Raw genomic sequence first — 72,089 nt, forward strand, 5'->3', positions numbered from 1 at the left:
GTGCCTAAAAGTTAGGCCCTCTGACTCTCAACTATACAATATTTAAGCCCCTTCGGGGGTTGGGCCATTATATTTTAATTCCCCTCTAAAGAACAGCACAGAAACATTTTTAAAATAAGAAAATGGTTTACTTTTAAATTTTTTATTAAAATTGCATGGGTTTAAAAGGTTAATATGCCTGAGACTAAATGTCTGTGATAGTGTTTGTAAGTGGGTATATCAAGTTTATAAGGAGAACATAGTGTTCTCAAAAAACCCAAGAAATGCTCTGAAAAAAAATCTGGATTATTCATATAAAACTTTGAACATGTACCAGGTAGCACAAATGCTAATTTTGGGCCTCAAGAGGAAATTCTGCACACCCAATCAAAGTTTAACACAGAGGGAGAAGTAGTAGCATTTATTCAAACATTCATACATAGATTTTTTTAAAACCTACACATATTTGCAAAATGTCATTGAGTCAGCTGTTCAAATGACAGTGTTCAAGATGGAGGAACAGCTGAGGCTTTAGTGGGTGATTACATTCTGGAGCAATGCACTTGAATAGCCACAGAAGTAATTTATTGAGGATATCCCAAAACAGGAATATTTTTCCTATTACAGGACAAGACAAAGGAAGACACAATCAACCTCAGCACTTCTAAGGAATGTTGTTTTTCTGATCCTGTGAAAGTTCTGGGCGGCTGCTTTCTCAGACTTTCTATTGATATCAGATTGGGTGTGAAAAATGACTTTTGAAAGGTGGGGCCTAGGAAGAAATGATAACGTCACAGGATGTGCTCTAGTCTTAGAAAATAGTTTCCTTGTATTTGGGCCCAATTTTCCACTCTTTTGTATCAGTTCTATATTATTGTAACTCTATATGTCGGTGGAGTCACACTAGCATAAAAATGGCGGAGCAGAGGGGAGACATCAGGCCTATGGACATCAGTGAAGTTACTTTTGATTTAAACCAGTGTAACTGAGATCAGTATCATGCTCATGGCATCAATAAGTATTTTCATACGTTGTGTGGGTGTTTCAGGATCCTTCCTGCAGTCTGCCTGTAAGAATAATTTTGATTTTGATGTGATGTTTTTGATGTACTGGCTCCTGGTGGCATTGCATAGAAACACCATTGCATTAAAATGTGCTCATGCACAATCATGGTAAAAAGCATCCTAGCACTCCTGATACCCTGGAACAGAGTGGCAATAGCAGTTTGATATAACATTTGATTTTTCTGGGACCAGTAATCTATATTCATCCTCCTGTGGTATATTTTCAGAGAGAACACAATCCACTATCACCAGCAAACTGTGAAATGTCATAATGCAATGCATCATCTTTACCATGCTGCTTTCCTATCCAAAAGGTCAACCTACTGGTGTAGTAATTGTTGCCCAGACCCTCTTTGCTTTGGCCATTCATATTGCTGGCTGAGGGACACCCGTTTTACTGCCAATCAGTGAATGTCTCAAAATGCTGGAAAAACCTCAAACTATTCTGATCAGCTGTGATAATTTCCTCCCATAAAACAAAACAAAACAAAACAAAAAACCTAACCTTTTCCCCTGTTTTTTTCTGCAGCATCTGTTTTCTCCTGACACCTCTTTGTTCAGTTCTACTTCACATCCAAATGTAATCTAAACCTTTATTGAATATCAAAATAAACAAGTGTTGAGAAAAAAAAAGAACAGGATGTGCGAGAGGTTTTTATGGAAGTGGATCAAAATCATTAACACTTATTTGACAGTATCCAATAGAGTCTTCAGCCCAAAGCACCAATTTATTTAAGTTATCTGACTATATCCAATAGGGTCTGCAAAAAAACAGATCAGAATAGGAATTGCTTTGTAATGGGTGTCTGTATATAAACTGACACAGAATGCACTGGGAGTTCTGAATGCTCTAGCTTTTGATGTGATCCAGATGTGTCAATCAGTGACCTGCGCTCTCCTTCACAACCCCAATAGACAGTAGCCTACTCAGTTCTAGGTTCTTTCCCTGATTAGCTGGTTCTTTCCTCACAGGTGCAAGTAGGTCATGATTATGAGAAGAATTAGATCTTGTGTGTGGGGTGCTGGGTATAAAAATCCATCCCAGGGAAATAATTATTCCTATTATCTACTATAAAATTTAATTAACGGTTCATGGTAATGTTTGTGTGCCCAACTGGGGTTACTGACCAAAATGTTCATGTCAATGCAAAGACTTCCTACAGTGAAAATATAGCACCACTGCTAGCAGGTAGGTAGTTAAACAGGCACTTAGCTAACTTTATAACCTCTTCTTTGCTATGCCCTTATTCCTAGAAGAATTTTGTGGTCATACAAATGTGCTCTATATAAAAAACTGCAACTCCCAACAAGGGTTACTTTTTTCATTATGTAGGAAATAGTTAAAACTAGTAGGATGTTTATGGAAAAAAGGGGGTGGTCTAGCAATTGACTCAATGCTGTCTAGAACTCAGTGGGTCTTTTTAGTCTGGAAAATGTATCATTTGGTCTGTGGTTGGTTTTTGAGTTCAGCACTGTGAGATATGATGTGGTATGCTGTTGTCCTTTGCAAGGGGAGAGCCTCTGGGAATGTTTTCCTTGAGTTCTGATGTATGTTATAGTGCTGGCCATTTGTACTGGAATTGAGTGGAATAATTAGTGTTTGTATTTTAAATGTAGATTTTATGGGTTTAATTCTACTGAGGCTAAACATTCAATTGAATTAAACTGAAATATGCAGACCTAGAGGCGTTTGTCTGCCTCTCTTTAAAGAGGGCTCCAATGTAGAAAGAGATGCTTTTCTTAAATAGCCACTGTTCCTCCACAAATAGGAAAGCTGATACTCTTTATATGGGTTGAGGAAGTAGCAGGGGTTGGAACAGTGGCTGCTAAGCGGGCTAGCTCCCTGGTTTCTGCTAGCAATAGAAACTGGTCAATGTTCTTGAACTTTGAAATTCTGACTGAAAAATAACAAAAGACAATGGTGTTTTTCACCATTTTTCCCCTTCATTTTTTTGACCAGCTCTAATAACAAACATTGTACTCTAATGTATCAGAACACACTGAAAGTAAATCATTTGGGAGGACATTTTGTGCCGAGCCCCAGATAATATAGATGAAGTGAAGTGTCTGAGAACAAATTGAACCATGATAAATCAACCTTTCTTCAAATCATGGCTTGCTATGCCGCTTGCAGACCCTGGGCCAAGTTTGAACACCTTTCCTGCTAAGAATGTTCCAGTAGAAAGCCAGGGTGATCAGACAATTAGAAGCACTTTATGATAAATTATTCAAGGCTAGGTAAATTGCAGTCTCTGCTATACCATTAGAAAGTCAATGAAGTCAGCATTGAGCAGATTGCAAACCAAGATATAAAACCTATCACTAACAGGAACAAGTGGGAAACCTCAGGTGGGGCTCTACCTTCACTAGGCAACAGTCTATCTGAAGCCTCTACCATAAAGTATCTCTCTGGTTTCTAGCATAATTTTTTAATGTAACTTTTATTTTAAGAAAGCTTCCTGATTCAGCACACTGGGAAAAGAGAGTGTTTCAGACAGTACCAAGTAATTGAATGGTAGTATTGCAAATTACAGCCCTGAGCTGCAATTGGAAATGCATAAAGATCGTTTTAAATCACCTTTGCCTTGTGCTGCCCTGCCCCTGGGGCAATCTGGATGCCAGGAGACGTTCCGTGTTGAAAGTTCAAAGACTGTTAATGGTGATATGCTATTAATGTTAAGAGTAACTTTATGGTTGACACATCTTTATACCATGTGGTGACAGGGACATATGTCAAAGTCATTCATAAATGTGAATTGGATCTTTTTTTAAAAAAATCTAATTCCCACCTTCTCACTATCCCCAAAATTATTCCTATTTCAGTCTCTCAAACGTGCTGACATCTTCTGGGAGGAACAGGGTTGAAGCAATTATGAATTCTCAGACTACTTTCTAACTAATATTTGCTTCTAGTCAACAGCACGTTCTAGATCAGTGATGATAAAGAGAGAACAAATTTGTTCTGTTCTCATTTTTCCTCACCATCGAAAACAACTTTCTTGTCCCTAAGAAACCAGGCATACAGCAGGCACCTAGAAGTTGATTATAGTGACATTAAATCCATGATAGAGAATAAAACTGGAACAAATAAGAAAATAAATCTGACACATTAAGAAGTATGCTGGGTTACTATGCTTCTGCCTTTGATTTGATTGGCCTTCTAAAATATGCAACCTTAGTATATCTTACTAAATTCTAATTGTTCTTACTACTGTATAGGGCTTATCAGTCAACTAATGGAAATAGATATAGATATAAATGAGTCATTAGAATACTGCTGAAAAACATACTCTTGGAATTTTCTTGGTTTAAATTTACTGTTCATTTGAATGCATTATCTATATAAAGAGTCTAAGTCCAGCCTTGAATACCCAATGTCTCCTTGTATCTGAGTGCAACACTGGATGCACAGAATGTAAGAGCTTGTGGGTAGTACACTCTGACTTGATTAGGTATTCAAAATTGGTCCAAAACAGTCAAATCCTTCCATTTCCTCCTTCCCTTCACCCATTCCCATTCTACCTCACTCGCAGCTTTTCACGGTCATGAAAATCTGATTGATTGCTTTATTCTAGACATTCTTTGTGTTCTTTGACTGAGCCTTCACTATTGCAGTTTTAAGGTTTTCTGAAATACAGGTGCTAATCCTGAGGAAAAGAGTTACGTTATCCAAACTTGTCCTGGTTTTTATAACTTTTGTTGATCTACTCATGAAAAATGGTGGGTTGGTAGCCCTGAAGTCTACAGTCCTTACTTTATTCACAGAATGAGTACAGAATGAGCAGTAGCAGTTCAGGCCTCGCCAAGTTGCCCTTCCAACATACAGTGCAATCCAGATCTGTTGGGACAGTTTAAGGCTCAGTCTAGAGCTGGTATCTACTCTGTCTGGTCATGCTAGCGTGGTGAGGTTAAGAGGCAGTGTGTGGGTAGGTTGGGAATGGTCTGTGGTACCTATAGTCACCCTTTACTAGCAAAGCAATGACTGCCTTTTATATCAATAATATATTTCATGAGACTGAATTGTGGGCATTTTAGGGAAAATAAGAGATCAGTAAGAAAAACAAAAGAATACAGGAAATGTAGAGTTCCTTAAATGCAATTTAAAAAAATTGAGCCGAGGCCATCACTTATGCTGAGTTGTCCAAAACTCTCCAATAGTTTTGTGATGTGCTCATATAATTGTGTTCTAATTTTATCTAGTAACTTGCTTTCATCTAGGGTTTACATTCAGGAAAGTTCATCCAAATTAACTAAAGGTGTGAATTTGAAGTGAATTAGTTAAACTGCATTAAACCCCTGTGTGGATGTTACCCTACAGAATTCAAGTAGTTAATTAATTCTAAAACAAATTGAACATCCACTCAAAGGTTTAATGCAGTTTAACTAATCCACTTTAAATTCACGCCGTTAGGTAAGTTGGATGAACTATGTAGACAGGCCCCTCTTTTTACAGTGTTGAAAGACTAATGCACTGAATCAGTTTATCTCTTGGCTTTGAATGTTTAGGAATATAGTGGTTGTGAGATTTATGCCAGTATTCTGTTGCTGATAGTATTGACTGTTAATTAGTTGCTACCCTAATGCTAGTAGACAGCTTTAAATAGGTCTGCCTCTACTCTCATGCCCTTTGTTGGATTTAACTTGAGTATTTTGCTCTCTCAAAGTTATTCCAAATAAAACCACCATCTCTGCGACTATTCTCCATCTGATCTTTCTTGGGATCATATCTAATCAGTTCTGGAACAAAAACCTAGACAATCACCAATGACTTTCCTTCAATCATTTTTCCTGCAATGGTAGTTTGACTGAAGCAATTATAATTTCTTTTATTTGTGATGGGGTGCTTAATTTTTCTTAAAACTGTCAGCTGCTCTTCCCTTGTACTATGCCATTGTGACTGTAGGGTTTTAAGCATATCTTACAAAAGGAAAAGTTCATTGGTCTTTGTATATGATTTCAAAATTTTTTCCCTGTTTGGAGCCTGTTTGTATAGTTTCTAGTTAAAGGCATATAGGAAATGATGTCTAAGGAATTCTCTGACCATTATTGGATCAGTGGAGTCACTATACTATGGAAATGTTTGGTTTACATGAGATTGGTGTAAATAATATTTATTATGCTTCTCCTTTAGGGGCTGCACTTATAATTTTTAACCGTATTCTTATTACTAAGCAAATTGTCTTTATTTTAGCATCTCTTTAATACAAGTGATAGTGGAAATGCAGTTTTTGCTATTCTTCTACAAATTACTTAAGGTTTCCTTATTAATTGTTAGATTCATAAAATCATTATGATGTCTTTGCATTGGACTGGTCCCTTCTATGAAGTGGCATCAAAACATTGTTTTGAAACGTTGAATGCAAGACAAAGGCCACAGAAGACTCATCCAGCTTTTTAATCTAACGAATTTGTATTCTTGTATTTGTAGTTTTCCACATTTCCTGGTCTTATCACACATGTTAAAAATTCAACTCTAGGTGATGAATGCCTCTGTCAGAGATCTCTTTGGGGTGCTCCTGAAATTGCTGATCATATGTATTTATATGTCCTTCATCTGGGATTGTGTGATTATTCCATATCCATAAATCTATTCCATTCTTGCTACAGTTGCATCAAAAATCAATGCTGGTTTATTGAGAGCACAGTTCAAATCCATGCTAGGATGTTGATGGAAAGGTTTAATTTTCTTACCTCTTAATAAATTTAGTTGGCAGAAACCAGTAGAACAAAGGAGACAGGACAGAGTCATTCATTTTAATCCTGTACTCTGCAATTAATAGTGTAAATAGCTTTATGTGATCACTGTATTGTGCCCCCAGATAACTTCTTGAAGAAAGCTGAATTACATCCATCTTATGCTAAAGTGTGTATTGCCTTTTTAAAAAAAAAATCACTAATAAGGCTGAATAATTTTTATAAATTGTTTTTTGTCGTTCATTTGAGCAACTCGTTGGGAACATTTATATTCAAAACTTCAGTTGTTTCGACTGGACACTTGGCAAGTAGAGTGTGGTGGATTTTGTAATCCCTGACTGGATGGGCGAAACTCTTGGAATCTGTTGCCAGTAGAGACTTCTTGTCAATAGGAATTCAGAACTTGTATTCCACAAACATTTAGTAACAGCTTATCTGACATTAGTTAACAACGTGCTGTTTCTGTGGACATTCCTGTCAGTCAATTCTTATGTTCTTAAATTGATTGCTAGAATTTTTATAGAAATTGGCTTGCCAGTTCAAAGGCCTAGACCGCTGTCAGGTGCACATCCAAAGGGAGAGGTCATAATATCCAAAATGGATTACTCACATAGCCCACTTGTCATCACAAGACTGCAATCACTTTGGTAAGTACTGCAGATCTTCCCATATTTTCTTTCTGATATTGCATGCTCATTGCTCTACCTGGAGGTATGTATATGCAGGTTCATGTAGGATGGGGTGGAGCTGACTGAGCTGCAAGTGGACTTCTCTAATGTGGATCTCTGATCTGCCTCTCCAACTGCATGGGAGGATTTGGGCATAGTAAATGGAAAAGAACTATATGATGTATGTGCTATCTTCATTTTATTTTCCATGCTTATCTGGGCCAGTGCATTCTGGGAGTACGCTGTCAGCCATAGCAAGTATGAACTGCTTCTATAAATAGATGCCAAAGAACTTTTTTCCAGTAGCTGAAATGGATTTGAATTGAATTCAGCTCTGAACTGCATTGAACTAACTTTGTCATGGTCATAGTTATCCTGTGTAGAAAATGTTTTCAGCGCTATCACCCCCATCCTTAGCTGTGAAGGGGGGAAAAAAACATTATCACTTGGCCAAGTGATGTGGCACCTTCGGGCAACTGTTCTGACCGTGGTCATAGAGAAGTCCTTTTGATTGTCAGAGAAAACTGCTTTCTTCTAGTACTGAACAAATAACGTCATTAATTAATAAAGCAGTCATGTCCCTAAAGCTACTTTGCATCTTTTTCATTACTGAGTTACTGCACAGAGCCTTTCCTGGCCACATCCTACCTGGCTTTCTACCATAGTTTTAAAGAAAAAGTGCACACATCCATAACGGAAATGAGCTTCACAGCATGCAGAATTTGTATGGATTCTAGGTAAGTCTGGTTAACAAGGATAACAATGGGCAATCTAGTGGGGGCATAAATGATCTCATCACTATGGCTGGTTGAAAATTTTCTGACAAAACGGAGTTTCATCAAAAAATGCCAGTTAATTGAACCTGAAGTTTTTCCTGAAAGCCATTCAGGTTTGATGAACTTTCACCTAATCGAATACCATGCTCAGCCTGCCCAGGTGCTGAAGGAACCCTGCCAGCTCACCTGGCAGGCTGCTGGGGGGTGTGCCATGTGATCTGCCCTGGCCAGGGCCTCAGCAACTAGAATTCCCTCAGGGGCAGCCCTGCCATGCCAGGGCTTCCAGGCTCCCTGCTGTGGAGTTAGAAGCCTGGAGGTCCTGGGATGGGCATCCAGGGTCTGCAGCTGCAGAGCAGCCCTGCCACATGGACTATTTGGCTTGTTGGCCCAGGAGTCTGGAAGCCCAGAGGTCTTGAGTCCTGTGTCAGACTTGCTGTTGAGACCCCCAGAAGCTGCTGACTGAATCTGATGTTCTCAGAGAGACATGGTGGGTGAGGTAATATTTTTTTTTATTGGACCAACTTCTGTTATCATTGGGAGTGGTGTTGTCATTGTGAAAAAATTCTTTGAGGTGGAATTGGGGGAAGAGTTCTTCTAATTCTCTGCATGTTAGTATGTTATCAGATTCTGAGGTGAGCAGAAGTGCAGTCCATTAGAGAGTATACGTAGTTCAGCTCCAGTTAGGCGTAGTCTTGATAAACTGATGATGATGATGATGTGGTCTCATGTAGTGTCCATGTGGTGGGTACTGGTGCCACGGTTTCTCCCGGAGACAGTGTTCTGTGGGTAGTGGAGTAGTTGTAGATGGATGGATGTCATCAGTTGTTGGTTTTTTTAAATAGATGTTTTGGATTTCTTGCACGATTTCCAGGTAACATTCCTGATTTTTTTTTGTCTTCTCCTTTGTGGGAGCAAGTGGTGATTTCTTGTTTGAGGTGGTCCCTTGGGGAATACGTGAGGTGCAGTAAGTAGGCTTCAGAAAAACAGGAACCATGTGTAGAGTAGTTCCACATACTTGGAGTTGTATGTAGTGGCCAGAGAGTTATAGATGGTGAGACCTCTGGGATGTGATGATTTGTTTCTTGCATTTGCTCAGGAAGTAGATGTTGCTGTTAAGTTTTGCTTCTGTATTTTTTTAATATTGTGGACTTTCCATTTCAGACAGCAAAATTCAATATCTTCCATGGTTGTAGCCGTATCAGTCCCAGGATATTAGAGACTAAGTAGATGAGGTACCATATTTTATTGGACCAACTTCTGGTCTCTCTAATATCCTGGAATCAACACAGCTACAACAAGACTTCGGACATTCTTGACTTTTCCATGATTGCAATGAGACTGTCAATTTCAGTCAGCAGCAGTGGTCCAGGGAGTATATTTTGTTTTGGAAACACAATGCATTAGCATTTCTGAAACAAACAAACAAAAAAAAATTAGGGGTGGAGGTCTAGTTGCAAGCAATTTAAAAAAAAAAATTGGGTTCATTTCAATTTGGAGTAACATTTCTTGAAATGCCAAAATTTCACGTGGCTGGAAATCCTGAATTTTGGCCATCTCTCCTCAGCACCTAGAATCTCCCATAATGACATTGGGCACTGTGCTATTTTGCAAATCTGGCAATGTGTGCTGACTGTTCTGAAAATCTAACAATTTAGGAGTCTTAATCTCTAGTAGGAAACCTCACAGGAAGATCTAAAAAATGTTCTAAGCAGCAGCTTTTCCACAGTTAAGCAAAGAGAGAAAGTAGCTTTAGGGATAATGCTGTTTTCCTTATTTCTGCTAGCATTGCTTGTTCAGTGTCAGAAGAAACTCACTTTATTATTTTAACCATTGTCACAAAACACTTTTTTTTGTTCAGTTCCCCATTTATATGTTCACAGGGCATAAAGACTACATTTAAATTGAGCATCAAAGCTGCTAATTTACACTTAGTGTTATACAATTGTACTACATAATCATGTACTTCCATTGCAGTCTGGGAGTCTTTTGTCACTTGTTTTGGCTTTGCACCAAAAATGGTAAGGCTTATGTTTAGTGTACTAAAGAAAACCATTTATTGTGCTGCACAGTCTTTAAAAGATACTACTGTAATAGCATCACTTTGTAGAGGAGAATAAAATAGCAGCTTTTGGTGTTTAATTTTAGATGTAGTTTTTGTTCCCCGACATATTGAACATATGAATGTGAAATTGAACAAAGCAAGATTTGTCAGTTGCTTTTGCTGACATTGTAGAGGAGTATTGTTTTATTTCTTCACCTGCATTTGTCTTTTCACTGATTGTCTTTTACATCATATTTTCATCACTCTCTGCTCATAGTGCAGATATGTTTCTTTGGAGAAAGCTCTATTCCTTTAATAATGACAAAAATGCATAAAGAGCAGTATCTACAGTATTCCTGTTTCTCAAAACGGAAGCAATTACTTGGATCATAAATTTGAATAAGGAACTTTTGCCTTGATTTCTATAGTCTCTACTATGAGCAGCACAGGGTGGCCGCAGTGGGGGGTGGGGAGGGAGGGTGTTAGGTTTTTGTAGAAAGGCAGTAACTTGCATAATTGCCACTGGGGAGACGTTGGCCTGTTGAGGATGAATTGCAGCAGGAGTGTGGCACTGCGGAAGCTTTTGTTTACATGGTGGAAAAAAAAATCCAAGTAATGGTTTAAAATTGTGTACGCCTGCTCCACTGCTACAAACAAACATCTCACCATACACCTGTATGACATTCACAAGTGAACATGTGTGTAATGCATACACAATGTTGATGGAATACATCTTTATGAATGTTTGTTGTAGTTGATGCCTATTCTGCCCTTGTTTAAATTACTGACCATGGAACACGGTTTCAAAGTGGTTACATTCATTGTATATTTCATCTTCCTTTGCGCTTTCTTTGCGGAAAAATCTTTGAGGCACTGACAATTTTTTAATAAAGGTGTTAGACCTTGGTTACCTTTTTATATCTTATTTCGAATCCAGTTCCTTAAATTCAACATGATTAAATTTTAACTGGGGTTGTTTTTATTTCTGGTTAGATGAATAGTTAACATATCTTTGATCATCCCATGAAAAAACACCTAAAACAAGTAACTCTTGCAATGGAGGATTTATTTATGAGACTTAGGTTTTCAAACTGGAATTGAGTTGGCCAAAGGGATAAATAATTATTTTTAAGTATTTGTAAGGTAGTAATTTGCAGAAATAAAATAGCAGTTATCAGCATAAATAAACACAAACAAGCTGATCAAAGAATTGCCCCATCCTGAGATGCATTCTGCACCTGGTCATGGAGCACAGCTTTCTACCACATGAGGAGTTTTCTTTCCACTTTGTCTCTCCAGCTGCCTTCTTCCCAGCTCTTCCCCTGAGTACCTGTACAAAGGGAGATGAAAGTTGAATCTGCAGTGAACCCCTTGTGTACCGAGCATCAGCTAGACTCCAGGCAGTTTCACTGTTTCTTGAAAGCTCTTGGGACAGGCTGAAGAGATGTGCTTCAAAAAATAAATACTGGCGCAAATCCCTTCTTATTCACATTTGTAAAGTTAAGCATGTGTGTAAATCTTTCCAGGATTAGGACCTAAAACTGTAAACATTTTACGGTAAGCACTGACTTCTGTTTTGTTTGTACAAAACCCAGCACAGTGGGATCTCAATTCTATACAGAGTTTCTGTGCTCTACTTTAATACAAATAGTAAGTAAAAAAAGTCTTACCTTTGGCAAAGTAATTTATATTACTTATTGAGCTTTGGACAAGAGTTCCCCTTCTATTCTGTTCACCTCTCACTCCTTTTAATTATGCCCACAGATCTCAATTTGCGAGGTATTTTCTTTGCTCATGAGCTCCTTCACTTTGCCGTATTTGTCAGAGAATAAGATTTGAAATGCTCACTTGCACGTTTTTTAAAAAGCTGCAGATATTAGTCTAGAGCAGTGGCTCTCAACCTTTCCAGGCTACTGTACTACTTTCAGAAGTCTGGTTTATCTTGCGTACCCCAAGTTTCATCTCACTTAAAAACGACTTGCTTACAAAATCAGACATAAAAGACAAAAGTGTCCCAGCACATTATTACTGAAAAATCAAGTGGAATATAAGTATTACATCTACATTTCCGTGTATAGAATATGGAGCAGATTAAACAACTAAAATTTCATACAGAAAATGATTTTTCACTGACTTCGCAAGTGCTTCTTATATAGCCTGTTGTAAAACAAGGCAAATATCTAGGTGAGTTGATGTACCCCCTGGAAGACCTCTGTGTACCCCAGGGGTATGTGTATCCCTGGTTGAGAACCAGTGGTCTAGAGAAATGTGGCAAATTTTAGCACTCTCTCCCTGAAACAAAGTTGAATGTTGTATCCAATCTGGGAAATGCAAAGTGAATGCTGATAATTTACCTCCTGCTCTGTTCTTAGTTTATCACGTTAGGTAGATGAATTAACAGCAGATGGCCTGGGAATCTCAGATGGTTTTGGGATTTATCTTAACACCAAGCATACAGTAGGTCAGAGATGGGCAGCTGGCATGCCAGGTCATTTTATTTGGCCCACCAACCAGAGGAGACTGAGGAGAGGAGGCAACTCGGTGAGCCACTGGAATGAGGACAAGAGGCTGCTCTTCCCACTGCCTGGAGGAGAAGAGGAAGCTGCTACCTGGCGCCAGCTGGAGTGAGGGCAGAAGGCGGCAGCTCCTTGGCTGCAGCAGACTTGGTCTGGGATAGCCCTGGTGGACAGCGTGCATAGGTTAGCAAGGGGGCAGTGTGACCCCAGCAGTGAGGACCAGGGCAGGGGTGGTGTCTGGGGGTGCAGGCTTACTTGCCTTCCTGGGGACTGTGGAGGTGAATGTGGGTAGGCAGGTATGTGTGACAGGGCCTGGCATGGTAATATTGGTGTGGGACTCGCTGCTCTGGTGCATGTTCTCACAGTAGCAGCTGGGCAAGATGCCCAGGAATGGCCAGGGCTACATCTTCCTCAAACGTGAGAGCCCACCAGAGGCTTTTGGTGGATTTTGTGGCCCTCTGCTACCTTAAAGTCGCCCATCTCTGCAGTAGGTTAATGAACCTAGTCATTAGTTGACTAATTAGGTGAATTTGTTATAAACAACATGCATTTTTCCAGGCACAATAATTGCAGGCATAAAGGCTAGAATTTAGAATTTCTACCTGTTCATTCTTGTGAAGCAAGAGTTAAACAACTACATTTTAATATTTATGCCAGCTAGAATTGGAGGCCAGGTTGAGGGCCTCTTGGGAAATTTTGCTCAATAAGTCTTTTCCATCTGTAATTTCTGCTACTTTGTAGCCTTTTTGTTGACTCTTGAGTAGGTAAATATCTAGGAAGATTATCCAAGGAAAAACTTCATTAGTCTTTTTAGTCTAGGCAGTTGATAATTGTTCTTTAACCAATTAAGTGCATAGTAAGTGCATAATATTTTCAAAAGAGTCCATGTCTTATTTCACAAGCGATTTGAGCACTTTGGTTCCTTTGTTTAATTCCAGATCCTTCTATGAGATTTGTGTGGATGGACCGCAAATGAAATCAATGAGGTTCCATGCAGTTTCAGTGTGCGGAACAGCTTGCTGTATATGGACCTTAGCATTTATGCTAATTTGGGAAATAGTCATAGTGACTTCTTAGCTGTTATATCTTCTTTAAATATATTGTGTATTCTAACATATAGCTATATGCAGCCACAGCAAACGATGGGTGCTTAGACATTGCTATATATCTGAAGAATTAAATATATAAAATGAACAAGTAATACACATTTTAGAGGCTCTTTGCAGAGGGGATATTTGGTACTTAAGAGGAACCATTAGAGTAAATCCTTTAGATTGCAGATTACTATTGCAACCAGTTACAATAAAGACCATAAAACTGTGTCACTTCAGCTACTGCTCATGCCTTATTTCTGCTTGAAGGTCATGTCTTTAAAAGACAGCTTGAAAGGAAGCACCTATGACAGTATTGGTTTGTGACATTTCTACAGATGTAATGGAATCCTTAAAATTCATAAGAATGTCTGTCTGAAATAGAGCAGCTAGTAGATATTATCTGGATTATACCTCTGCCTGTTTAAAAGCAGGCTTTTTATGGTGTGAAACTAAGAGCGCTGAGATTTTTTATTTTGAAATATGAAACAAAGGCAGAAATCCTCTGAAAAAGGTATCGTATGTAGAGCTGACTGGAGGATGACAATTCCATTTTGTGGCAACTTCTGAGGTTTAGAATTTGTTTTCATTCTGCATTAGAACAAAACAAAATCCTTTCAAATGTTGTGAAAATGGAATTGTCAATTGAGAGGGGGTGTGTGTGTGTGTGTGTGTGTGTGAGAGAGAGAGAACGCGTCTTTCTCTTTATATATAGCTTGGGATGTGGCAGAATCAGGTTCAAGTCTCTGCTCTGCCTTATTCAGAGCAGTTTTTCATCCCAGATGACTCCAAATCATACAGAGCAGGGCTCTGCATCTGAGTTTGCCACATCTCAGGCAAGTATCCTAGCCATCCTGTGTGTGGGGGGGGGGGCTCCTTTTTGCCCCAGGGCCAAAAACCTTCTTGATGAAAGTTTTCTTGAAACCAGTGCAACCCTGCAAAAAAAATTTGGCTTTGAGGAAACAGCATGCTGTTCTGTTGAGCTCTAATCTTAGGAGCTCAGTAGCTAATTTTTAACCCCCAGAGTGCAGTTATTGTATTAATTCCTTAAAATAACAGAAGTGATTAAATCTCTCTCTTAAGGATTGATGTTGAGTTATGCAAGATCTTAAATATAGAATATTAGTGGAATCTCAAATGTGTGCAAACTGACTTTCTTATGCAAATGTCTTAAATTTCTCTTAGGCTAAGACTCTCCTTTCATTTTAGAGCAAGTCTAATGATATTTCTAAACCTCAGATGAACAACATTATCTCAGTTACAGCTGTGACCAAGAGGTGCCACTTTATTTTAAAAATGCAATAAAAAAGGAATAGATGGTTAATTGGATCAGTGATAAAATATACAGAGCCTTTGCCTCTGTCGTGACTTAAAGCCCAGCGTAGTTCCAAAGATAATTGTTATGTAATAGCTGTACAGAGGCCTGTGTAAGGGAGTAATGCCTGCAGTACAGTTTTCAATGGGAAGGGGTATCTCCTTTACTAAAAGAGAAACACAACAGGCATCCTGGTTACATTTTTTATTTGCAGAAAGAAATTCTTACAAAGAACATCTATAATAACACTACATATGCTTACTGTAACTCAAAAAGGAGTATATGCGAGCTGAATCAATATGGCTGTCTTGTATATTTGACATCTCTCAATACTTGTGCTGAAGCAATAGTTGACAAAGCAAGTTACTTGCCATCTCTCAAAAGGCTAATAACTGAATTGCCCATCCAGTTTCAAAAGGATGTGTATTCTTCACTTCCTGTCCTAAACCATTTTGCTTTGTTAAAAATGATCATCCTTATTATGTGTTTACTGTATCAATATAAAACTGCTAAAACGCTGCACAGATACTAATGCTACCTGGTGCGTTCTTGAATACAAGTCAAGCCTTGTATATTTTTAAAATGTTCTCTGATCAGCTCATTCAGTGTGGTCTAACATGTTGCATTATATAATACATCACCAAGGGAAAATTGGCTTTGTAAAATACTTGTTGCCCTTGCAGAGGGCCAGTTGTATCTGATTTCAACACTTTTTGACCAACCATAATTAATTACTGGGCAGAGTCTTCATTCTTTATAGCTTCTATTTCTCTATATTCAAAAAACCCATTTTCTTCAAGGCTCCTCTTCTATTGAACAGCAGGTAATAAACTTTATAAATGGTCTGTCACTGTAATGAATTGGTCGCCTTATATTAAATAGAAACTTAAAACACATTATGCATTCGTTACTTGGACTAGCAGTCTGGCAAACATAGATGTTCTCAAGTACAATATAGATTTGAAAATAAAAGGTATAAGTTGGTATATGTTACTATTTTTATAACAGTGGGATGGAACTAAACTTAAAATGAAAATGTCAGGAACCGCTTTTCAGTGTCTCTTGATCACCAAATAACCCTGTACACCGAGAAGACATTTGATGGAATGTCTTCATCCTGAAATGGTTTGGCTAAGACCTTGAACAAATCTCTTTATAACATACAAATTTGGGAGCTTGAGTTTTACGCAAACTGAGTTGGATTCTCTCATTGTGGATACTTATCAGGGACATCAGATTCTTCTTACTGTTCTTTTTTGCTTTGATATTGGACCACTGACAACTCAGGAGGGAATGACAAAGGACTAGAAGGCATTATGAGTGGTAAAACAAATTCCAAATTTCCATTATGTATAGATGACTTGCTGGCTTATTTTGTTAAGCTTGATTCCCCAGTTCATCTCTCCTATACCACGTCTTGTCAGAGACAAATTCTCACTCTTCTCAGGGTAAAATAAACTGGTTAATCTTAACTACTCTGTCACAAATATTCTGTATTCACATCCACTGACATGCCTGCTATTTAAAAGGAAACCAAATGGAAGATGTTTTGTGACCTACTGCGGTGATTTAGAGAAGGCTGAGGAACTCCACACTGAAAAACATGCAATTTGAAAGATCATTAACAACTGGTTCCCTGACCCACACCTCACCTTTTTTTGGTAGGGAAGGATCTGACTATCAAATGGTAAATATATTGACAAATCAATTACATATTATGTGTGTTCTTACTAGACTTCCCATCTAATATAACAGTGTAAAAATTCTTTGGAAAAATAAGGCTCTTCTCTGTACCAATACATAAAATAAATATCTCCCTAGATTATAAACTAGAAAATGTTAATTTCCCTAACATCTTTGCCATATTTTTCATACTAAGACTGCATGATCTGGGTCCATCCACACGGGACTGATAGAGGCCAACGGTATTGCAGGAAATGACCTATTTTTCTTGGCAAACCATGACTCGGTTGTCTCTCCCTGCCTTTGGCTTTGCTAAGATTCCTCAACATTGTTTTAATCATTTCAGCTCCACTAGTGGTGGCTATTGTTAGTTATGTTTATTACAGCAGTGCCTAAGGGCCAGCCAAGAATGGGGTCTTTGTGTTAGGCCCTGTACAAACACAGACTAGCAGATTATCCCTGCCTCAAAGAGCTTACATTCTAAATAAGACATGCAGGGTTGGGAAAGGGGTATAATACACAAGCAGAGAGAACAGTGCAATGGTGACAAATGTCAGGTTACTGCTGCAACTTTTTTTTTGGTGGAGAAGTGGTTTAATTATGTGATCTGTAAATGGTAAGAAAAGTGAAGTGAGTGGGGACACTGAGGGGAAAGAAGATGAGGGAGACAGGACAAGGGAGAAAAGGGTTAGAGGACCAGGTATGGAGTAAAACTGAGATGAGACCTTGAGAGAAAAGGAGTGGAAGGGTTGGAACAAACAATTAATCAGCACAGGGCAGAAAAAGTCCGGTTAAAACTCTAAAAATTTCTCCATATGTCCAAAGGTCATGATTTGCCTGCTTCTGTTTCTACTGCTGGAGCCAGGCCACATGACTGGGGATGGGGCACTGGGTACTGAAGGGAGTCGTCATTTTGGCTTTAGCGTCCCCAGAGTGTGCGGGGGTGTCTCCTGCACAGCCTGGAGTCTGAGGAGGTGGCCCTATTTTCCTCTCATCAAGAGCAGCAATCCCTGCTTTGGCTGCTTCTGCAGCTGTTCCTATAGTTTCTCTCTGCAGTCTTTCTCCAAGGCCACGTGGCCGGGAGGTGAGGCATCACCTGGTTCCTAGTTTCCCCAAAGTGAGGGGGATCCTAGCACAGATAGGATTCCCAGCAGCCATGGGCATTTTAAGTACTGTGAGAAAAGAGATTAAAACATACAAAGAACAGTTTTTGTTGCCTAACTTCCTGTTTTGTATCTTAGAAAAATTCTCCCCCTGGTTCCCGCGGGTGGAACCTCTAGGGAGAGTGTTAGTGCAGGCTCCCCAATCCCCCTTCACCCCTAAGTGCTGCACTGCGCCCTCTTTGTCCCAACCCCTGCAACCGCCTTCTGCACCCACGTGGGGAAACTGACCTGCATGCACGGAGTGACTGGTATTGCTGCTTGCTCCCCGCTCGAACGCTGCTCCTCCACACACACCCCAGCGGGCAGTGAGAAACAACTTCAAGGCTCCCAGCATCCAGGTTACTTTCCCCACTTGGGCAGTGTAAGGGGCGGGCAGAGAGAAGCAGCTCTTGATGCTCACCTCACAGCACTGCCCAGGTGGGGAAAGTGACCTGGATTCAGGGAGCCCTGGTGTCACTCCTCATTCTCCCCCATAGTCCCCTGGGGGTGTGTGGAGGAACACTGAAAGGGAGGATAATCAGTATCTGTGTCACCACTTATCACCCCTCTGTTCCTCTGCTGGGAGGAAGCAAGGAGGCTCAGCCCCGTGCCAGGGCTAATGACCCCCATATCATCATGTCACAATCCCCTGAAGGGTCCCAACCCTCAGGTTGAGAACCAATGGTTTATGCCATAGTATTTTATTATTTTTAAGCCCAGCGAAAGGGAGAGCAGTAAGGGGGAGGAGACAGACATTTAAAAAATTAATAGTCTGTCTCTGTACACAAGCGGAGCACAGGGCAGGACAACTTTGCTAGAAGGGCCCAGAAATATCCAGAAGGAGGGTGGTGGCCGTTTTCGGACGAACTTTGTAGCTATTTCTGAAGCTATGCAAAGGGATTGCATTGAGGGCAGGCAGTCCCACGCTTCACCATCCGAGAGGTGAGCTAGTCGGAGCTCTGGCATGGGTGGAAGAGGTTATAAATAGAAGAGGTAAAGACAGTCCTGTAGACTGAGTAGTGGGTTTGTTTGAGGGCTGGATCCCAATACCTGTAGCCCTTTGGATACAGGTGAGTGTTATCCCAGATTTACTTACTGGGGAAGCCCTCCATTAGGAAAAGGTTTGATCCAGTGATGTGAATTTGATGGGGCTAGAGGAATATCTGAGAGAGGAGCATTAGTTATCCATGACGGCTACAGAGCCTATATAGAACTTTGTTAGCTGACAGAGTTGTTTAGTATTTGGAAAAGAATTGAGATGCTTCCTTTCTTCGTAAGCAGTAGACAGTCGAGATGATGCACACTACATATTATGGTCATGCTATAAAGACTGAGAAATGATCTCTGAAAGAAGATTGGAGGGAAACATGGTAAGATGTATGTGCTAAAGTACAGAATTGTAGATGTTTGGTTGGAACTAATATAGACATAAAATATAGGCCATATATATAGGTTATATGTATATAAAACAGCAACAAAGTGGGAAAGTTTGTGTATAAGAAGGTGTTTGTACTGGGGTAGTAAATCTACTATCTAATAGCTTTTATTTAAGAAGTTATTCATAACAGAATTTGGAATATTTTACAAAGTTTCTGTATGTATTCAATGCTTGTATTCTTTCCCTGAAGCTGTCTGGGAACTGTTAACACCTAGTAGGGTTTTCATATAAAAACCTCAGGTCTAAACTCTGTTTTCTTAAAAGACAGGACTGTGGCATGTGCTTCAGCAAAAAGTTGAACTGAGGTACAGGAAGAAAGGGAGTGTAATTGTTATAGATATATAATATTGTTTCAGCATCCGCTTACCCTGTCACATGTATAGCAGTTTCATGCATGGAAGTGACAGTTTTTTTATTTATAGGCTGTAATATTATTTTGTGTGTCTTCCAGTTAATCACTTAAGAAGTGAGGAGTGTGTTCTAATGGCAGAGCTTCCCTTTCTTAAAGCTGACATCAGAGAAATATTTGAAAGTAAGTATTGGGCTACTTTAGCTCTGAGATACCATGCTACTTTTCTCTTTCATTATAGGCAATCTACAAGCCAATGAGTGACTATCATAGCTTTGATTTAATACTCTTCTAGAAAGCTGTATGTTTTGATAAAGACCTGACACAAATGTCATGGGTAATATCTGATTTGTAATGAGTTTATTATCACAATCCTTCCTCTATTTGGAGGTGCCATTATTCTTTTATTCCTGTAAGAATGTGTTTTCTTGCATTTTTAAATAGGTTCTAGAAGAGTTAAGAAAATTGCATTTTTCTCAGGCTGTCAGTTTTGAAATATATAAAGAAACTTCTGAAAAGTATAGTTACCTCTATACGCTTTTGCTCTTTCATCCATCTTGATTCAAGGTGAAAAGGAACTAAGTGCCTATTGCAAATAAATCAGAGTAGTTGAGGTCTGTGACCTCCCATTTCTCCTCCATTAAGGAATGAGCCCATTCCATGGAACAGCTCCTCCACCTTTTGAACTCTTGGAAATTAAGACAACATTCTCTACCCAACCAGGGAACATTTAATATGCTTCACTTGCTGGGAAGCATAACACATAGATGACCACAGAATAATACTAGTAAATGCCGCTGCTGTCTTATTCATAGCATGAGTTGGGCAGAACTGCATACAATTCAGGTTGCTTAACATGTCACATTAAGACCCTGTTTTCAGCTGTTTACTGAACTATAACTATTCAGGCTGAAATTTTCTATTCTGGGTGTCTATCTCAGATTGATTTTTTTTAAACTTCAACAAAAACCGCTGTTTTGGAGAATGAGGTTGGGAAAAAGACATTGCTCTGCCAATATTAATTTTTTTGCCATTCCATCTTGATGCTCTGAAGCAGAGACTTGAAGTTTGACAAGGTCAGAGTGACAGAGGCTCCAGGGACAGAGAAGTGTTTTTTGCTGTCCCCATTAAAATACACCTAAAGGGGGCCAAGTTATAAGCCTCTGGAAATTACTGTTTGATCAGAAGCAGCTTGTTAGAGACTGGTAGCTAACTCTTCAGAAGATTCCTTCTGCACTGAGCATGCTCCATCCTGGAACTGTGGTTACTGAACTGAACTTTTCCTGGAATTGCTTTTAGGGGCTCTGTGGTTGTCACTAGAACTAAGAGCAGGGAGACTCTCTCCTGTGCTGTCAATGCTGCACCTTCTGGTGCCTAAGCAGAATAGAGGGAAAGGAGGGTGGTGAAGCACTGGAATGGGTTACCTAGGGAGGTGGTGGAATCTCCATCCTCAGAGGTTTTTAAGCTGCGGCTTAAAGCCCTGGCTGGGATGATTTATCTGAGGTTAGTCCTGCTTTGAGCAGGGGGTTAGACTAGATGACCTTCTGAGGTCCCTTCCAACTCTCATATTCTATGAATGCACAGGGAGGGTTGAAAGGGAGATAGGTGAGATGGGGATGGGACAAAAGGAGAGGGAACGGAGTACTGGCAGAGGGGAATGGGAACAGGATAAGACGGCAACATAGAGAATGGAGAGATGACACTGAATGAAGGAGGCTTTCTGTAGGAAAAATAGTATGTGATCATATAATTAAAGAGTGTGTCATAATGCACACAAGTGGGCAGAATTAAGGCTGCACATACCACCATAATTCTGGTATTTCCTAACTTCTGAGTGCTTAAATTTACAACCTTGACCTTCTTTTAAGTTTGTTTCTATGTAGTTATTTATATTCCTGTGGTGTCTAGAGGACCCAAATGAGATTGGGCTGTCCTGGCGCTGTATGCTGTAAAGGACACCCCCTGTCCTGCAGAGATTGCAGGCTAAATAGACAAGACAGGCAAAAGATGGGAGGAGAAACAGGCAGAAAGAGTAAATGACTTGCCTTAAGCCACATAGCGGGTCAGTGGCAGGGCTGGACATAGAATTTGCATCTCCTGCCTCCCACTCCAATACCCTGTCCGCTAGACCAAGCTGCTACTGTACGTGTGACCTCAAACATTACGTCTCCTGGTAAATAAGATAAGAGATCAAACTCATTCCTGGTGTCAGCAGTGGACTTACACCAATGGTGAGCGAGGCCTTTTGTATTTTGTCCACTCTCATGGGAGTCTGGACAACTTTATCTGTGGCTTTTTCTAGAGGGCCCATTTCTGCAATTCTTAGGTTGGGTAGCATGGGAGTCATCCTACTGACACCACTGGGACTACTCGTGAGTTCTGCTCAGCATGAGACAGGGCTGTAGAACTGGGCCCATAATGCGCTACTGGCATGTAACTATTTCTGTATCTTGCAAATGATGGAAGTGTTCTACCATCTGTTTCAGTTCCTTTAAAAAATGATTTCAAGGCCTCAAAAAGGAGGCGGCAGTTTTGGAGGAGGAGCCAACTTGGGAGCAGAAGACTCTGGTGCCGGAGGCCGAAGGTGATGGAAAAGCAGCAACTGGGCAGAGAGGAGAATCAAGCGGTGATGCAAGAGCAGAACCCTGCCAATAAAGGTCCAATGGTGATTGTGCAGGTGGAGCCGCAGCAGAGCCGAGCAGGGTTGGCCCCACAGGTGACTGTGCAGGTTCAGCAGCAGGGCCAAGGATGGGAGGCACCTCAGGTCACTGTGCAGGTGCAGCCGCAGCAGATGGGCCAAGGATGGGAAGCCCCACGGGTGACTGTGCAGGTGCAACAGCCGGGCCAAGGAGGAGCGTCTTTGCAGGTGACTGTGCAGGTGCAGCAGCCGGGCCAAGGAGGAGCGTCCCCACAGGTGACTGTGCAGGTGCAGCAGCAGCCGCAGGGGGGCCATGACCAGGAAGGGTCCCAGGTAACACAGGCCCAGCACCAGGGCCAAACTGAAGAAGGGTCAAAGGCCATGGAACAGCAGCTGAACCAAGATGAGAGAGAGTCACAGGTGAACCAAGATGGGAGAGCACCAAAGGAGCTGGGAGGAATGCAGGGCCAAGACAAGGAAGGGACAGAAGCAATGAAGCAGCATCACTATCAGGGCCAAGACAAGGAAAGGTCAAAGGCCGTGGAACAGCTGCTGAACCTAGATGAGAGAGAGTTGAAGGTTAGGGTCAAAGATGAGAGAGAACCAAAGGAGCTGGAGCTGGAAGGGATGCAGGGTCAAGGCAAGAAAGGGACAGAAGTGATGGAGCAGCAGCAGGACCAGAGCCAAGATGAAGAAGGGCCAGAGGCAGTGGATCTGCAAAAGCTAAGCCAAGAAAAGGAAGGACCGAAGAGTATGGAGATGGAGCAGCAGCAGGTCCAGGGGCAAGATAAACAAACAATGTCTAAGAAACACCTGAGAGAGATGCCAAATTATTTTGTCTCTATCCCAATAACAAATGACCAGGTATTTTCAAGTAGCTGATTTAATTAAGTAAAAATGTTACATGCATAGCTGACCATGCTAAAATGTTATTAGTAATGCTTGTTGTTTGCTTCGCTTTCAGGTTTTTTTCAAGTCTCATAGGGCCCTAATTTTGTTTTTCTGCATTGGTAAATATGGAGATCTTTTATTTTATGAGTTCTCTTTAACTTCTGTTCTTTTTCATCTGGAGGGATGTCAGCGAGTGTTTGCAACTCCAGCAATAGTATTTGCTAGTTAACCAGTTGTAGCATATGAAGAGGCAGGGGTGGCTTGCTTGACCTTTGTGTGCGTGTGTGTGTGTCTGTGTGTGTGCACGTGCAAGCACACTAAAAAGTGGTTTGGAAAATACAGTATACACCAGATTTTTTTTATGGAGGATATCATGGATAACTTTGTAGTAATTTCAAGGTTGGTTAAAAGTTGGATTTGAGCCTGGCTGTAAGGTTAAGAAAACTCTATTGTCTGAACTTCCTTCCTATTTTAAGGAAACTGGTAGGAATTTTTATAATGAATCCTCTTTAGATGATGTGTCAAGGACAAGATTTATTTCAGCTGCCTGTGGTGGAGGAATTATTTGCTCATCATTATCAAATGAACAGGATTAGCAAAAGTCTTCGGTGTTCCCAATTACTATATTATATATACTCTTTAATTCCAGAGGAACAGTGCACCTTTATTTTAGGATTTTTTTTCTCAGATAGTTGGCCCAGTTCTGCTTTTTTAAAAACAAGATTTAACAGCAGTTTGTATGTTCTATGCTAAACTGCGGACATAGAAACGCTGAGATACAGACACCATAATACGATTAAAGTTGTGGCCTCCACATTTATTTAAAACTATTACATAACTGGGTGTGATGGGGCAGAGAGGCCCCACACCAGGAGAGAAGGCATTAAGGAGAGCCTATGGGCTCAGCTATACCTGGAGCCAATCCTGGAGGGCGCTGCTCTTTATTGTATTTGCTTTTTGTTTTAGAATACTTGGGTGCTATGCCCTTCCAACCACCCAGAAAGGGATAGGACTGAAGGGACAATTAGCTGTTGGGCCACAGTCCACCTCAGTGGACACTGGAGACTGAGACTTCTTCCTATTGGGAGACCTGTGGTTGTGTTGGGGCACCTGGAAAGTCCGCAAGGGGGAACTGCTCCAGCCATGCCACTACACTAGCGTAAACCACCCCCAAACTATCTGGCAGGGTTGTTCCAGTATTGGGCTCCACGGGCCCCCAGTATACTATGAACCTGAGGGTAAGTGTGATGGCCATGTCCCCTCTACAACTCCAGGCCTGCCATTGGATCCTGACTTACTCCCCTCCTCAACACCAGAGGTAGCAGAAATGAGGGGAGCCACAAGCTGGCAGACCCCCTCACTGTGCAATGCCGTGCTCAGAACCAATGTCCAGGCAGCCCATGAGGTTATAGGTACTTCAGTCGGCCTCTTTCTAACTCACCAATCACAGCGGAGCCCACCACAGTAGAGGACAGCAATCACTTTAGATGTCCTCCTTTAGCCTGCTGGCCCACTAGAAAGGAATCCATGTAGCACTGAGTTCCTCCCAAAAATTGTCTGACTCCAGATAAATGTACCATCCTCTCAAAATCGCGCTGAGGAGGCATACTTAATTCTCGCATAGGAAATCACTGTATCTCCCCTCCCCCTGTTGTTTTAAAGTACATACCAGTTTCCCAGTTACTTCTAGGTCAGGTTTCATGAGAGCCATCCGACTTACTAAAGGTGGATCAGTTCAGAAAAGAATTATCTCTGACTAAGACTAAGACTCAGGCTAAGACCTCTCCAGGGAAAAGAGGCCTCAACAGGGCTGATATTCCTCTTTATTCCAATGACCAAATTAACCCCTTTTGCTGGGCTTCAATAATTCTCCCCCAGGTGATTAATGATCAGCTGCAGAGAATGAAAACAGTCTGCCATGCATTGGCAGAGGGGCACTATCTGGTCCCCCTCCCTCACATGTCCCTCCTTCTCTGCCACCTCATACAGAGAGTCAAATGGGCAAAACCTAACTGGCAGCTTCCATGCTAGACTGATGCCCCTTTGCTGGCCCAATGGACTCTACTATGCCCACAGATTAAATCCTGTAATCTAAATAGTAACTAGTTTTCAAAATCTACCCAAGGGCCACTTTAGGTGACTGCAGAAATGAACTTGCTTGTTCTGGAACCTGAAGTCCCAAATCATGATGGCCAGATGGGGATGGGTGGGGGGATGGCCAGATGGGGATGGGTGGGGGGGGGAGAGGAATTGCAGAAGTATGATGTCCTTCATGATTTGATCCTCTGATCACCTTTAAGCATACCACTCCCCTTGGAAGTACACTTCACCACTCATGCCTCCTGCAACATCTGAGCTGCAGGATCTGAAGGCAGTAGCCGCTCCTCATGCTAGAAGGATACCCCCTTGTGGATTTTAAAAAACCCCATATCAAACCTTTAGGTCTTATTACATCTCCTAGGTACCTTAAAATAATGATGAGGTCAGTAAATCCCATTGTAGCCACCTCTAGCCATGTGTTAAAGGAGCAGTTTTTAAAAAGGAGAGACCAGAAACACTCGCTGCTGTGTCTAATTTATTCCCCCAGATATACCAATTGGGAGACAGGCCTTCTCTTTTTCTCTTGCTATTGGCACTCCCAGTCTCCTGTCCGGTGTCTGAAATGTTCTCAGCAGATGCAGTCCCTACTTTCCCTACAGAAAGAAATTAATCAAAATAATGCTCAACCTGCCTATGTCCTGATTCCCTGACCACTGCATATTTGAACATGAACTAAGATTTTGAAAGATATCAGAGGAGACAAAGCCTGCCGTTGGCATAGCCTTGCTGTAATAAAATTGGCCCTCAAATTAGTAGGGGGCATGGGTAGGGATCTGCAGGCTAACTTAGTATCCCATTTTGCAAGCAGAATTCCTCTTCCACACACCCTTGTCACACTGATGTTGTGACCTGAGGAAGAGTAACCTACTGAGCAGAGGATGGGGTCACTAGGTTCATTGGGCAAGCTCCCTCATGAGTAAAATGGCTTAAAATTTCATACCAGGGGGAACAGTGTAATGTTGTCACATAATCTAAAGTCAGCCAAGGACTTCCCATGTGGTAAGGAGAAGATGAGGTGCAGAATCGAGGTACCTTTCAGTTATCAATGGCTGGTTTGCTGGTGTCTCCTTCAGAAGAGGTTTGATTCGTCACTTTTCACTGGGACTCAGGAGTCTGGGTTTCTTTTCCCAGTTGCATCACTGTTCTGCTGAATGACCCAATCCAAATCTATTCCCTACTTAGTGCCTCAATTTCCCGATCTGCAAAATGGGGATGAATCTGCTTTGTAAAACAATTTGATATCCATGACTAAAAAGAGCTATTATAATAATGGGCAGGGCTTTCTCTGGTTCAGTTGGGGAATCTTCCTGAATATACAAAGGGACAATTCAGTAGTGGCTTTAGCATTAGCAGGGTTTCAACTTGGGTGGAGCTTGTGAACACTGGAGTGGCAGGGATGGCCTCTGTCCGCAATACCACATGCAGTGGGTATGGTCCCATGGGATCCCCTGAAGTGCTCATCCCACCAATAACTTGGTATTTTTAATTACCCTCCAAAAATCCTGGAGATTTTGCTTTCCTAATTAAAAAGGGTCACTACTGCATAAGGATACATGCTTGGCCTGGGACCTAAAATGTGGGACCTTCCAAGGGGAATGCCCATCAACACTGGGGCCATTCAGGAAAGCCCCAACCATCCTGGGATCCCTTTTCAGGCACCACCACAGGACGGTGATCATTTTTTAAGAGGGGCCAGAATGACTTTGAACTGCCCTCTCACACAGAAGCTCACCAGCTGAAATGTAGAGTTGGCTGGAAAATGAATTTGAGATTTTTTAAATTATATTTTTGCTCTGAGGAGGAGGGGGAGGAGCCAAAATGTCGAATTTTCTTTGGAAATGAAATTTGGAAAATAATTGTTTCAGGTCATTTTGTTTTGATGGGTTTTTATTCTGACCCTTTTAATCAATTTTTATGCAATTCAGTAAAATTTCTAAACAAAAATCAGTTTGAAATGGAAACTTCACTCTGAAAATTCCAATTCTTTTCAAAATGAAATTTTGTCAAACTTGATGTGATTTTTTTTTTTATTGAACGATTTTGGTTTCGTTGTAACTGCATTTTCCAATAGAAAACTGTTTCAATGAAAACTGACTGGCTTATAGAGGTTAGTCAGGCTCAGAAGTCCTCCTTACCTCTGGAAGAGGAGCTTCAGCTGTCTGTTGGGCCTGGATTCCTCCAACTAGCTTCTCCTGCTTCCCTCTGTGCATCTTCTGCAGTTTCCTGTCCTCTGGATACCTGCCTCCTACATTGGCTGGGGGAGCCCTGCTGGCCTGTCCCATGACTGCCACTCTATTTTCTTCTTCCTAGGCAGGCTGCTGAAACAGGAAGCCTATGATGGCTACCCTGTTTAGACCACAACATTTATGAAGCCACCAATAAAAGCCATTTACCTGCCCCAGCACCTCCCTCACTATCTAATGCAATGGCTGTGTGTAAGACAGGCCACAGAGTCTGGGCCCTTATCCAGGTACAGCATGTGACTCTCCTCCATGCCCTACAGCACAAGGAAGGAAGGGAGGAACTGAAAAGTGGGTAGTTTTGCCCAGGTTCCCCATTTGAGAAGACCCTCAAATCGGTGGAACAATATAATTATTGGATTAAATGTCTCCTCTAAACAATCCCAAATATACGCTGGGTTTTCTTGTTGTCTTTCTCTGCAGCATGTGGGTGCAGGTGACTTGCCAGAATTATTTGGGTATATCTCAATTTAATTGTTGCCCTGCCATTGCAGGGGCCTCAAGCACTGGTGCACCTCGGTCCCTCCTATTCTCTGCCTGTGACACATAATAGTCTGGTCTCCTGTGGGTCTCATTTACTTTGGACTCACTTTCAAGCCTGAGTTTAGTATGTGGATGCTGGGTGGTGTTGGTGACCTGTGAAATACAGGAGGTCAAGCTAGATGATCTAGTGGTCCCTCCAGGCCTTCAACTCTGACCATGATATAAATTCAAAAGACAATAAAATGCAGAAACTGGGGAAAATGCTTATAATACTGTGATGGACCCCATGTACACGTGGGCGGGTGTGCTGCACTACTTTCTAAGCAGCCTGTGTGTGACTGTCATAGTCCTTGAACAGCGTGAACCTTTATTACCAAGCTTTATAAGAGCGAATGCTCAAGGTGTTCCAGCTTAAATAAAACTCAACTTGAGTTTTATTAAGAGGGTGGGTATGAAGGGATGGACTAGGTCCGGAGGTCCCCTCCTCGAGGACTTGCAGGCCTGTCTCACTCCATTCCAGAAAACAGCAGAAGAGAAATCCTCCAGGCAGCCTAGTGTGGCAGCAGAGGAAGCGGCATATCAGGGGCTAGAAGGCCCATATAAAAAGGGAGCAGCACATGCATAGCAGTGAGTTGCTGCCTGAAGCTGGAAGAGCGAAGACAGCTGGCTGGAAGAGCAGCAGGACCAGGGACAGCTCCATGCAGGCAGGACAGAGCCCAGGGAAGGCTGCCAAAGACCAGGGGAGCAAAGAAGGAGCTCCTGGCTAGCTGCAGGGCTAGGAGGGTACTGTGATGGATCCTGTTGGTCTGGTTAGAGACTGAGCCCATGGAGGGCTGCCAGAAGGACACACCAACAGTGGGTACTGTGATGGGCCCCTGTTGGATTGTTACAGGGCAGTGTCTCCTGGGAGGAAGCCTTGGTGGGTGGTAAAGACCATACACCCCGAAAGGGGGTTTTGTTTTGTTCCATCTACAGACTGTGTGAGAGAGGCTGAGTCACTGAAGACCTGCCAAAGAAACCATCGGCTGGGGGGTGCTCACGAGCGGTGGGTGCCCCCCGTTCCAAGAAACAAAGGAATTGCAGACACGCATTCAGCCAAAGGGAGGCGCTCGCAAGAAGCAGGTGCTGACCCCTGTTACAGTGGGCTACAGTTTTAAATATAACTCACTCTCTCTCACAGGGAAAAAGACTAAAGGGGAGGTGATACTTCCATAGACATAACCAAAGGTACCAAATGATTTGTCTCCCTGACCAATTCTTCAGTAGACTTTGTTGAAGAAAACACAGTCTTCACTTCTGCTTGGGTGGGAAAAGAAAAGACCTTTATTAACAAGGTAATTACCTGGGGCAACAGCTTTAGCTAAACTGCGCCCCCAATTTGTGTTGTGTGAGGGTTTTTATATAGCCTTATTACCAAGTCATTGTTATACAGCAAAATGCATTAAGCATGCGTAAAAAGAGTGAGTTCGCACAAACAGTGTCACATATACAAGGAACTTTCCGTATTTGGTTTCAAAGGAAGGCATGCACATAGCTTATTGTTAAAATGGAAAAATACAACTTCAGTTAAAAGAAAGAGACAGTTGGGCAGTTTACTTGTCTCATTTTGCTTCAGAGAAAACTTTTGCCCACGCCTTGCTGACCATGCTTATCGGTCAGTGCATTCCTAACTGCCTTGTAGCTTTCAGCTACATGCTCAAACTGTCTTTGTGACAAACTTCATGTTTCCACAACTTGCTCAGTTCCAGTCCTGGCCAGTGGAAATTTTTTCAAGCAGTTGCAAACGTTTCATTGCAGAATATGTCAGACTCAGTGAAGTGTAAGAGCTGAAACATTTGCAGTGAAACATTTGCAAAGAGACTGAGGGAAATCCTATAAGCTTTGGTGAAACTGAAGAACTCAACTTGCCTGCGGACTTGTGCAACAAAGTGGACCGTTTGTCTAAATAGTTAAAATCTTTCAAATCATTTAATTGTCCATTTTCTGATTTAAAACTCTACAAGCCTTTTCTGGTCACTTATTAAGACATAAGTCATTTATTTCATGACTCTGAGTTTACACCTGATGAAGAATTGAGGCTGATGAAATCACTTCTAAGCCATCTGGAGAGCCTTCAAGAATCTTGGCTTCTGCTTCTTGACAAGTCAAAACTTGTGGCAGCTGGCCTTGGCCTTGAATAATTTTTCAAGAAGAAAAAGCAAAAAGAGGGAAAACATTCTGTGGTGGAGACAGGACCACTGTATACAACCATGAAAACCAAGAATGCTAGTTCAAGGATATTTTTCTACATTGCTCGAGACATGCTTAGCTATGAAATTACAAGAAGATCTGAAACAGCTGGAAAAAATCAACTGCATGTTTTCATTCAAAATGCTATCCAAGCGATTTGATAGAGGATTTTGTTGAAGAAACACACCTTTTAAACAAGCTGAGAGAGAGAGACTATTTTGAAAGTGGCTTCAATTAAGTTGTCAAACAAGATTTACGGAAAAGGACTGCATAGTGTTTTTAAGCACACCTGCGTTGCTCTAAGGATTTTTATCCCAATACAGATTTCAGTTTCTGAAGTAGAATGCTTGTTTAGAAAAAAATAACTGCCTCTGATCTACCATGCGCAAAAATTGCATATCGACCTTAGTGATGCTATCAACACAGTGCAGTCTTTCAAGGAGGCTAAATTATGGTAGCATCATAAATGTTTGTTTAAAAAATACCAAGAAAGATTATCATGATATTAATATCAGTGGGTTCAACTCTGAGCGTGGGTTATCTGATGACATATCTGTCAGTCTGTTTATTAATCAAAGATAAATCAGTGAAGTGTGGTACATTACCAAATTCTGAGAAACAGTCCTGCAGCATCCGGTCTGTCCCAAAATGATTACAGAAACTGTCTGTTTTATACACTGCTTATTTACGACAGATGGAAAATCCCCAAATTCTACTGTATTAGCACGAGTCTTTTTATCCTTTTTTTAATCTGGTTCTATACATGTTTTACAAGACATAGAAGTGTCTGTATCAACCCAACCCAATACAGATAATTATCCATTCCTGGCAGATGGTGCATATCTCACAAGCCTCATCAGCACATATATCTTAGTTCTTCCTAGATTGGACACATACAAAGAACAGAGCTGCATGTAGAAAAATAGAGATCGCACTAGCTTAGCTGCTAGTACTTTTTTTACAATAAACTTAAGTCTGAGTACAATTTTTAGTTCCACAATTCAGCATATATACAAAGCATTTTAATAAATGTTATACTTGTCTTAGTATTAGTATTAAACGTGTATTAGTTTTTCTTCTTTTAGTTGCACAACACACCTTGTCCAATTAGCTCTTGCAACTACAGAAATAAAGCCAATTACATATTTTATTTAGCACTGGTTTCACAGTCCTGAGTATAATTCCATTCCTTATGGTGAAACTATCTCTGCAGCTTCAGCACTATAATTTCTTAAGCACTAGCTTTCCACTTCACCTTTGGTCTACCCATGGAATAGTATGGGATGCTGATTCAGTTCAGTCGACAATGATGTGATGTATCTTTTGTAATAATAAATCAACTTTAAAGTTTTCAATAGTATTCTTCTTAAACTTTTTCATCTCTATAGTAATTTTTGGAAGGGTTGGGGAGGCCTCAGTTTGATTTTTTGCACTGGAAGACTTGAAACCCTCTGTGTGGTGTTGAGGGGAAGAGATAAAAAGCAATCTCCACATACTGAAGCTAGGATGGGTGTTTGTGGAAGGTGCAGGGGTGTGTGTGTGTGTGTGTGTGTGTGCAAGACTCTGGAAAAATGCCTCAACTGTTCCCAGCTGAGATCTCCCAGTTAGTGGGCTGACCATTTGTAAAAAGCTATGCATGTAATTTGTGCATGAGCATATATAAGTGGGTACCATCTTCTACAAAGCAATACATGAATTCAGGTTTGGTGTAATGCATGCAGTTACCTGTTTGTATGCTTTTTCTAGGCGTCTAAATGAAAATGTCCCTTGCACTTTATTTTCGTGGTTGCTCATACTGTTTTTTATTACCGCTTATTTGAAATGTATCATTTGATCCTGTTCTTAGTGGATTGTTGGTTTGTTTTTTTACCTGGGTTTGATAGGTGTAATCTCTGGAGGAGGTCATGAGGTTGGTGGAAGGTCTCCATATAAACTTTCTGTGGTCCCCTAAAACTGACTGATCATGTGTGGCTCTTGAATGGATGACCAAAAGTGCAGAAGGGATATAAAGAACTTTTTCCCACTAATCATCTGTATAATTGCACAGTTACCATCTCCTGAACAGAAGACGTTTTCCTTACTAGTATTCTTAGGGAGATATCCACCATAAAGGCACAGGGCCAACCTACCATCCTTCCTCCCTCTGGACTAAATAAAACACAGAAGGTAGCTCATGCTGGAGTATCCAAGAAGTTGGTGGAGCAGGCATGCTTATCTGTGTGAAGTGACACTCCAGAAGGCACTGTATCAACCAGAGGCACTTGGGTCACTATCAACCTAAACTAGACTTGATCTCTGTGGTTTGCCTATCATTACTTTCAATTTAAAAAACAAAAACAGTATGATTAAAATCAGCATTCTATATGAGCTTGGTTTGGAAAGGTTGCTGGTGATGTTGGGAAGATATCGTTATTGAGTGAGACTGGCCATCCTCATGGAGGAGGGAAGCTCTGAAGTTTTTTGAGTTTCCCACATCACTCTGTCAGTGGGCAGAGGTTTAAAGTCCATTTCACAATGAAGAGCGGTCTGCACCAGAAAGTGGCATCATGACTGCTCTCCTTGGCGGTCTCCTAGAGACTGGAAATGAATGGGCAGAAAGATTTAGCTACTCTCTCATCTCAAGAATATTCTTGAAACACATTATTTGGCTGTTGTGCAAGAGTCTTGCACGGCTGCCACCCATACTTAACCTCTTATGTGGAATGAGGGCTTTGGTACCCAGGGTAGTCAAACTCTTTATACCTTTGAAGTTCTTTTTGGAAAAAATACCAGTTCTCTTGTAAATATTTTATTCTTATTGATATTTTTTCAAATGTGCTACAAGTAATAGGCCAATTTCTGATGCCTTTAGTCATAAGTGGTACCTTACTGTAAGAATGGTTCCACTGCTGCCATTGTAATGGTGGCAGAAAGTGGCCATAAAATTGTAATTCAAGAGGTTCAATATTTTTTTCATACTTTCAAAGTAAGTTGTCCTTAGTTTGTGGCTTTACCTCAAGATGTTCAGCAAATACCCATTACACCCAGACACCAATATCAGCATTTTGGCCAGTAATTAAACTGTACAATAAGTATGTCAAGCTTTTAAATAAAAATGTTCTGTAATTAGAAACCGTTAAATCATCATCTAGCTACTCTCTGCTATCCAAGAGTAAGGTGGAATCCTTACAAGTCCTCTCTCTCACACACCCAGACTGAGACCCAGAATTATAATTTGCACATTGGAACCATTTGGAAAATTTAAAAAAATCTATAAAGAGTTTCATTATAATGTGATTTCATTATGTAGTAAATTTCCTGTGTTCCTGGGTCTCCTTTTCTTTTCTCATTCATATAACTTATTCCTAAATCTTATCCATCTTTTTCAAAAGAACACTCTCACTTTTCATTGAGTCAATTACATTAAGATACAAATAGAAGGGACTGAAATTGGCCAGGCATCTCTACAAAATTCTTTCTTCAAGAACAAGACATTTAGTCAGCTGAACTATTTTGTTTGCTGTTACAGTTTCCTTTTGGGAAGAGACATCAATTTAATCTGTGATCAAACTTGTAATCAGAAAATGGCATAAGATTAATTATGGAAATGCTATTCAACTTCCACAGTCTATTAACAACTGACAACTGCATGATGATCACATTAATATTTGCATAGCACTGTGACTTTATTCCAGCACATTTAAGGTCAAATTCAGAGCTTGTGTAAGGTTCATGGAATTGGCACCTGCTTACACCAGTTCTAGATTTGGCTCAGAGGCTTTTAAAGGACAGTAGTTTGAATTGATTTTGATGATAAAATCTTTGGTACAAATTTTACTTTCTTACACCTGTGTAACTCCATGAAATTAATGGGTCTGCGCAAGTATAACTGAAGACAGAATTTTTCCCTTGAGTGACATGATGCAATTTCTTGGGATTTTGAGCTGTAAATCCCAGTTTTCTAAAACTGGAGAAACCTGGCTCTCACCAAGTTCAGCATTAATCTATCCCAATGGCAGGCTACAGTTTTATGGGAATTCTTACAGCAAGCCCTAAGCCTTATTTAATTTAAAATGATGTTTTTCTCCTTATCTTTCTTTATTGCATTGCAGATTTTGGACAAAATTGAAGATGTCCAGGAGCTAATATTCACTAAAGAACCTGACTTGTTGAGAGCTCTAATTCCTGTTCAAACGATGCATCTCACCATCATTGTAGCCCATCTGAGAAGAGATGAAGAAGTGAAAAAGTAAGAATTCTGTAAAATGCAAGGCTAACTTTAGGATGTAGCTGTGAATAAATACTTTTACCAGGGCCTACATAAGCTTTTCCTTTTCTGCTTTTTTTTTGTGTGTGAACAATATCTGACATGCTATCTCCATGAATGTATAGCCAAGGTTTTCTTATATGAACTCTAGGTGCAAAGTGACTTAAGAGCTTGAATTTTTGACGTTAATGATAGTTAATAGGTGCTGTCATCAAATGGGAAAATGAGTAACCTGAGTATTAACCATAAGTCTGCTTTCTGGTCCTTTCTTGTTAGAGTTAAATGAAAGAAAATGTCTATTTATCCAATACAGGAAAGCTCAGGGAAGTTATGGAGCAACCACGGACTTTTAAAAAGGGGCCCATACTTATGATAACTGGAAAGCCTTTGCTACTGGGATATGTTTGTTTTCCATAAAACATCAAGAAGAGAGAAGGAAAAAATTGAAACATGGTGCAGGTTGAAAGGGAGCTGTATATTACTAGCTGTAAGACGACTTTGAATATGCATTGCTGGGAAAATAACTAATTGTATGTTAAAAGCTGTGGGGGGAAGGCTTGTGGGTATTAAGACTAGTTGAAAGATTCCAGCATGGTGGAAGTAGGAACTGGACTAAAAGGGATTCCTTATCTGTGTGCCTGCTGAAGAAAGCCAAGGTTAATCACTCCAACCTGACCATAAGAGCTTTGATAGGACTAGTTCAAATGAACTTAAAGGTGTTAAACAAAGTCTACGTTGGCATAAAGGGGGATTTTTAGTTTAGTTAGCTCAACTGAATTTGTTTAACTTGATTGGAAGAAAACCAATCTTTTGTGCTTGATAACCTGTTGTCATGTTCTGGAGTGCAAACCACACCAGTGACAGGTTGCATCACTGCCTGCTCTGTAATCCTGAGAGCCTCAAAATGCTCTGCTGCTGCTCTTTTCTTCTCTGCACACTGCAGTATTCTGAGTTTCTGTGTGCCATGCAGCCCTGGTTTACTGCCCCAGGAACAGCAGCCTGTCTACACACAACAGCCTCTCTCAATTCTCTATCACCCAGTTAACTTATGCATGGGTGACTGCAACACATTCCCAGTCCTGAATTTCCCCAAATCATCTGTCCTAAAGTGTACAGTCCTGTAAGGGCGTGCAAGAATATTGTAACGCAGATTCAGCTTAGTATGACAAGGCAAGACCTTAAAATTTATAACAGGCTTTAGAAGTACTAACAGGCCCTTTATGGGCCAGGCTTGAAAATATCCTTTAAAGGCTAAGAGGAACTACCTTCTCCAGGTCTGGAGAGGCCCCGGGTGGTATCAGCAGCAGATGTCTGACCACAAGGTGCGCCTTGAAGGTCAACTTCTACTAAATGCCTAACCATACAGCCAGGTTTGGACTAATTGTAGGGCAGCTTCTGCTAAATAAGCTAACCACATAAACCAGTTAAAGGTCAGCTTCTGCTATGGGGTATTAATGTCAGCTTATTGGGATGGTCCTTAGCCAGCTACCAATAGATTACTAGTAACCAAATGTTAAGGCCCAATCCCTAAGGGGATTGAGATATACGTCAGGAATTGTTGTTGGGTAAAGCTTATTGTGGGGCTTAGAGGAAAAGGGGGTATATCAGACCCCCAGAAGCCCCTCTGCCTGAGACTCTCCGTGGATCCGTTGAGGCACTAGCAGATGCCTCGGGTGGGCCGGTTCCCTGGTTGCAACTCGCTTCATAGGGCAAAGTATGGGTCTCCTTGCCCTCATGCTGGTAAACGCCTTTTTCCCTGCTTGAGAGGCTTGGGGCATAGCTGCAACATCCTGTAGCCTAGCCATGATACCTTACGGCCTGTACTTGCTATACAGATGGGCCCCCAGGCAATCCTTGTAGTTGGCACCATCTGTGCATTCTTGATAGCTTGGTCATAGTGATTTGGCCTTCCTGCAACTACCTAACTCTTATATTTAAATAAACTGCTTGTTTGGGCACTTCTTGTCCACCTGTCTCTTCACCACTGAGATCTAAAAATAAGAACGCTCCGCCTCGGCGGAGCACATGTCCTCTCTTGGAGCATTTAGAGAAATAATAAGGGTTGTTGGTTTCTTTAAAGAGAGACAAGCACATCACAGCTTATTAACTTAACTGGGGTAAATATACCCTACCATTCAAGTACATCTCTGAATTGCTTTATTGTAAAAATAAAACAAGTTTATTTACAAAAGGACATAAGTTAAGTGATACCACGTAGAAGGAATAAAGATATAAAAGGTTACAAACATAAATAAAATATGCTTTCTAGAGTCAAACTTTACCTTGAATAAAGGCTGTAACTTGTTTTTTTTTTTTTTCTTGGAATCAAAGATTGATAAGGAGACTTCAACTCCCTTAGTTGAAGGACACATCTTTCTTCAGCTTGCAAGAGCTCTGACTCCTGTCTGTATGTCTAGTAATGGCTTCTCCTCCTTGTCTTTACATCTTCCTCAAATGTCATGAATCTGGGGACAAAACAGTGTGACCTCATGCTGTTCTTCTCTTCCTGTGGACTTCCTGTCCCTCTGCTGATTAGGATGTAAATGGGCCTTCCTTTGTTTTTGGTCCCACCTTGCTTAATTTCATTGGAGACAGGTAGATAACTCCTTTCCCTCCTGTCTTGGAAAAATCCTGTTTTTCCCTGTGTTTGTTCACAGAATTTAGATACTTTACTTTATAGTTCTTCATATAGTGTTTATACATACATTTCACAATGATATTAATCACCAGTGTGTCATAGGCTTCAGAATAGACTTGATACACTTTCATCATATAGTAATATTTTATACAATCAGTTGATTCAATTGCTTATCATTTGAGGTTCATTCCCCTATCTTTATAGCCCAGATAAAGTTTCTCTCTCCTGCTGGAGAGTAGATGCCATGCTGCCTTCTCCCCAACTTAATAGCTTTGTTTACCTGATATGTAAATAGAACCTCATTGTCACTGCCTGATGACAAACAAAAAAAATACACATTCCTTTTTGTAGGGCAGACTGGGTTTACTCCATTGCTTGCCAAGCACATTTTGAGAACATAATTCTAGCACGTATTCATAACTCTTTTACCCACCTTCTGCATACATCATGCAAGAATATTAATGGTCAATGAATTATTAGTTTTCCAATGAGATCTTACATGCCATCTTTTAGGTACAGGGAGGATGGAGCTAGGCTGTTCTCACTGGTGGCAGATGACAGAACAAGGAGCAACGGTCTCAAGTTGCAGGGGGGGAGGTCTAGGTTGGACATTACGAAAAAGTTTTTCACTAGGAGGGTGGTGAAGCACTGGAATGGGTTACCTAGGGAGATGGTGGAATATCCATCTTTAGAGGTTTTTAAGCTGTGGCTTGACAAAACCCTCGCTGGGATCATTTAGCGGAGGTTAGTCCTGCTCTGAGCAGGGGGTTAGACTAGATGACCTCCTGAGGTCCCTTTCAACTCTGATTCTATGATAGCTTTTAGGTGTTGTATGTCAGGCTTGATGAGCTGTTGGCACAGAGTAGTGAATCACAAATGGGCTTCTGTGTCACACCTGTCTTTTTTGTCTGTTTAGATTGAGCCTAGTAGTCTTTTTATCTATCTCCCAGATGCATCAGACCCAAAAGCACATCATACATCTGTCTGCAATGGGCTTCTTTATTGGTATTGCTTTTTTTGTGGGGTTGGAGAGAGGATGTGAGTGCTCTTCTGTGAGTTTGTTCCCCAAAGAAATAGATTATATAGTGTATTTCAGTAATAAGTTCCTGTCATTGCTGCTATCAGGGCAGGCTATTTGCCAAGAAGATAAAAGGACGGTGGAAAGAGGTAATCCGAATATGAATCAGACAATTACAGAGGTGATGGGAACTAAGTAGTACTAATGAACTTTAAAAAATAATGGACACATGCCTGTAATATAATAACACGAGTAGCTATTGAAAAGCATATCTTTTTTTTGCCAAGTTCTTTCCATCCTTTTTCTGTTTGTCTATAAAGATGTACTAAACAGGCTCAATTCCTTCTGCACTAGTCACATGGATGATCGTTTCATTTGCTAGGTCAAGTATCTCACTCCTCATGCTAACAATATGTTTGAAGCAACAAACCCAGCCCTTGGGATAGGAAGTATCTTGCTCTGCAAAAATACCTCTAGCAAATCCTATTGTATTGCTAATTTGGAGAACAGCATCATCTAATCTGAATGATGAGTCATTGCAATGCTGGTGGTTGATGAGGGTGCAGAATGTTCTGCAAAGGGCTTTTGCTGCTCCACTGTAAAAGATCTACAGAGTCCTAATGACCATAGAGAAGCAGCTCATACACCATTATAACTGGAAAAATAGGCTTCATGTAATATTGAAGACTGTTTGTCCATGGTATGGATTAGTAGCTTTTGGAATTCATAAAATAATAAGTGGCCTTTATATAGGCTCAGAAAATGCTTTCCTAATGCGATTAGTGTGTACAATACTTGCTCACAACACAGTGGATTACATAGCTTGTCCTACTTTGTATAACATTACTTTACTATTTTTTTATTAAATAAAATCAAATTTGTCAATTGCATATGGATCAGTGTTCCGTAACATTAAATGGAACCATAATAAGTCACAATAATTAAATGCCCCTTAAAACATATATACTTACATCATGGTAGTTATCTTGTCTGACACACCATGAAGTGAACCAGGGACCACCAAAGCTAAAAGCATGATTCTTTACAGCTTTGATTCCATGCACAGAGAAGGGAATTTTTAACACACAGTGATCCAGTAGCTTGCATCTAATTTATGGAAATCCCTCCAAAATAACATAAAAAGCCTATTATAAAGATGCATCATCTAAACTATGTATTAATGCACTGAAAAACCTAAGATCCTGATTTAGCAAGGTATTTAGGCATGTGTGAAACTTTAAGCATATGAGTAATCTAACTTTGATGGAGCTACTAGTGCTTAGGTAGATACCTGCTTTAATATCTTACTGAATCAGGGTGTGAAGCTCCCACATTTGCACTAATCTGATGTTGTAGCAGCTTTAAGAATGCCTTCCTGGATTTGTAGTTTATTGGGTCAATGATCCAATAAATGCACTTCATCTGGGATAATGGATTCGTTTTCGTTTAACAAATGAAATAAAGAAAGAAAACAGACTAATTCAAAACTATTTAACAGTATGGATCTACCTTCACATCATAAAAAGTCCAAGTTCATGCTTTTGTGGGTTTGCAGATCTTGAGCAGCAACTTAGCATAGGTTTTCCATATTAATAACTTGATCGCTATGAAGCACTAGCAATGACATCAGGCAATTTTTTTTAATGAGTCAATCAGTAAATACTTGAAGAAGCCATATATTCTCTAATGTATCACAGGCTACGTAAAACACTTGCACGTCTCCTAGTTGTAAGCTAAGAGATTGTATCCAAACTTGCAGTGAAAATATGTTCTGCTTTCATGCCTCCATGCAACAGTGCAGGATGACCTCCTTGCCCAAAATCAATGTATCAAAACACTCCATCATATCTCTGTCATACTGTTAAATGATTATTTAGCCGTCAAGTGATCACCCTTTTTGAGTGTGGATTTTTATTTATTTATTTATTTAAGGGCTGTTTTGGCACTGGAGCAGACCAAAGCTAAAGTGGAAGCCATTTTGCAGGGTAAACTCTTTAACATGACATTTCATGGGATTGGGCAATTTAACAACCAAGTGATATATGTGAAAATGTCAGATGATGAGCAGCAAATGCTAAACAAAATTGCAGGTGAGTAGCTAAACAGATTTACTCTTTGTGTAAAGTAACTGTTTTGAGATGGTTTTTAAACCATTTTAAAGGATCAGGGTGGTTGTGACTTCTATGCGTAATATTTCTTCAGGAGGTGGATGGAGAAATGTACCCTGTAGAAGCTTATTTTCATAGTCTAAGCATAAAGTTTGGAATATCTAGATGGCTTAGAAATGGATGGATGGATGGACGGAGTTCTATGCAATTCAATAATATGGGAAAACTGAGGCACAGAAAAGTTCACTTTTCAAGGTCACACAGCAAATCCACAGCAGAGCACGGAACAGAAGACCATTCTCCTGCCTCTTGTGACTTTTGAATCACACTGCTCTGTTATGTGTGGGTTGTTAAGATAAGACCTTAAAAATGGAAGTCCTATCCTCTCTAATATACCTTAAGCATCCTCTGACAGTTCTTTTTAAGAGTGAATGGTTGCCTCAATGGAGTTCACCACCATTTCCTCTCTAAATTGTGCAGCATGCTTGTTAGGGTTGTTCACCTGTCTGCTACCATCCGTTAGGTGGTTGTATTTCAGTGGTTGTGTATGGGTGAAGTTTGTAAAACACTTTTATGGTCCTTTGGAATGTAGGTGCTTTAGAAGTATAATATAAATAGTACCTTGTTTAACAGTATATCATACACAATGTCCATATTTTAATACATTTTTCTTTCTAAAGAAGTTGGCTAGAAATTAATTTATAAACTAGTAGTTAAAATATATGAAATCTTCTTTTTCAGGGATGGAATATGATGTACTTAAACCACATCATTTGCTAAATTCAGAATGGTTTAGCACTCTTGGAAACTTAAGACAAGAGCTATTTTAGCCTGCGGTGCAGAGCCTAGTCTAAGTTTCCTGGGTTCCCAATTCTAACAAAGTAGAAATAATCAACATACGATGGCATTCTTTTATTTTTATTTTTGCCAACTTCATACTTAGCAAAAATAGTTTCTTCCAACAAATGTTTCTTAATGTGTACAACACAGAATTAATCCACATGCTCAAATACCATTTCTGTCAAAATATTCCCCATTTAGGAGGGAAATAAAATTCCAGTTAGTAAAGAATGAATCCACTAAAATCAGATGTCAGTAATTGTCCTTTGCCAAGTTCTGCTTGGTTTTACCAACCAAGTGAGCTAGAAAGTACATTCATTATTATGATATTTCCTTCAGGGCACATGGTTTTCCCTTGCTCCTTTTGACATTCTGAAATCTTGGATTATAGCAATTCTGCTTTTCCTTTTAATTTATTTTTCTCTTCTCTGTGAAATAAGCAGATAATATTGCATTGGAGTGGGAGATGCCTGTATCTCTTAAGCAGTCCTGCTTCTGTCTCTAAGCAGTTCTGCTGAATGAAATAAGCCACTTTACTTTCCTGTTACCTTTTGCCTTACTCTGTAGCCTTCATCTTCCTTGATTATTTACATCTAATGCAGAGGATAACTTTCAACCAAACCAGCTGTGCTTTTGTTAAAAATAGTCTGACACTGTCCTCACTCATTTGGATTAGAGCTTGAGCAAATTACACTATACCCAACTGTTTCTTTTTTGATGCACTTCTGGCACATTTGTCTCTGACAAAATTATCCTGATTGGGGTTAAATGAATCCTCATCATGTGCCCCTTTTACGTAATCATCCACCAATCTGGACACCCTCTAAATTCATGCTCCTTTGCTTCCCCAGAGCACAGAGCGCACATGTGTGAAAACTTCTGAAAAAGGGACACTGCAATGTTTCCCTAACATACATGCCCTTCTGGTCTGTTTTAGATGAATAAATATGTATTTGGGAGAGGGTTACCTGAGGTCAGAGCCTATGTAACAGTCTGTTCCTCCCCTCTTCTTTTCCAAAGGAATGACTAACTCTCTGATCCTGTGTATTTCAAAATACAAAAGCCAAAAATAAGTGTGCCAAAAATGGCCGCCTCCCTCTTACATCAGCTATCCAGAAGAGCATTCATTCCTTTGACTGCCTTTTCCTTGCCCCAAATCCTCCATAAATTATTTTTTGCAGTCAGTATTATATTTAGTGCCAATCCATCCTGCTACACAAGATCAACCTTTATCTTATAATTCTAGCACAGGCAAAAATGTGCTAAATTTGGTCTGTTTCACATGAACATTTTGTGCACCCTTTCCACTTTTCATGACAGCGGGATTATAATGGCTTACAGAATGACTAAAATATTGCGTTTACATATCCCTTGCCTTGATAACTTAGCATCTTCAGGGACTCTGGAAATTTGGCACCTAGTCCCAGGGAGATGAACCCTTCCCCCACCCCATTGAAAAAGGAATAATTTTGATTGCAAACCCCAGGCATGTGCTTTCAGTGCTTGATTTTTTTTAATAACTGATTGCACATTGATTGCCTGAACTACTTCAAAATTGTCCGACCATGAGACAGCCTGCCAGTTTTTGTGCTGTTCACTCAGTTATCAGTGCTCTTGCTACTGAGAAAATACTCAAGAAATGTAATATTCCATGGCTTTTATTCTCCTTTATCCATAATTTTGATCATCTGGCACATAATGAACCTTGAAAATATGCATAAAAATATCCTCTTTCAAAAACATCCGAACAAATGCCTTCCAAGTTGGTTAGACTACCTCTGATGTAGAACAATTGGTCAATTTGCAGTAGAGATGAAAAGCAACATCCTCGCTTCGTTGCATGGTCATGCTCATTTAAAAAAATGCATTGCTTTTTTGGATGTGGTCAGGATGCATGAGGGAAAACCCGCTCTGTGGGAATGGTTACACAAGCGAAGTATAAGTGACTTATTACCAGCTACATCTGCTTCAATGTGCCCTTATTGACTCTGCATGGCTTTGTCAATAATGTTTTCATTGGAGTTGGTCAACGTTTTTTCATTTTGTACTTTCAATGCAATTTATTGGAGTTCCAAAATACAGGAATAAAATTTCACAAATCCTTTTCCTATTTGTTTTAACCTGCGCTGGTTCTAATATGCTGGAGCTGGTCTCTAGAGAGGCATTACTCTGACTCCTGACATGAAATTTGATGCCCTAAAAATCAGTAATCATAGACCTCTGGCTCTATTAAGGAAATTTAAATCACTGGTACTTGTTCTGTCCACACTTTACAAGTAATTCGTAATACTTAGGAGTGAAACTATAAAGATTAATTGGCAGTAAATTAGAAAGTGTTCATTTTTTGTCAAGAATAAGCCACTACTTACAACAAGTTTATAATTCTCCTCCACGCATCAAGGGAATATAAAAGTGAGCAGAGCTAAGGTTCTGTAATTACTGACTTCTTCAAAGGAGCTTAGGTGCAGTTGTCTAAATTTGCCAGAAACCTTCTTTAGAGTATTCCCCAGAAGTGGAATCCACCTATGATTTAATGACATGCTTTTAAATTGAATCTACTGCTCATGAAATTCAATGTTAGAAGACTTAACAGGTGATAGATCAGGCCAGACTTGTCAGCCTGGGGCAGTGGGGCTCCAGGCTGTCAGCTGCCAGGTGCTGACAGCCAGAACAATCAATACAGTGTCTACGCTGATACTGTCAACCTAACTAAATCGATCTAAGCACCATGCCCTCTCGGGGAGGTGCCATTATTAGGTTGCTGTAGCAGGCGACTTACATTGTCAGAAGCAGCATTGTACTGTAGATGCTTACAGAGTTAGGGCGATGTAAGCTACTTTACATCAACCTAACTCTGTAGTATAGACTAGGCCTCAGTCTCAATATTCAGTTATTGATCTTTATGATGAAACTAGCAACAGGGTGATCAGTCATGATGAGCCCTTTTGTGACGTAGACACATGAAACCCAACCCATAAGCCACTGAATTGCCATAATAATGACTTTCAGATCCGTAGCAATCCAAAGGTGAAAGGACTGGTATGGGTGGTTGGGTGAATAGTGGAGGAAACCATTTACAAACATGTTCACAATTTGCGCTTCAGTTGGGGAACGTTTCATGGTCACTTGTTTACTTCCATGTGTATATCTTGAAAAATAGGTTTTGTTTATATGAATGTTTGAAGAGGGACTTCAGTGAGCATAATCCTGCATAGTCACTTGCACTTGTGTCTGTTCACACTGGGAGTGCTTGCCCAGCCACTCCTTACGTCTTAGCTGTATGGTTTGGGAATAAGAATCTTTAGAGGCAAAGGAAGACTAAGCAATGAGAGAACAAGAGGTTTTATAACAATAAAATTAAATACTGATCAGCACTAGTGAGGAAAAAGGAAGGAAAGTGGGAAAGACTTGACACACAGCACAAGGAACAGTCCTTTGACTGGAGACACTTGAGGTATGTTCTGACTCCAGAACATAGAGATATTATGTTTGCAGGGAGCCCAGACGTTGAGGTGGGGGAGGGAGGGCAGCAACCAGAGAAGAAATTCCTTATGGAGGCTGGGACACTTAACACATCAGTTTTCTAAGCCTGAAGCTAAGGACTTGACACTGACATTTAATCAAATGAGATGCCTAAAGGCAGGGGGCAGCTTCTTTTTTGCAAGCAGTACCTAGCACACACATGACTACTAAACTGTTTGGGCAGTGTGGTGAACGCAGATGGGGACAGAAAATGGGAGATGGGTAAATGCAATCCATGCACTTGTCAGACATGTGTTGTATAGCACAGTGTACATAAAGTAAACATTGTGCCTAGCCAGAGAAAAAGATAAGTATAAGAGAGGGGCTCCTGTTACATCACTGTTAGCAGGTGTTGGAGCCCTGCAGGTAGATGCATGTTACTTCTTCTGATTTATTGGGCAGGTGTGGCTCTTCAGAGTACGCCATGAATACAAAGGAAGTGGGGACAACACTCTGACAGGAGATGTGGTCCGGGAAAAGAAACCTTAGAATTAACTCAGCCAGAGGAAGAGGCTGGGACCGGAATTCATTTAGTGTTTTTGGAATTTTGTTAATAAAACCACTCTACGTTCAACATAATTCCTTAGCAGTTTTGCTTATTTTTTTTGCCCAGGAAGAATATGTGCTCTCTGCCAAATGTGTTTAAATGACATTGTTTAATTGACCAGGTTGAAAGAAAGTAAATTACGGCGCCCCCATTCAATATATTTAATTGGGAAATAAAACACCTATTTGTTTCTTTTGTAAATAACCTATAAAAAAGGTATCAAAGCAATTTTCTTTGACTTGATCTTCTGAATAGACATGGAGCCGAAGGTAAAGTCACCTTCCAGTACAAATAGACACTTTTTATCATTAGCAAAGCAGCTCAGAACGAAACAACTTCACCATACAGTAGGAAACATGAGCATTTCATATCACTGAGCATTCATTAGCTGGAAAAGGGTCTATCAAGCATAAGGGTATAAACTGACTTTCCTTTATTGCCCTGTTCTAAATGTAATATTTACTTCTCATTCACAACTCTTTTTTGCCACTATGGGTAATCTTGTCCATTTTTGGCTCCCCCCCCCCCTCCCATGCCTCCATTTCAAGCTTCTATCTCGCCCTCTTGCTCTGCATGGGAGTGTGTAACCAACCACCTCATTCCTTCCTGCACTTGAAGCTGCTGGTATTGCATGCTGTTTCTTGTGGGGTTGACATGAACGTACACTTGTTTGAACTCTGCTTATGGGAAGGCCATGCAAAGAGAAGTATCCTATTTCCAAACTCTTGAACATAAGGGAAACTTGGATGTAGAGCTGAGCTTTTTATCTCAGGCCTGTTTCTAGTTTTACATTTCACTTTTATTTTGAATGTTGAGGCAAATGAAGAAATGTAAACCATGGCAGTTTAGCTAGCCATGGCCATATGTTGTGTTTCATTTAAGAAAATGATGATCTTTGACTCTCTCTCCTGTAGATAATGATCTTTTTTCACTCACTTGTTTACCAGAAGCTGTGGAGCGATCTTTCAATGAAATGGGTCTCGATATTACAGGGAGTAAGGACTTCAAACCACACCTTACTTTTCTGAAGCTATCCAAAGTACCTGCTTTGAGAAGGAAGGTAATTAAGCTGATTTAAATTCTTCCCAGTTGGCTGTTTTTTAAAGCTTTTCCTGCAGAGGTTTTTAATGACTGCTCTGCAAAAATGGTCTTCGCTGTAACTCATGAAATACATAATTTCCTAAATCTGACAATGCTGTTTTGACGAGTGGTCAAAAGGGAATAATTTTGGATGTATTTATGTTCATGCCCAACACACACACAGAGAGAGAGACAGTCGGTCCTTCCTTTATTGAGTAAGGCTGTAGTTTGTAGAAGGCATAGTTTGCTTTTGCTGCCATAGTCAATATCACTGTATAAACTGCTTCTGTATCAGCAGGATGACTTGTGTACAATATTTGTCTGGAATAAGAGTAATGACACACTGGAAGCCAGACTGCTGGTTTCTTTTACAATATAAATATGTGATATGCCAAGCTAACCTTTACTGCAGCATGGTCTGGGATTTGGCTGTTTTTATCACTTACAATTAAAATGAAAAATAACTCTGTGATTAGTTTATTCTTTCTCCAATGGAATATTGTCCTGCTAGTTCCCAGGAATAGCTTTCATATTTATGAGGTCAATATAATCCCAAACTAATACACTAAAAGTACATGCACAAAGAAAACCGAACATGCTATAAAAGCAGAAGAAAGTGACCTTGTATTTGTGAGCATCAGATACATCAGATTGACTTATTATTTGCCTTTTGTCTGAGATGCTATCAAGGCTAGATAGAAAATATCAGAAGTTAGAGCAGATGGTTACAGCTGCCAGACAATTTGTTTTTTTTTAAATTGTCTATGAGGAATTATACAAATACAGGCACTATCGATGTCTAATACAAAAGAAAAAAAGAATATCATTATAATTGACTTTTGTCCCAAAACTGTGAAATTTGCTTATCAGCAAGGTTAGCTTTAAAACAGAGAAATGGATTCTACTGACTATATTTGTCATTGTAAAAGGTTAGTGTTCAGTAATTTAACACTGCGTACAATATAATTTTCTAGATAGTTGTCACCTTTTGAGCAGGAATTCCTCAAGATTTTCTTTTTAACAGTCTACTGGAAATAGAGTTTTTAATTTGGCAGTTGTGAACAGTAGTGTGTCCACTTGTGTTTTAAAGAGCAACACTGGAATTCCTGTAGTAATGCATTTTTTTCTGTCTGCAAGATTAATAGGATGAATGTTTTTTGAAAGCCAATTAAGGGTCTAATCCCCTAAGGTGCTGAACACTTTCTGAGAAGAGATAAGGGTGTTCAGTATGTTGTAGGACCAGGGGCATGCACAGATATAAAGATTTGACTGCTTTTGACCAGGGAGGAGCTGTTAGCTCCTGCAACGGGCACAGGGGCGGAGGAGTTCTGTGCCCCCACCGATTGGGGGAGCCCATGCCCCTACTTGCGCCCTCCCTTGTACATGCCCCTGAGTAGGACACAGACCTAAGGCCCTGATCCTATAATCTGATCTATGTGGATGGTCCCTTATTCAGTCTAAGACATAGTCATGATAGGTCCGTGTTTTAGCATCCGATCTCCTTACAGGCTAAGATCAGAATTTCAGATTTCATTTATAAAAATGTTCCCGGTCTCATGGATTCAAAGGAAAGCTTGAAAATGTGACCAGAGTGCAATTGTTGCCCATCTGAGTCTGCAAAAAGCCTTAAACACAACAGCTCCAAGAGGTGTGAACTGCTGCATTCACCATAACTCTGAAACCAAAGAAGAATGGAGCCATGACACCAGGGTCTCGCCATGGAGACACCTTGTGGGATGTACCTAGGAACTATGATTGCTTCAGTTCAGTCCTGCTGTTATAGAACCATAGAAATGTAGGACTTGAGGGGAACCTCAAGAAATCATGAAGTCCAGCCCCCTGCGCTGAGGCTGGACCAAGTAAACCTAGACCATCCCTGACAGGTGTTTGTCTAACCTGTTCTTAATTACCTACAATGGTGGAGATTCCACAACCCCTGGTGGAAGCCTATTCCATTGCTTAATTACTCTTATAGTTAAAAAGCTTTTCTTAATATCTAACCTAAATTTTCCTTGCTGCAGCTTAAGCCCATTACTACTTGTCCTACCATCAGTGGACATGGAGAACTGATCGCCATTTCTTTATGCCTATACGTAGTCCCAATGAAGTCAATAAGGCTCTGCAAGGGCATAGGATTTCCTCAGGCAGATCAAATTGGAGGAACAGGGCCTATATATGTGAAAGATCTCTGACATGTAAACTGAGAAAGAGAATATTAACGATTAACTTGACTTTAGAAACTTTGAGTGAAAATATAATGGTAAAGAAGGGACAAAGAAAGGAATATCTTGAATTGATCCATTACTAGCAACTGAAGGAAAGAAATCAACCTTTATATATACCAAAATCAAGAAATAAAGGAAATATTATTTTAGCTATTATGATGCCATCTACTGGTTATAATTACATTTTTTCATATAATAAACTCCATCATTATACTGAATGCATCTTGAGTGCTTCTTATGGAAAATAATTACAGCCTTGTCTGTCTTTTGTCTACTTATGTACTGAGAATATTTTATATTACCAGTAGCAAGGAAGATGTGTGGCCTGGATAGTTGTCAAAGGCTTTGTCACTTAGAAAAGATTAACTTTTCATCCTATTTCAATTAAACACTTTTGTGAGCACTACCCATTGTCTTTGTGGAAATAGTATGTTATCATGTAACTAAAGACTGTAGGAGCAGGATGGGTGTGTTGGCTGCATGCTATTCAACTCAGCTACCTACCAAATGAGCAAGTTAGACTGGCAGCATCTTTGTGCTAATATAAATTACGAGGATACATCTCATTTTCTCACCACAGGCCCTTTAACCATCTATGGGAAATTAATCAAATGGGACATCTCATATGTTAAAGCCTGGTGTGATTTCTGTTCAAGCCAATGGGTCTTGCTATTGATTTAAAACATAATCCAGCATATATTGAGCAATCCAGAGAGAGCCCCCATCATGGTGGGTCTCATTCCTCAATGCCTTGCACCTTATGTAGTCATTGACATGTGAGCAAGGTTTATGTAAAGTGCTACCAGTCTGACTTGGTAGAATTTCAAACCCACTTTGTAAAGGTTTAAGTGGATTCACAAGATGTACAGCAGTGAAGAATATGCCCCAGTATATCTGTGTGCACTGACAGTTCTGCAGTGGTGCCGCTATAGTGCTTAATGAAGACGCTACCTATGCTGATGAGATAGTGTCTCCTGTCAGTGTAGGTGCCCCACCTCCCTGAGAAGCTCTTTCATCGACATAGTGCTATTTATGCTGAGGGTTAGGTCAATATAACTACGTCACTCAGGTGTGGAAAACCCAAACCCCTGAGCAACCTAGTTATACCGACATAAGTTCCTAGTGTAGACTGAGCCTGAATTTTTATAAAAGAAGTGATAAGAAAACATTAATTCAGGGCCAAACATTTAACAGTCAGAAGACACACAGCTTGAGATTGCACTTTCAACCTTAACTCTGCCCCTATTGGGTATGCATGAAGACCATCTTTAATAACATGATCACATTTCTCAAATACAGTTGTAATGCCAACAGACCCTGGTCGTCACTGGGAATGCATGATCCTCTACTGCATGAGATCCTCTACTGCATAAAAGCCACATGGCTCTTAGCCCAAGCTGTAGTAGACCCATCAATCTCTAGTTGGACGAGGTACCACTAGAGGGGGACAGAGTGCCACACTAAGCAGGCATAGGCTACATAATACCACAAAATTATTTTTAATACAGATACTCAGAAGTCTGTCCATGCTATTGTGTACACAAAAATATGAATTCTGCTTGCAAATATAGGTGAATGCCCAGTTATCAAGATTGCATATGTATTTTTGGTAAGTGAATGCACAGAGGAAAAGTCTCACAACTTGCTAATCATGGTAACTATGCACACAAGTTTACATATGTGTCCCCAGATTTTTGAATGTCTGGCCTATAATGTCCAATATTTTAATAGGATGTTGAATTTTGAAGCGTTCTTTCTGATTCCTGGTACAGTATCAAAGTGACTTTAAGACTGTTTTTACAATTCTCACGATGCTCCCATGTTGCAGATTATGCAATTTTTCTGCACAGTAGCTACCATTAGCAATAGACTTAGAAATGTAAATTGTGAGGAATTCTTTATTTTCATATATGTTGCAGTCTCTAAATCTTAAAGCATTTTCAGAACTGTTGGGCTGAATAAAATTGGTACAGGGGAATTCACTGGTGTGCTGCAAAGGGCTCCCAGGAGCCCTGTTAAAATTTTCCCATTAGGCTGAAGGGGAGGTTGGAATGATTTCTCTGCTTTTTACCAATACATCTATTCTTCACTCCTCTTCTATGTAAACACATGCACTTCTGACACACATGGTTGGTTATAGGTTTGGGCAGGGAGGGTTGGGGTAGGGGAGGGAATTTTGTGGGAGATCCTCGTTAATATACTGGCAGCATATTACTAGTGAATTAGAACCTTTAGGGATAGCTTAACTATAAAATTCTTCAAACACCCTTAATTAGTTTCTGTAAAGGGGAACTAGCGTTGTGATTCCTTAATTCATTAAAAAGGAGAATTGCATTGAAATAACTCCACTGGCAAAAATATGGTCTGAATTATGTGGACTGTTGGTGGAAAGGTTTTTTAATTTTGACAATTCTTAAATTACACAGATGACTAAACATAATTCTAGGTTGTGATGGAATGGCAGTCATTATGTGTCTGAAGAGAACATATTCGTTCTTTGAAGTGTTTTCATATAATGACATTTTCATTTATATATGGTGACTACTGTAGTATTCAGCTGCCCAAGATATCAACAGTGATAAATAATTCTCTAAGAGCTGGTGCTTCTGTGGGTTTTGTTTTCCTTTCTTTCAGTCTGCTGAAATAAGCTTGCTTTCACTATAAGTTGAATCTTTTTAGCACTTCTTTGCTTCTGGATAAAGGGGAAAGACACTGTATGAGCTCTATTTGTAACTTGTCTCTAGTGCACAATTTGCTCTCCATTGTAAGATGTAAACACCAAGGAAGGAGATGAATTATTCACTATGTACAAGGTGGTAATGGCATGAAATTGTCCAAAGAAAACTTTATGTTGAATAATAAAGAAACCTTCCTGAATATGATGGAGATTGTGGAATAGTCTCCCAGTGGATGTGATGGATGCAACATTCCTTGATAAATATGTAAAACTAAAGTGAAAAGAGCATTTAAAATTTATTGGGAGGTTGGATTTGATCAAGTTTCTCTTTTTTTTTTTTTTTTTTTTTTTTTTTTTTTTATTGCCCTAATAAATGAAAATGACCCATAATATCCTGTTTGGAAATAAATTACATATTTTTTCCTCAGCCAAAAATATCAAACATAATGATGTATCTTATTTTACGCATGACCTCCATCTCATTACACTTTGACACTGAAAAACAGAGTAGATCTACTTTTTGTCTTAATTTATTATTGTATAACATGTTACCATGTCACTGGGGGGAGAGGAAATATCATGATTTTATATTATTAAAGTTTTAAAATGTTTATGAAACTTTTAAAGTTTATTTAAAGACTAAAATCCTTCCTAAGTATGTAATGCTAAAATGCTTCCTTAATGTTTAGGGCTTCAGAAAGATTAGTTCGGATCTATATAAGGAGTATGAAGACTGTACTTTTGGCACAGAGGTCTTCAGTCAAATTGATCTTTGTGCCATGCATAAGAAGAAGCAGGAATCTGGTTACTATCACTGTGAGTGTTCAATTAATGTAGGTTCCAGCAGTGTAGAAGGGAATAAGGAGCAAACAGTGAAGACCGAATACTTGGGTGAAATGGCCATCAAGGTTCCTCCAAATGGTGCTGCAGAGGTGGAAACTGGAGACGTTTCTGCAGGCTATAATTGTGCATCATGTGTAGCAAAAGATGATGACAAACCAGCTGAAAATATTGCTGAAGCTTCAGTCACAAGCAAAGAGACAGAAATCAATGAGAAGGATGTACAGCCTGAAGCTAAGGATAAGACTTTCACTGCAGATGGAGAGGTCTGCTCACAGTCAGTATCTGATCTCTTGCCAGTAAGCTCAAATGCATTAAAGGGTGTGGATGAGAGACAAGAAAAAGCAAAGCTTGCAGATGGTAATTTGCAGACAGTTGAGACAACAGAAGTGGCATCCGATCAGCTAAACATTGCAGCATAAAGGACAAACTGTTCCAGTCCTCAGCAAGATGTAGATGTTACCATTATCGGTGGTGCCAATCAATGAAGGAAAGCCACTGGGGTACAATCCAAGTAGATTTGGATACTGTACAAAGACTGAGAAATGTTAATTATTCAGAATGCCATTTGGATGGTGAATTACTTTTAATTAGAATTGAAATTCTCTTCTAAAATTGTCCCACTTCTGCTTTTTGTTGACTAAGATTTCTACATGGGAAATATGATTGAATGTTCAGTCTAAATAAAATAGATTTTGGTGTAAACCTAAAGCCCAATCCTGAAATACTTAAGCTCCTTAAACATGTGCACTCTGATACTAATGATACATGTAAAGATACTCATGACATATGTCTGTGGGACTGGATCCTGAAAAGTTGTAAATTCATATGACTCCAAAAGAGCCATTACACAAACAGCTTTTGCTTTCATGCCCGTACTTGGTGGATTGTTAATTTATAAAGTTTGAAATTTCTTTTGAGTGGTAGCTATTTATTGAGAAAATATTTTTCTTGAATAATAGAAATAGCTCACTTTAAATTTACGCAGAAACTGAATCCTTGCTTTTTGGCTTTAAACTAATATAGTGTTACACAAAGAAGTAATGCATAAACAAAACCAAACCAAACCCATAACACATTGTTTTTGTAAGATGCTTAATTTAAGGAGGAGATGAGGCACAGCAGCCTTTAAATCAAGGATATGGAGTTATTAGAGACTGAAGTAAAATATATATTAATAAAGAATGCAGTAAAGAATTAATAGAGAATTACTTTCTTTGTAGAGATGAAGTATTTTTTGTTTTTTTCAATGTTACAAAAAGTTATTGGGCTAAATCCTGCTTGTCTTTCTCATGCAAATTGTCCTATTAAAATCAATGAGAGAACTTGCATGAGTAAGGCAATCACCTTTTGCCCATAGAAAGTGTTTGCTAGCTTGTATGAGCATGGAGGATTTAGCATCTAGTGGCAATTTTACACCAGTAGATGGCACTAATGGGAAAAACAGCTGTAACTGGTGAAACATCATGAAAATGAACTGCTCCAGAATTTGCAAGTGGAATGCTATTCTGAAGATCTTTCTTTTATACTTATATTAGGACTAAAAAATCACAAAGGGCAAAAGTAAAGGTTGGGAGGAAGGACAATAGAAACATTTATAAAATACTATACTTCCCTACCCTGCCTTGAATGGTCATTAAATAGTCGTGTTTGGCATATTAAAAGCTCTATTTTTATCAGTAAACACATGCTTTTCCAGTAAATGAAACATGCACACAGTTTCTGAAAAAATAAAAAGCATATAGTGCTGGGAATTCCACACATGATATAGAAATATTAATCTTGAGGCAATTCAATGCCTCAAGGTTTGATATACCAAATTAACACTATGCTCTTTGAAAATCTGTTCAAATTGTTACCAGATTTTCATCCTGATCACTCTCTCCACCATTTCCTGCAAGAGGACATTTGTTGGAGAAGAAGATAGGTTTGGTGTTAAAAGTAGCCATTTTGCACTGTTCTATGTCAGATGCACTGTGCTGAGTAAAGAACAGGTGCAGTATCTCGAGGCAGAAGGGACTAATGTCGTCCCTGGTGTAATTCCAGGGAGCTAGTAGAGTAACATACAAGATAAATTTGAGCCAAGCTTTTGGAATTTCTAGCTATTTCATTCACAGCTTCTACCAGTAGGTGTCTCAGAAGTGTGATTATATCATACACTGCTAGTAGCAATGCAGTTGAAAAGTTTTATTAAAAAAAAAAACAAAAAAAAAGTGTAAGAAAAGGGTTATTTTTCATGAGTTTTAAGCTCTGGGTATCTTAAAACTCTTTAATATATATTAAAGACACATACATAGTTTGTTTCTTGGAAAACCCTTTTTCAGAAGAATATGAAGCAGGCATTGAAAAACAATGAGCTTCTTAATGATTCATTACTGAAAAGAGAAATGGTATGTTCACACATCTTATTATGAAATTAAACGGATTACATGTATTCTCAAACTATATTTTTTACTCCTGAAAATACTTATTCTCTTCTTATAGACAGATGGCACTGGAGCATAGCAAATGTATGCTGAATCTGTGATCCTTTGCATTCTTGAAATATTTGCTTTTTCAATTGTATTACACAGTTTAGATTTAAATTTTAATTCTGCTTTTGGTTTATTCCGACACTTGTGAAAGTAGATAACCTTATCTATTAGAAATACAGTGCACTTATTTTGGTAAATTGTTAAATAGTATTTTAGGTTGAACAGCTACCACTATTCTTGACAATTCAAATCAGCTTTTAAAATTTAAAATGTTTACCATGTACAATTTTCAACTTTTTGTCTTGGCAATCATGTTAAAACACATTCTACGACCTGTGGTGAAAATATGCTATTACAAATGATGGTGTTTGATTTGATGTTTTTCGGTTTAGCTGTGGGGATCCATGGTTTTGTTCTCACCTCTGTGCTTTCTATTCAAATTAAGTGGAAACACCTGTGGTTATTATACACTTATGATTTGGGCAAGGCAGGTGGGAGACACTTTCTAAAATGAAAGTAATTATGTACTGCAGAGACTGATGAATTATCCTGCTTTATGGCAATAGTATGAAAATTAAATTGTGAAATCTAGGTCTTGAAGCAAGTTTGACTCATTTTTTATGATCCATGTGTTTACTCTTGTATCTGTATCCATAATACCTATGATTTTCCTTTTAAGATCTCTGATCAGCTATGTTTTCCCTTTGTGAATGATTTCCTTTGAGTATTGGAGGATAAATACAATCCTTTAATTTGTTTAATTAAATTTAGTTGCTGAAATAGCATCAGCTATTTGAAATGATAGTATGACTTAAGGGGAAAAAGAAAGCTTGTGTGATATATTGCCTGTTGGCTGTGTTTCCTATTGAGGAAAATTTTATATGCTGAATTATGCTAAAACTATAAGCAATTCCCCAGTGAACGGAGAGGTGAGAGGAAGCGTCTAACACCCTGGTGACGTCTTCCCTTTGGTGGTATTTGAGCCAGATTTGCCCAGCTTTCTCATGTTAATACATTCAATTAACATAAAAGAACTGAATTTAACAAAAGATGAGGGAGGGGAAGAGTCATGAAAAGCATAAACTAATTCTAAACATTTGTAACTCTGGCTTTAAATGAAGAATCATAACTGAGAATATCTGGTACTGTGAGGAATCCAAGATGGACTTAAAGGGGTGAGATTCTCTGTCTCCACACTCTCTGTGCTAGTCAGGCAATGCAAAGGGAGCAGACACTAGCTACAACCCCCTTGCAGGGGATTAGATCAGAATTCTAGAATAGCATAAATCCATAATTCATCCAGAAAGCCTAACTGCAATAACTTAAACTTCACAATACTTCTAACACTGTTTTCACTAAACCATTAGTCAAATTGTCCTAAAAGGGTAATGGTAAAAGACAAATGGTACATCTACACTGAAATAAGACATAAGGCACAACCACAGCTGGCCCAGGTCAGCTGATTTGAACTTGGGGGGCTTGGGCTGTGGGGATTAAAAACTGCTGTGTAGACAGGCATGGGTGGGCTGGAGCCCAGGCTCTGGGACTCTTCCCCACACAGAGTCCAGAGCCTGAATGTCAACCCAGCAATTTTACAGCCCCAGGAGCCTGAGTCAGCTGACCCTGGCCTGCCCCGGGTGTTTAATTGCTGTGTAGATATAGCCTAAATCTCCCACGATACACTACTTCACCTCTTGAAGAGGGGAGACTGGTGCATCATGAGAATAGTAATCTGACTGGTGAGGTGGTTTTACAGAGGAAAATGGGAGCTTGACGGACACAAATTACAATTCCCATGAGACACCACAGCAGCATTTCAAATCAAAGTATTTTGGTATTCCAGGTTCTGTCAGAAATCTAAACTTTCCATGAAGGGGAAAAACAAGATTTTTTTTTTTTTACCAGCTCTTTTGTAAAATATTTATTACTGAGGGCAACATAGGAGCCTGAAACAGCCCAGCCTGAGTGGGCAGGGCTGTTATTTAAAAATAGATCTATTAAACAAGTTAAATGTAAAAATCCTCCACTTGTAAATAGACCAAACTTCATCTGAAGGTCATTTGGAGACAATAAATATGCAATAAGATTCTGGCAAGAGTAACTGCAGGTCGATTTTGGGTAGTTTCTGGCAGCCCTAGTAAAGCAGTCCTCTCTTACGTGAAGCATGCTATTGATCTGCCAACCGAAGAGTTGAAAAATAAGACACACTTCCAAAAATTATGATATGGCCTTAAAAATCATACATTTAAAATGAATACATTGGCACCTGTGAGCTTTTTAGCGGTGTGGGTGCACCACCTGTGAGCTTGTGGTATACACAGCATGCTACTGAATTAAGATACCAGTATACCACAAGACTCATACCAACACACTGCAGAGGATTTGGTTACCCCTATTATAAGAGAATTATTATAAGACACACTGTTATTGAGAACTATCAGTTAGGTGATCATTGGATTTATGCACAGCTGAGAGTAGGCAGCAGTGACTGGCTATTCAGGGCTGTGCCTAGGGAGATGATATGCAGTTGATGTGTATTGTATTGATGTGATCTGTATTGCTTACAGAAATAAAACAGCTAGCACAAAATGGGGTTGTGACAAAATATATTCCTAGACATGCAGCCAGTGTCACAGATCAGAGCTAAAACGATAAAGGTTGGTGCTGTTGGGGAAACTCTCTCAATGCAGTCCAGTTGCTCCTAAGCATATAACGCATGGCATGTATAAAAGGGCAATGTAATATCAGACAAAAAGGACACATATCTACAATGCCTGCAATGATGCACGTTACACAGAAGCAGCAGCAAGAGCAGGATGTAGTGTTATGTTTTACCCTTCTATTCCAGGCGGGCCCTGATATCACAGAAGTGATAAAAGTAATGGCTGGTAAGAATTTGGTAAGTGTGACAGACACAGACCACAAACCGCTGATAATTCTGCAACATACTTGTTACTCGAAGGTGACAGGCACATATTACTTACAAGCAAAAGGTCCTTGAAGAGGCAATCTGAATAGCGCTATACAGCAAACCCAATTGGGACGATTAGCACAGAAGCCGCACCTTTCGCAGTGCTTAAAAGTTTAGACTTATTGCCATGTTTCCCTATACATTGACTGGCCATCACTCTGACATTACCTCAGTGTAGTGGCCGTGGGTACTTGCTGTGACAGACTTTTACTCCAGGTGTTTTGGGCCTCCTGTCTTCTGAGGCACTCCCACTGCTTTCATGAATTCTGGTTGCGCTGGCACTCTTTATTTTGCTTTTATTGGAGTTACTATTTTTTCTGTGATTCTTGGCAGTTTCATGGGATACCATCATTTCTGTCCTACTTCCTAATTGCTACGCTTATGCCTTTAAAACATTGTGATGATGGGAGCAGCCATTGCCTCATTACGTACTCTAGGACACCTGTTTTACATTCTTAAGCATCTGTTGCACCATATGTTATCCCACAGTTTCACACAGTTCTCAGGATTTGGCTGTTACTGGCTGTGTGTAAAAACTGTGTATATCATTTGTGCACAAACATGATTCTCACACACACACCTGCATGCGATCTCCCTTTAGCATGCAAATTTCAAATTGTTTTTCCACTTGTAAATTAAATCATGTGGAAAAATGTGTACACTGCTTTTTAAATCACAGCTCTGCACCTACGCAGGTTGTTGAGCTCTCTGAAAAGCTGGCCACTGATGTTTTCTGATCAGATCCTGAATTCCCTGTGTGTTTGTACATCTCCTGACACAATGGGATCACATGCCCGATTGAGGCCTTTGGATACTACTGTAATGCTGCTACTAATAATGGAGGATCAGGTGCTAAGGCCATTTAACCATTAGCATTAGTGGGGGCATGATCGTGCACTTTGAATCCAAAGGATATTTCAGTCAAACAATTCTGTGTAGGTTCTTTCACGAATAACATTCACAAATTTAATAATGCATGCATTGCCATAAGTGTCAGGCTTTTTTAAAAGGGTGAAAATATTCTACAAGCTAAAAGGTCTCATTCAAAATTATGAAAATGAAGCATATATATATATTTGCGAAACATACAAATCTGAAGCCTTTTCCTGTATAATAGTCATTCTGCCCTGCTTATTTATAAATCAGACAGGATTTGTTTAACTGATTAGAAAAATATATGTTTTATAAATGTGTGTGTGGGTAAACATGGAATAAATGAGGAAGTGGTGTGGCATAGAGATTTTGTCAGCATGAGTGTGGCAGGGGTGCATTATCACAAATGTCAAAGTCCTGAGTGAGTTATGCAGGGCATTCCAAACTCAGCGCTGATAAAAGCTTTTGATGGCACTATCATGCACTCGGTTTGCTACCTCTGTTACAGAAAAAACTATTTTAAGAATGTTTAAAAACACCCTTTTTGTGTACTGCAACAGAGCGCCATCTGTCTCTCATCATTAAACAGGCTTTCATGGAGTGTATCCCTCTTAGGTAGGCCCTGTGCCTCCACTTTTCTCAAAAAAGAGTCTATGGCTCTCCAAGACTGGGTCCCTGGCTTCAGCATCTGTTTCTCACTGTGGCTCATTAGGTCCAAATAAGTTTGGACTCCTGTGGGAGATTTACCCTCTGAACCTGTACAACCAACAGCTGTTTACAGTGATCCAGGACAAGACATTATTTATTAAACAGGAGTACAGGCGTCAGGAACATTGGGTTAAAAAGGTAAAGCAAAGCCTACGTGCATAACTTTCAGAGGCAGGCTCCACGCTGGCAGCAGACCTCCCTCTGAGTCTCCCAGTCAGGCCCAGCCTGTCAACTCTTCACGGTCTTGCCTAGGCAGCTTCTCCCGATTTACTCGATTCCCCACTTATTTTTCTGAGCATCCAGTCCTCTAATGGTTTATTGTTCCCTTTGATCTCTCTCTCTCTCTCCTCTCCCATCACAACTATACAGGTGCTATTTGAATGTTTGCAGAGATGCTCCTTCCCTGGGCTCTTGTTTTACCACTCCTGCTTAATTTCTTTAACAATCCCTTTTGATCAAAATCAGAGCAAGTAACCCACCATAAACAAACACAAAGGCATATGCCAAATTCATAAAAATAATAGAGCTATTTCCCAGTTCATTACATGCATTACCTTTGTTTCCCTCCTCTTGCAAAACCAGATGTCTTAATTACCAAGATTCCCACTGCATAGAGCTCAGAGGGAGCCATAAAAACTTCTTAAAATAGCTTTCCTGTACCTTAAATTCATCATGCTTTTAAGTCTGAAATCTCAAATCCTTCCAAAGCAATCTGGTAATCTCAAATCCCAGTACGGTAAATCTTCTAGTCTCTGCAAGAATGAGGGATATTTAGACTTTATTAGACACTTTTATTTAGAGAAATATTATTTAGCAAACAGCTGAATCTTGCCCAGTTGTGGGCTTGAGGCAGGGGTAGCTTAGAGGGAGAAGGAGGAACTGTATTTCTGTCAGGTTGATGATATTTTTTTTTAATGGCAGCTGTTTGAAACTGTTCAGGAGGCTATAGTATTAGAATAAGTCTTGAGGAGATGCATTAGTGGGCAATCAAATGTGCAAGATAAATGTATTTATCAGATGGACTGGATATCACCTCTATGCATGTGTGTGAAAGAATCTTTATATCTCTTCCCCCACCCTACAAAAAATGACTACTGGTAACAAACCCAACTCCATGACACAGTTTTGCAGAGCAAATGATAACTCAGTAATTTAAATACACTTAAATATTATTACTTAAACTTTGCTGTCACTGTAAAAATGGGGGGAAATAACCCCTGAAGATTAGAATTTCAGAAGTACTAAATGTTCTGGTTTCCTTCATTACTTTACTGACACAACAACAACAACAAAAAACCTTATAATAGTGTCAATGTTGTATCATTTCAGTTCTGAAGGTATATAATCCTCTGTTCAGAAGGGTTTATAGCTTTAATTAACCCCTGGGCAGGGAAGACATCCTCTTGTCATGGTTCCCCACCTTTTAATGGAGATGTGTGCTCAGCCATCTCCACCATCCCACCTTCCAGAGCATGCAGAAGCCTCTCTAGGCTTGCCTGGGTGAGTCCTTTGGTTCAGGATGGAGATTGCACTATGAGAAACTGCACATAATCTCCTCGCTGGCTCCACAGAAATTTGGCAAAAAAGAGTACAGTACTTATTCATGGTAGCTGAATGATTCAAAACATATATTTGGCTAAAATGCCAGTGTGATTTTTAGCTACAACTAAAATTAAACAAGACATTCCAATGAAGAGTTGAATACGTAGATAGAGTAGTGTGCCAGAAAACCTTGCCATCGAGCAATTTGTCTTTGAATGTTGCCTACGTGAGAATTAGCAGAACTGGTTGGTGAATCATTACGCTGTATACAGTGCTTATTTGAACAGAGACTAAACTAATTGAGTGGTGCAGTGGAATGAAAAAACGCAGCAAGCGTTTCTATTCTTAACATATCTCTTCAGCTCTAATGAATTAGAATGCATCAAATATTTGACTTTAGGGCACATAGACCCTTTGGATCCACAATTAAGAATAAACAAAACAAAAGAAATTTTAAACTCTGAAACGCTAGTAATAATCTAGAAGAAAATGCCTGTTCCAGCACGTGACCTGATTGTAGTTTTCACAGGAAAGGAGCATGCAATTCATATATAAAATTATGCAAAAGCAGGGTGAGGCTGTGCCTATCATCCTCTGGACTAGATTCACCAAGCAAACTGAACAGAAAAAGGCCTATCTACCTGAAGTATTATTAGAACAATGGCTATGCAGAAAATACACAGCAAAGACAATGCACAGTGTGACAATGGAGATATTAGACAAAACTACCCCCCATGGTTTTGCGCACAGGATAGGAATGCATCAATCCTCAGTGACAAAGGAAGCAAATCGGGGCTCTCCTACTTCCAGCACAGAACTGCTTACTAAGTCTCCACGGCAAGTACACTGCAGCACTCTCAGCCATTCCAAATACCTATCCTCCTTTCTTCTCAGTCAGCTGTTTCCACTTCCTGTTGGCATGTGATGACAGTGGATACAATGAGATCTGTGGCTGGGTTGCTGAGGTTACTGTCTAACCTTTTTATCACACTTGTCCCTCCTCCCATCTTTAGTTGTTCTGAACTCTGTCTCTTTTTTAAAATGCCATTACAGGACAGCCATGTTACTCCTCCCCCATTCTGCTGGCTTTTCTGACCTTCAGAATATCTCCTGACACCTGCTAGTCCCACATGACAGCTGATTAGAGTAAAGTAGGTTGGTTGTAGATATAAAGGCATAATAAGAGGATTTTACCTGTAGTGGAGAGTTTACAGTCCAAACAGACAAAAAAGAAGACAAAGAGTGGGAAAAGGGATACCACATATAAACAAAAAGATTAGGGTTAGGGATGGTATTGTGTTATTTGTCACGTCATATTCAATATCATGTCACTGTAGTTCATGTAGTTTTTATATTGCAAACATTTACTTTTGCAGGGAGGGTGACTGAGACACTTGGGGGCTGAAGTGGCAAAAAGGAAGGGCTTGTTGGGGTAAGTGAAGGCAGTAGAGAAAGGGAAGGGGGAGCCAGAAAAGAGAGGGAAGGGGAGAAGGAAAGGGGAAAGAAGGAGGGTGAGATGCATAATGGGGAGAGAGATTGAGGGTGGGCTGCTGAAGGGTTGCAAAGGTAGGCCAGGGGTTGGATAAAGGGGAACTGACAACCATAGAACTGTAAGAGAAGGCTATAGAACAAAAGAGAAAAATAAAGCAGAGTCCAAATTTCAGAGCTAAATGAAAATCAGGATGCTATGAAGGCCTCTCCTCACTGCTGCTGCTTTCCCCAATGGGGAGGGAGAGGAGAGGCTCCTGGGACAAGTATTTTGATCAGATTGCATTGGACTGAGTTGGATAATAGGAAGGGAGCCTGAAAAGCCCTGACTAGCCCCCTCCCCACACACACAGAGTGAAACTGGAGCTGAAGCTGAAGCCAGTTAATTTGAGGAAGGAGCCCCAAGTGTCTGGGATTTTGATAGTCTGCTCCTTGTTAGCTCTTCCCAACTGCTACTGGTGTTCCCCATGCTGGGGCAGAGAGGAGAATGCTGTTGGATTCAGTGACAGTGAAAGATCTCTCTGGGTCTGGGAGGGCAGAGCTATTGTTGAGAAGAGGTTAAAGTCAGTTTGTGGTTTGCTTTGGAGTTTAGAAGAGTAGTAGTTGGGAGGCTTTAATAATGAGAAGAAAAATGTTCATGCTGGAGCTGTAGGAAATTGCTTTTAATCAGTACATTTTAGGTTGCAATTAAGGAACTGGACAAGAGGTTGGTAGAATTTATTTAGGTGAAGTGCTTTGGCATTGGTAATTTGAAGTATAACTTGCTTAGCATGCCTGTGCTTTAGAGTAATTGATGTTGAGAATTATAGCTAAGGATTCTGCTATGCTCTTTAAAGGATTCTAGCTTTCTTTGTTAGGGAGTAAGAAGTGAAAGGGTTAACCAGAAGTGGAAATTTATTTGGAACTTCCTGGGAACTGCTTCAGTTGGTGCCATGAGCACCTTGCAAGAGCTCATACATGGATAACAAGAAACTGGGAACTTATGGGAGTTTCCTGGAGAACCCTGGGAGTTGTGGTTCCCATAAGGCCTTTTGAAGTATTCCCCCAACCACTGCTTCAGGGGGGACATGCTGGAAACTGCCCATAGGGCAAGGTGTATGCAATGATACGGGGTTGACTTGGCTAATTTACCCCACCTCTCCAAAATAATGTCATAAAGGGAATTGGCATTTTGTAGTATGAGTTGTTTCCGTCTCTTTCTCCAGCGTACCCATGAAGGAGAACCATCATTTTTATTCAAGCTTTCACTCTTTCAAGCTTCTCATTCATTAGTTCTTATCATCCTTTAAACATTATCTTTACTGATGCTAATGTAGTCTCTAAACTATCTAGCGGTGGATATTTGTGGATTTAAAATGCTGCTATCACCAGGGTATCTAGACATCAAATACAAGAATTAGTTTAAAGAAAAAGACTATGTCTAAATAGGCTCACTTTTAATTTCCCCTCACATCCCACACTACCAATGTGCCACCTTCCTGAGAATTGATTTTGGATTATGTAGAGATTTGCTTGGCTGTTTAGAAATCTACATTACTAAGAGAAGGCCTACTCAAGAGGAGAGTCCTGGACCATTCTTTGACCATAGTATGAGCTCAGCTGGGATAGTAGGGAGTTCTGGGACTTGAGTCAGTTTGAGATTAAAACTGGCATTTTCCCATTCAGGCATGGTTGATATTATTGTTTAAATCCACTTTTATCCTTTCCAGTCTGTGTTTTGCTGTAAAATGAATACATCTATCTGTAATTTGCTGTGTTCAGCACTAAATGAACTGTAAAAATGGAATGCTGCTGCCAGTTTAAATGTTATTTCACTCTAGTATCCATGCTGTTTGTGGGCTGAAGAGTTTCTAAATGGGTGCTTGAATTAAATTTCCTCTCCCTATTTTTTCCCAGTGGAACCATTCAACCAACATTCTCTTCTGGCACGTAATAAAAAATCAGAAGTATAAGTTATCACGTTGTTAGTGAAACTTCCAAAGGATTCTGTTTTTTTAAAATATCTTACATCTTTCTTATCAACACATGAGATCCCAAAACAACATTAATCAATAGTGCCAATAAATGAGGAGATTTTGTGCATTAATTGAATTAAACTAGCAATAGAAATGTAAAGAATTATGCAATCAAATGTGCAAGGATCCTTAGCACAGAAGTTAGATTTAGTTCTCCAAACCCTTCTAGTCTGAGACTTGTGTGGTTACATAAACAGAGGAGGGATTAGTATGTAAGTTGCTTAATGAGCCTTTAGAATTTTATTACTTTCTTGCAGCGTTCTATTTTTCTTCACTACAAATCAGAGCTACCAGTCCGTCATTCTTCTACGCTATCCCAGACTTAATTGTTTGACAAATAATTTTTTTGCTTGCTATATTACCACCATAATAACCTGTGTCAGATTTTGTCTACAAAGGAAAATACATTTCCCCTCCCCCCATTAAAACTTTGCAGTTAAACCAAAAATAATGTATAAATTGTCTGGCATGGTTAGTGTACTAGACAATTCTGTACCAGTGATTTCAGTGGAAGTTAGGCACCTAAATACCTTTGAGCCTTTGGGTCTTAGCATATTTGTGTCTCAGTTCTCTCTGCTTCTTAGTCTCTCTGTGCTGCCCTTTACAGCACTTTCCATCCACACCATCAGGCCCTTCACAGAAAAAAGTTTCCCCACCTCTGCTGTAGAGCATTGCACTGTGATAAGTGGGCTACACTTGTAGCCTGTAGTTGGCCAGAGGGGATTTTCCCTGGTGCAGGTGCTGTGGAATCTATTTCTGGTGGCCTTACATAGGCCCCTTCATAAGCCCTGATGAAAAGGGCATGCCAGGGTCAGCTGGGAGCATCTTAGGGGCAGACAGGAAGTCATTCTACCAGGCTTCTGAGCTGCGGAGCTGTTCATAGGGAGCCCTCAGGAGTTACTGACCATTCACAGCCCAGAGAAGATGCTGTCAAAGTTGTAAATGATAATTTTTTTTAAAAGAAATTTTAGCTAAGCTATTAAACTCTGTTCCTTTAAAAACAGTTAATTTATCTAGCACCACTTTGAAAGCCTATGCCTTTTCTATGGTTTTGAAAGGTGAGTTGCATTTCTTGTGTCTCCATATTCTTCCCAGCAGGAGGTCTAGTCTAATGAAGTATCAGCAAAATGTCACCTGCCATTAGTGGCTTTGTACAGGTATTGAACCCATGACACACTTGAAAACACTAGTTGCAAAAAGCATACAGGATGCAAGTCCCTCCGCTTTGATTTTTCTACTGCCACTCAAACTTCCTATATATACCCCTACAACAAACATGGCTACCTCAAGTTCCTATTTCTTTCAGTTGACATTGAAAAAGAAAACAAAACAACCTCCTAACCCTAATAGTCTTTCATGTACTTAGACATTTCAGTAAAATAACATGATAGTGCCTCCTGTTACTTAGTCCAGGATATGTTTATTACCAACAGATTCCATTCCCGTTGGCATCTGAGTTTATTTAGCCCAGAGTGTAGGTGTTATCTTCATAAAAAGCCTGAATGCCCAAAATATCATCTAATAATCCTACTACATTAGTTCTTTCTTACTGTATTCAGTTTTCACAGCAAAGTTTAGTTTGGAATTGGACTCAAATTTTCTCAAAGTTCAGGAAGGGCTAGTTGAATTTGAAGTTCATTCTCATCAGAGCCCAGTTAGTGAGGGGAGAGTGTGAAGAGGAGAAAAGAAGAAAACCCCACAAGTATGTATATATATCAGAGAGAGCCCCCTCTGTACCAAGGAAGGGAGAAGAGCAGAAAGTTCATCGGACAAGATTCTCAATAGTGATTAGTGATTTTAGGTGCCTCCATTTTGGGGTGCCCATTTTCTGAATATTGGGCCACTTTTAAATCTCTCTTGTTGGGCACCCTAAAAGTGAGGCACTGTTTGAAAATCTTGGCCTTGAAACCTATTAAACACCTGGCCACGCAAACATAATTTACTTGAAAAGCATTGAGAAACTAGTGATGGGCACAATTTAAATAATAAAAAGGAAGTCCTAAGATTAGATATAAAAAACCCTCAAACACTTTTTATTAAGAATGAGTTGAATAAAATATTGAATTAACTTCAGCTACATTTGTATCCCCTGTGTGTTTGCTTTCTCTGAATATTCGATTGAATGAGTTGGAATGGCTGGAATCTTTGCAAAAAGAGTGAATTTTAAGAGAATATTAACAGAAATTGAATTTGAAACACACATATGAGTAGAGTAGTGCCCTATCTTCTGTCAAATCAAAACTGATAGATAAAACAAGAAACTGAGTGGTAGATAATAAGGATAAGTCACACACTCTCCATCAACAGCATTTCCTGTGACATTATTCCCCATGCCTCATACCTTGTTTCCTCTCCTAGGTCTTGGCCCTACCCTGCCCCTAAGCTTCACATCTGTTTCTTCTCTTCTGTCACTCCACCCGGAATGTGAGCGTTTTTCTAATATGCTTGAAACCTTTAGCATAGTAATGTTTAACATTGGTAAAGTACATAGGAAACTAGCATTTCCACTGCAGTTTTTTCTGTGGCTGATGAGATCCTATATTAATCCTATCAGAGATTTTGTCCGCAAATGCTTTGAGTCTTGCTCACAATCTGAGGGTCCAAACTGAATCTCTGATTCATTGTTTGTTTTAAAAAAAAAGTTACAAAGTTTAGATGCGGTCTTTTGATTATTTCTTTTGACAGCCCTGAGGTAGTCAGAAACAAACTCCGCTTTTCCTGGAGAGAATGTCTGTGAGCAATTTAATATTTGCAGGCCTGTCTTTCTTTGAATTTGTTAGCTGTCAACCAGGCCCGAGAACTTCTGATATATTTTCAGTGTGGGTGGGTGTATAACAGGGTCTGATTTTTATTTTTGTTCTGTATTTTGTTACGCCTAGAGCCTGAAATAAGGTCTGTTCTATTTTGCATTTTGAAGTTAAAATAAATAACTGCTTGAGTCAAGTTAATAATGAAAAGTGTTAATTGGAGATCTATTTAAGATATGAGTAATCTTACCCAGAACAGTCATTTGTATTTATTTCCCCAATATGAAAAAAATCCTCTGTTTATATATACTTGTTTAACAAGAAAAAATGTTAAAATTAATAATAGAAAATCCTATCAAAATTTCTCCTTTATACCATAATATCCATGGACCTAACGTCATTATTGAACACAGACTATCCCCAGTTAATTCATTTATTTTTTTATGTAAAGATTCTTGTTACTGAGGCTAACGTACATTGTTCTGAGTTTAATCTGCATTGCTGCTACTTCTACGTTGGCCTTGAAACATAACTGTTGTTAAAACATTTGCTGTGACAAGGAATGCATGATGCTAAATAGGAATAGTTTATATGAACATCCAGATGCATAGATGTTTGTACACAAGCTATGAGTCGCTGTTTGGGGGTACAGTTTGTGAAAAGGATTGTTTAAAAACAAAAACAAAAAACACCCAAAAATACCTCCACACAAACAACCACCACCACCTAACAAAACTTTTCAGAAGAACTTGAAGCCTGCATTATGTCTCTCACAACACAACAGATGAATTAACAATTTTACCCAAACAACAGACAATATATAGGTCTGAATGGAAAACTAGAAGAAAATTGTTTACAATGTATTGTTGTGATATATAATCACATATCTAGATTTATTTATGCTAGTTTGTTAGAGGTTTTTTGAAATGCTGAGCTATATGGAGGACTTCAAAATTGTTAAGTATTTAAGATGTCTGTTTGTATTAACATGCAAATTTCCCCTAAAGTCATCTACCCTCCTTCTTCCCCAGATGACTTATACTAAGGCTATCTGACCTTCACATAAAAAGAGGCAAGTCTGCAAGCACTATGTAGCTTTGCTTACATTCCAAAACCCACATATTTTCCTCCTGTGTCCTATAGACTAGTTTAAAACAAGTATCTGTGTTACGAAAGGATAATGACAGCTTTGTGGCCAGTGATACAACTGCACTGAGGAAATCAGGCAGAAACGCAACTTTTTCCTCAAGGAATTTTTTCTTAGGATCTTGGAATAGTTGGTCTCTGCAGGCTTTTTGCTTTTAATACGTTATCTTAGAAGACACATCTGATAATGTATGTTTGTTATTTTCAACTTTGACCTATATTTCCATACAAAAGTATCTCACTCAGCTTGAGTTTGAATCTCTATAGACTGCAAATTTTTCACAAATTCTTCAATGCATAATTGTAATTAGCAAATAAATTTGTAAAAAATCAGAGGGGGTCCATAGACAATTTGCAAATTGGGAAAAAAGGCTTCATCTGTTTATTAAATGAATTGCTACAAATTATTCACCCAGCTCTACTAGCCAATGAAGTGGAATTTCATTGGTTAAGTTCAGTTTTGTATTCAAACATTCTGTTGATTAATATGTTCTGTAACCTAGGAGAAGTTTAAAACATTACTTATTGAAAAAAGTGATCATAGTAATTGCTATGCTATTCAAAAAGGCTTCCTGACTGTATTTTGATAATTTAACACTCTGAAATACAGGTAAATTTAATAACAATCTCAATGAAATAAAATACTCATTCACTCTCTCGCGCACAACACACAGACACACACAAAAGCCCCCAAACTCTAGCCCAGCAGTTTAAAAACACTTTCCTTCTCATAAAAAGAAGAAAGGTTTGGGTAGCATCTTATGTATAAAAATGATTGCTGTTATAGCTTAAATGGCTAGATAAACTTTTACTGAATGAGAATGGAAACAGTAGGTATGAGTTTTTCAGGTTTGTTTATTTTTTTTTAAAAAATCTCACTTTTCCACTATGGCCCCAATCTTGCAATGAGCTACAGCAGGTAGACTCTGCTCTGTATCCAGGTAGATTTGAACAGGGGCTTTCCCACAGCAGGATCAAGGCAAATCTCTCCATAACTGTGTACAATTAGTATCTTTCTCTCAGTGCCTGATGACCCTTTCCTGATATTTCATTAGATGCCTGCTGAAAATCATGCGAAAAGCACAGAACAGAAGTTTCCTTCTAACTGTTAGGCCTAATGCTGAGCTGGAAGTGAGCCAGAAGGAATTATGTTGAAATCAGTTCTGATTAAACTGCCTTCTAACACGGTTAGGCAGCCCACTCTACGCAGGGCCTAGCCATGTTTGTTTATTTTTTGTAAACCAATCATGTTCCAGCCTAGGCACACAGTTTAAAAATATATTTTGGTCACTTCCACACTGGCTGGCTAATCAACATTAGACAGTAGTTTAACAAGAACAATGTTTAAACAGAGTTTATATATGGTTACTTTACTTGGTTGCCATTGACAGTACATGAGGCTGTGATGCCTGTGCCTTTCCATTGCAAAAGGGAACTGCATTTCCTAGTTCCCAAATTTTAGAACCTCAAGATGGCAGTCTCTAATATTTTTAACATTATTCATTCTTATATTTATTAACTATTGTTGCTGTTTACTCATCACAATTAAATGTACTGATTAGTATATTTACTATTCTATTGTACCTATATTTAATTATTAGACATGTACTAAATCCTAATCTAATATGGAAACCTTAATTGAGAGAGAAAACCAATGTACTACTTACATATTTGTTTAATCTCAGTAACTCTGTAGTTAACATAATGAAACATCATATCCATATTAAATATATTTGAAATAGAACATTTTGTGGGTATCTGAAATTGAGAGTTGAAATTTTTTTCTGGTAAAGTAAGCAAATACCAGTCTTATTGTAATTATTAAAATTAAATAACTCCCCAAAAGCTGTTTGATTAATATATTATATATATAATCCAACCATCAGGAAACATGCTACTTTACTCACTCAAGGTAAAATCCTGCCTCCATTGAAGTCAATGGCAAAACTCCCATATAATGCAAAATGGGGCAAAAATTTCACCCTGAGTATAATAGGACTATTTGTATGCTTAAAGTTAAGCATAAATGTTTGCAAGATTGGAGTCTTAATTGTAGAAAAACTTAATATCATAGTGACTGTTCTAGGGGAAGTCAAAGATCTACAGAATATGGGCCACTGTTTCTGAGATTGATGTATTACTTGTGAAAAATCAACTTTTAATAGAGATAAAATCTCAATCACCTTTTCTCTTTAGAATGTCGACTTCTCCAATTCCCCACTCTAAAATTGCAGTTAAGGGTTAGAAATAAAGGCAAAATCTGCTGCTTGTACTAAAGTGCAGTTTGCTCAGAGACTGAACCAATATCTTTGTTTTGAAAATATTACGAAATGACTATTACCATGTCAAAAGCAACATAAACAAACCTCTGTCCTTTATACCTTATATAAAACTATTTAACTTAGTAGTTTGAAAACAAATGTCGTCTTTGATCTGTAAGCACTATAAGGGGGCGGGGCAGGGGGGAAGAACTATTTTAATATGATTTTGTTTGTAAACATTTTTATTTAAAAATTATTAATCCTATTAATACATGTGTGATAATACTTAAAGTATCATTTATTATTAGGTCTCCACTTTAGGAATGTAACAGTTCCAATTGGATTAGGAGAGCTCTGTCCACTCCAGTCTCTCCTCTCTTGTCACCTTTCCAGAGTTTAAACAAATGCTTGTAAGAGTGTTCTTTGTGTAGAAACTTCATCCATAAAGCTCTGCAAACTTTTACTTATTTAACCAAAACAAAGGGGGAGAGATCAGTTTTGCTGAACCAAGATCACTGTGCTCTGGAGCTACAATAGGAGCTGGTGATTTCCAAGCAGTTAGTGGCAAATCAACATCAGAGTAATCAAGGGAGGAGCAGGGGGCACTTAGAAATAAAAACTATAAAGTGCACAGTTATGTTGCCCAAAATTGTATTCATTAGGTCCGAAGAACTTGGTGGACTGTTGATGCTTAATTCAATTTGGTTTGCATGGAACATACAATCACAATCGGACAGAAAGACTTTTTGTTTCCTGGTGTCATCTCCAGGAATTTATTGAATGCAATTCGAGGATAACATCCTGTAGCTCTTTGGATATTGACCGGTTTCCGTCCACAAGGAGGCAGACGGACTGCAAGTTGTCCTGATGCTTTCTCGGTTTGTTCAAACGCCTGTGCTTTCCAGTTCCCCATCCTCCAGCCCCGCCGTGGCGTGCGATCTGGAAATCATGAAGAGTTTCTCTTTATTTGTATATTGTCTCTGAATGTGCTGAGGTCGCCCGACTGTTTGTTCTTCGCTGGGCCCCTCTAGGGGGCCGGCCTCCCGTTTGGGGTCCTTGTCACAGTCCTGGGTTTTACTGGCTGGGGTGTTGGCAATAGACTCCAAGGAGGTGCCTGCTTCCTCCAGGGGGGTGTAGCCCTTATTGCTGCTGGCGGCGGGGTCGGGGTGGGAGCCTCTCCTGACCGCAGGCGGGGTTAAGGGAGGGGAGCCCCCCAGATCCAGGGACTGGGAGGAGGTGGAAGAAGCAGCCTGCCCGGAAAGGCTGGAGTCCGGCTGCCTGCTGCTCGCCCGAGGGGGGCCCGGGGAGAAGGGTCTCCTGGCGTCAGGCAGGCAGCTTGTGCTCTGGCGCCTCAGTACCCGCTGGTGCCTGCGCCCCTGCCCTGCCTCCGAGGGGCTGCGGCTGCCGAGCTCGCTCAGGCTCCGCTCGAACTCCCCCCGCGGGCTCGCCCCGGCCCCGGGCTCGCCCGGCGGCCGCCTCCAGCCGCAGCTCTCCCCGCCCGTCCCCTCGGCCTGGGCCAGGGGCAGCAGGGTGAAGGCGCTGAGCGAGGAGCCCGCGAGGGAGCTGGCGGTGCCGCGCCGGCCCCAGCCGGGCGGAGGGCTGCAAGGGGGGCTGGCCAGCGGGCGGCCGGCCAGGGCGGCTCGCTCCCGGTAGATGCTGTAGACGGCCTCGGCCAGGCTGGGCGGGGAGGCGGAGAAGGAGGCGCAGCGGGCGCCCAGGGCCGGGGGCCAGGAGCTTTGGGCCAGCCTGGCCGCGGCGCCCACGGCTTCCCCGCCCCGGCCGCCGG

The 72,089-nt window shown here is 39.9% G+C and overlaps 2 protein-coding genes across 2 annotated transcripts in view; one reads left to right on the forward strand and one right to left on the reverse strand.

Moving 5' to 3' along the window:
• Positions 1-2,114: 2,114 nt before the first annotated feature.
• Positions 2,115-55,143, forward strand: LOC137152695 (uncharacterized). The gene is made up of 7 exons (XM_067547534.1): positions 2,115-2,232; positions 19,859-19,939; positions 22,243-23,258; positions 34,429-34,565; positions 40,172-40,329; positions 46,204-46,316; positions 51,928-55,143. Exons 1-7 carry the CDS (start codon positions 2,136-2,138, stop codon positions 52,498-52,500), a joined length of 2,175 nt encoding a protein of 724 aa, XP_067403635.1. The 5' UTR covers positions 2,115-2,135; the 3' UTR covers positions 52,501-55,143.
• Positions 55,144-70,580: 15,437 nt separating this feature from the next.
• Positions 70,581-72,089, reverse strand: part of TMEM200C (transmembrane protein 200C) — a 2,519-nt gene continuing 1,010 nt past the window's right edge. The window contains exon 1 of the mRNA XM_067547547.1: positions 70,581-72,089. This exon is cut by the window's right edge and continues 1,010 nt beyond it. Within this exon, the coding sequence (XP_067403648.1) occupies positions 71,188-72,089 (902 nt within the window). The 3' untranslated portion in view covers positions 70,581-71,187.

This window comes from Emydura macquarii, unplaced genomic scaffold (assembly GCF_026122565.2).
Source record: "Emydura macquarii macquarii isolate MOO-44397 ecotype Brisbane River unplaced genomic scaffold, CSIRO-AGI_Emac_v2 contig_212, whole genome shotgun sequence".
Classification (NCBI taxonomy): domain Eukaryota; kingdom Metazoa; phylum Chordata; order Testudines; family Chelidae; genus Emydura; species Emydura macquarii.

Excerpts from the sequence above, each read along its gene's own strand:
- LOC137152695 (XM_067547534.1), top strand. The coding sequence starts at position 2,136 with ATGGTAATGTTTGTGTGCCCAACTGGGGTTACTGACCAAAATGTTCAT. Across the intron at positions 19,940-22,242 it reads CATCAGAGAAATATTTGAAA|TTCCTTTAAAAAATGATTTC; the intron begins GTAAGTATTGGG and ends CATCTGTTTCAG. Across the intron at positions 40,330-46,203 it reads AATGCTAAACAAAATTGCAG|AAGCTGTGGAGCGATCTTTC; the intron begins GTGAGTAGCTAA and ends CTTGTTTACCAG.